At 40.5% G+C, this 72,089-nt stretch overlaps 2 non-coding genes across 2 annotated transcripts; one reads left to right on the forward strand and one right to left on the reverse strand.

Moving 5' to 3' along the window:
* The first annotated feature begins 18,915 nt into the window (after nucleotides 1-18,915).
* On the forward strand, nucleotides 18,916-19,023 carry LOC130958287 (small nucleolar RNA R71). Its single transcript, XR_009077417.1, has one exon. It is a non-coding gene; the product is annotated as a small nucleolar RNA R71 (small nucleolar RNA).
* Nucleotides 19,024-71,834: 52,811 nt separating this feature from the next.
* On the reverse strand, nucleotides 71,835-71,942 carry LOC130958969 (small nucleolar RNA R71). Its single transcript, XR_009078067.1, has one exon. It is a non-coding gene; the product is annotated as a small nucleolar RNA R71 (small nucleolar RNA).
* Between the last annotated feature and the right edge of the window lie 147 nt (nucleotides 71,943-72,089).

The following is a 72,089-nucleotide window of genomic DNA, read 5'->3' on the forward strand; positions in this document are numbered from 1 at the left end:
GTTTGCCTTTATTGTCTTCTATGTGTTTGTTAAAATGCTCCTTTTAGTTGTGAGTTAGATTTTTGTTCCTCTTGGCTCGGGAAGGTAACTTAGGAACTCTTGATTACAAATGACCAAGTAATTGATGATTGTGAGCCATTGACTCTAGTTCTCATTAATTGAATTAGTAGAGAGCTAGGATTTATGGACTTAGATTGATATAGCTCATTTGACTTTCCTCTACTACTAGTTAGAGGATAATTTAATGGGATTGATCCTTGCCAATTCTCATGTTGTGGTTAGTGATAGGGATAGAGATCCTTGACCACCAAACCTTGCCAAGACCTTTTTGTCATTTGATTTTCTTTACCATTTGCTTTTCTTATTCCTTATATAAAACCCTAAAATATACATGTCCATAGCCAATAATAAGAACACTTTATAGCAATTTCTAGGGAGAACGACCCGAGGTTTTAATACTTCAGTTTATGATTTTAGGTGTTTGTTTTAGTGACAAAACAATCTTTTGTATGAAAGGATTATTTCTTGGTTTAGAAACTATACTTTACAACGAGATTTCATTAGTGAAATTCTAAACCGTCAAAAATCCTCTCATCAGTGTCTAATGGGATCTTGTGCGGGAAGTCCATAAAACTTAGGTAGGAGATGAATCAAAGCGGTCTTGAGTTCAAAATTTGCATTCAAGTTGGGATGAAGCACATGAAGAAGTTGGAGAACAAAGTCCGGTGCACCCGCTTCCTTGAGAGTAACCCTCCTTGGAGCGGCCATAGTGTCAGCACCTACACCAAGAGAAGAACTATTAGTAGTATCAAAGGAAGAATAGCTAGTGCCTTCTTCGAATGACAGTTCAGAGTCCACTTCGGATATGGTTGGTGAATTGGTAAAAACCTGTTCACCCCCCTCAAAGGCTAACCGCCTCCGAGCTTGCCTTATGTAAAGCAAAGTTCTTTCAATTTCCGGATCAAATAGTGCTAAGCTCGGATTTGGTAGTGAATGTGTCATACAATGAAGGGAATATAAAGCTCATGACAACAAATGGAATTAAGAAAATATCAATCCTAACTAGCAATCAAACAAACAAACAATCAAGAGATATTACAAGTATGTACATATACACATATTCACACTAAACAATAACATGGCACACAAAAGCAAATCCCCAGAAACGGTGCCATTTTGATGAACGTTATTTTTATGTCGGTATAGAAACAAGTAATAAATCCAATCGTGAGTATAGTCTAACCGACACGCAAATTCTGCATCAAACAATTCTAAAATATATAACCGAGAGTATTAGTCCCGAGTCGTCCTCCCTAGAAATTGCCTTAGAATGCACATTATTGATTATGATGTCTTTTGTGATTTTTGAGAGTTGGTATGAAAATGAAAGCTAACAAAAATTAAACAACAATCAATCAAGATAAAAGCCTTGGCCAAGGGTGAGCATTGGAAGTTCCATCATTATAGTTTCCTTCAATTGTGATAACAATTGAGTGTTGCTTCACTTAGTTAACCCCTAAAGATGGAGAAAAGTCAGGTAAAAGTAACTAACTTGAGTCACAAGTCCTAGCCTAACCCTTGGAAAGTCTAGCTTTAGTACACTCCAAGCCAATTAGCAATTCACAATTCTCAATCAAAAATTGATATCCATAACTCAAGTGTCTCCAATAACTCAACCCCTAATCCAAGTAAGGAAATTCTACTCCATAGCTAGGGTTATTATTTCATCAAACATTTGGTGAGCATTCATAGAAGACATTATGAAATTGAAAGAAAGGAATTGAATTCAAACTATCTATCTCAAGTAATCATCAACAATCAAACAATTACAATTGATGAACATGAAAATACCTCAATTCATTGATCCAAATCAAACTAACAAGGCATTCATAGATCTAGAGTGAATGAATCAAAAGAATATAAATTGAGAATAGGAGAAGAGTAGATCTACAACTTGTATCAAAGAAAAAGTGAATTAGCAATTGATCCCACCAAGAAATCAAAGGAGAATTGCAATGGAGAATGAAATCCTAGAGAGAGGTTGCGGCTTCTCTCTCTACAAAAATGTAACTAACTAATGGAAATAGCTAGAAAATGTGTCTAATGAGTGAATGGATCCCAAGCCCTTCAATCATTGGTCTTCTTATGCTTTTCCTGCCAGAACTCCCAAAACAGGGTTGGTAACAGCCTGAAATTGCTGGTCACATTTTCTCTTTAAAAATCACGTGCGGCATGCGTACGCGCCCCTAGGGCTTTTGCGATCCGCGCACAGGCGTAACGTATACGGCGTGTCCCTTGAGGTTCTGGCTCAGCCGCTAAATACATCGGCTCCTTGCTTCGGCTCCCTCACGCTAGTCACAGTGGCGCGCATCTGTGCGTACGTGCCAGGTGCACGTGCGCTTCCTTGCTCAGAATTCCAAAGATCCAATTTTCATGTTCCTTCTCTTTATGCATGCTTCCATCCTCTCCTCCAAGCCATCCTAGCCCTATAAATTCTGAAATCACTTAACGCACGGATCACGGCATCGAATGGTAAAAGAGGAGGATTAAAATATATCTAATTCAATGCAAAAGAAGCATGTTTTCATCGATGAGGCAAAATCGGGAGAGGAACACAAAATCATGCATTTTTACATTAATAAATGTGAAAGATCATTGATAAAACCCTCAAAATCTATACAGGATAATCCCTAAAACTGGGGTTTATCAATAAGTCATGAGGTCTTTTCTTAGGTTGTAATGGGGCTAGGGTGAGGGTATAGATGCATATGGTTGAGTGAACTTGAAATTTGAATCTTTGACTAGCCTAAGCTCTCACCTAACCTATGACAATCTATTCAAATCTAATACAATACCTAGCTACCCATTATTCCCACTTTTTCACATACTCATGCGTTCTCTTTAATTCACATTCCATATGCATTGTTATTGTTACTCTACTTTGGGGCATTTTGTCCCCTTTTTATTGTAAATATTCTCTTTTTTTATATACATATTTTTTTCTTTTTTGCTTTTCTCTTTAGTGAACTATATACAATGTTGCCGATGCATATGAGTGAATGAGTACGTACCCAATTCCCAATATCTTTAATGAAATACAAAGCATACTTTTACCCCAACCTATGTCCCAAGTTTCCCCACACTTGAATAATACACACACTCACTAGCCTAAGCTAATCAAAGATTCAAATAAAAGACATTTATGGTTTTCCGCTTAAAGGCTTGTAATGTGGTAAAATTAAGAACAAAAGAGGTTAAAATAAGCTCAAAGTTGGCTAACAATTGTCGATGTAGGGTAAGGCTATTTGGGCAAGTGGCTAAATGAAATGATGGCCTCAATCACACACATGCATTTATACACACAATAAGGGACATATAGAGTCAAACAAATCCAGGATTGTAGTCATAGAAGGAGAATAATGCACACAAGAATAGAAATAAATGGTTATATGATGTAACCATGAAATTGGGCTCAAGACTCACATGCTTGTGTTCTTAGCTCAAAAACCATGTTCCACAATAAATTCTTCAAGCAAGTTTAACACCAAAAATTTTTCAAATTGGTAGGGTGCCCTAAAAACACAATTTCTTGGAAAAGAAGTCATCACCCTAACCAAGTAGTCCTAAAAGCAAACAACTATCATGCAAAAAGTGTTCAAAAGCAAAACTAACCATGCAATTTATCCTAATTAACAAAAGAAAATCAAAATTATGGGTGTTGAAAGGGAAGGGTTATTACCTACGGAGATCGGTTGAACGACCTCCCTACACTTAAAAATTAGCACGGTCCTCCATGTTGTTGGTAAGGCGCAAGGGGAGATCGAAGTGGATGTGGAGATCTCCGGTTCCTCCATAGGCGGGGTTACAAAACACAAGAGCTTCTTTACATAAGCAAATCGGTGTTGGTTCCGCCGTTCATATCGATCCATCTTCTTATGGAGAGCTACAAGTAGTTGGTGGGACGATTGTTGTGGCGCTGATGAAGTGGTAGGGATGTATGAGGGAATAGCTATGTCAAGGCTTGTGGTGTCCGCGGGAGGCTTGAGATATCTTTCGCTAGGGACGATGGAGCCCTTAGCCGGAGTTATTGCCTTCATTTGGTAGCCTCTTGGGGGACACCAGCAGTAGCAACCAAATCTGTCACCAAGGTGGGAAACGGGAGGTTACCCTTAGCGTGGACATGACCCATGGCTTGTCGGATGTGGAGAGGGATGTCGACCGGCCGCTCAGTAGGTAAGCACCAAACTAGTAGGGCGAGGTCCTCATTGATCGACGACTCGTGAGTGCTTGGAAGCACATAATGAGATAAGATCTGGGCCCATGCTCGAGCCTTTACCATGAGATGATGTGCATCAATGCTCTTAGGCTGAGGTCTGAGTCTCTCTCGTGTCCAAAATGAATCCGGTCCGGCAATGACCTTAAGGATAGAATCCCAATCAAAACTGCGTGTGCAAGGCTGTTGCAGGACCTCTTGGTAACCGTCTGAACTTTCCGCCACTGGCAACACTTTAAGTATCCCTTGAATATCTTCTTCCGAAACTGGGACTTGCTTCCGGCGCACAAAAATAGTCTGAAGAGAAGGGGGTGGTAATTGGAGTAAAACTCCACCACCTAAGAAATGTTGGCTTCTTGTGGCTTTCGCATTAGAAATCCCCATTGTCGCCGCTCAATGCGGGGTAAGATACACTAAACAAGATGCTCCAGAGGAACAAGGAGGTGTTCAGGATGATAACTTCTCTCAACTATAGCGGGGAGCATAAGCTCACAATAGCGGTTGGGAAACCTTGTGGGGTCCTTTGCAGGGTTACCCTTTTCTTGCTCATCAACACTAATGATTCTTTTCGCCCTCTTGGGGAGGGGCTTGACTTTTGGAGTAGGAAGCACATTGGCGGTCGTTCTTCGAGGGGCCCTCTTGGTAGGTGGCTGTTTCGAAGCTTTTCCTTTGTCCTTTTTTATGGCCATCCTGAAAAGGGAAGGAAAAGAGAAAACATTAAACTCGAAGAAGTAACATAAACATAAGAACATACTAGTGAGAAGTAATGCCATAGAAGAGTAAGGTGTCTTGAATACATGACAGCTACAACATGCGATCAAGACAACAATGCAAACCTGGGTAAGTCACTAGCATGGGATGCAAGAGTGAGAAAGGCATGTAACTAAGGCATGAGAAGAATAAGCTCAAGCATCCATAACAACACCAAATATCATATGCAAGAAAGATAATAAGCACAAGAAATTCAATCACCTAATCACACTCAAGACAATAAAGCATGCATAAGAACTAAAGTGGAGTTAGAAAAGGTGGAAACATAATTCTTGCAATATGACAAAGGAAGAAAGTCATGAGTATGAGCATGTGAATGATAAAGATGAAGTGCAATAAGCTCAATGCAAAATAAGAAATCAAGTGTAGTGAGGGAAAAGCACAAAATGGAAAGCATAGTGTCAAAATGAAATAAAAATGTCATAGGTGCTTTTTAACAAACTCTTGGTGTGCAACATGCAAACCACAAGCAAAGTGAACAAATTCAAAGATGTAACTGGTGCGGAATTTACAACCACAAATTAACCAGCAAGTGCACCGGGTCGTACCAAGTAATACCTCAAGTGAGTGAGGGTCGATCCCACGAGGATTGATGGATTAAGCAACAATAGTTAAGTGATTTGCTTAGTTAGACAAACTGAAAAGAGTGTTTGGGTCTCAATTGCATTAAATAGTAAATTCAGAAAATTAATAAAGCAAGCAGTAAATAGGTTGTGAAATATGTATGGAGAAACAGTTAAGGCTTCAGAGTTATCTATTTTCCAGATTGACTTTTCTTACTAACTATTTTAATCATGCAAGATTTAATTCATGGCAAACTATAGGTGACTAAACCCTAATTCCTTAGACCTTTTTAGTCTCCTCTAAAATTCGTCAACCGCTAATTCCTTGGTCACTTAATTCCAATTAGAGGGTGAAGTTCAATTCTAGTTTATATGCTACAGAAATCCTAATTACCCAATATAAGAGGATTATATGTCACATATCCTGTTAAGTCTAGATAATTAGAAATTTAGGAGAATATGTTTTCAAGCTGTTGTTCAAGTAAAGAGCTTTTCTAAGTTATACAAGAACTCAATTAGAAAGAGGGTTATACTTCCGTTCCACCCAAATTCATAAGATAAAAACGAAAATAATTCTTGAAATATAAATCAGTGCATGAATTAAAATAGAAAAATAATAGAATCAATCCATACAATAAACAGAGCTCATAACCTTAATAGTGGAGGTTTAGTTGCTCATGGTTCAGAGTGAAAACTAGGATTCTAGTAAACTGTAAATTTGGAATGAGGTAGAAGAGAAGAGATTTCCTAATCCTAATAAATATAAAATATATTTCCTAAAACTAAATAACATCTTTTCCTAATTTTAATAATAAAAGTTAAATCAAAATTAATTTAATTGATCTGTGCAGGGCTTGGGGAGCGTAGGGACCACTGGACTCATTAAGGTCCACGCTGAACTTGAGAATTTCAACGTTCACGCTGAACTTGGAGATCCTCACGTTCAGCGTGGAGGGGGCCAAATCAAATGGAAGAAAAGAGTATAATATCATATATCGTTGAAAAGCTCTAGAAGTTAGCTTTTCAATGTCGCTAAAATCACGTCAATTGAATCTCTATAACTCAAGTTATTTCTATTTGATTGCAAGGAGGTCAGGGTTGACAGCATCATTCCCTTTCTTCCTTTTCTGCTACAAAACTTCGTCAAATCCATCCGAATGCTACTTGAAATAAACAGGAATGCACACAACTCAAAGTAGCATCCATATTGACTAAAGATATTTAAATCTTGATTAAACTCAACAATTTGAATACAAATTCACTAGGAAAAGATAGAGAAAATGCTTACGCATCACAACACCAAATTTGAATTGTTGCTTGTCCTCAAACAACCAAAACTAATATAGGCTTATGATTTGAATTTACATGAGAGTGAGAGTTCGATTAAACTCATATCTCTTCTTGAAGTGGGGTTTACAATTGCAATCCTGAATAGGTTTGGCATCTCACTATCCTTTGAATCATAAGAATGTTACTATCATCTGGAATTAGAATTCTGATAATATTATGAATTCTCTAATCTTTTGTACTTCATTTTAATCCTTGAACACAGCAAATTTTCTTTGATTCTCTTTTCTTTGGTGCTTTGCACCATGAGCCTAGCCGTGACTTTAAATGTTTTGTCTCAAGCTTCACTGACACAAAACACCACAATAACTTAACTGGGGAACTCTCTTTAAGTTCTAATTTTTCTTTCAGTTACTCCCAGACAGTGTTGCTCAAAGCCTTTGGCATACTCTATTAAATGCATTTGATCTCGACTCTTAGTGTTCTGTCTCAAGGATTACTTGACAAAATCACACCACAAGCATATGACCAGGAAAACAACTCTTTGAGCTTTTAATCATGTCTGACTTCTTTAGTCATTGATGCTCAGAGCCTTGGACCTTGCTTTTATATTTTTTTGTTGTTGTTTCTTTTGCTTCAAGGATTAAATTCTCACTTATTGCAGAGAATTCATAATATTTCTCTAAATTCCTGTTCCTTGTACATCAACATTCTTTGATTCAAATTTAAATATGCACTGTTCATGTCATGCATTCAGAGTCACAGAAATTACCGCCACATTTGGATAAATGAGACTACTCTTAAAATTAACTCAATTTCTCATGCACTATATCTTTTCTTCTTTCTTTTTTAATTCAAGTTCAGTGAGCAATACGTGAGACACTTTTTAGAATTAAAAACAAATAACAGAATAAAAATAGTAACATAAACTAGAACCTAGGAATTGAAATAACAAAGGATCATGCAGAAACCAAGTAAAATAGTAGAAAACAGGAATATAACATAATAAGAACGGGAGGAAATATAGAATGAAAGGAACTCAACCATCTCAGTTATCCTAGAGGTCATCTCATTCTTCAGGCTGTGCTCCTCCGTGAAGATTATTCGCCTCCCTTTGCTGCCATTAAAGTAAACAGAAAAGCCATAAGCGAATCGACAACACCAAACTTAAAAGTTTGCTTGTTCTCGAGCAAAGAGAAACCGAAAACAGGAAGGGACATAAAAGACGTATGGAAAAGTAAAAACAAATATTATTGCAAAAAAAGAATAAACTGATAAAAGGAGAAGAGAGGTTAACATAATTAATATATATATATATATATATATATATATATATATATATATTCTCTTTTTTTGTATTGTATTAATTTTTATTTTTTTAGGTTTTTATTGTAGGTTTTTATTGTATTTTAGGTTTTTTTTAGTTTATTTATATACATAGTTATTTATTTATTGATTTATTTATTTATATATGTATGTATATAGGGGGTATGATATGTGTATATGTTATATAAGGGAGATGGGGGGGAATTATATACGTATAAAAAAATATATAGTATGGGAGGGGGCATGATAACGTATAATAGGTAATATAAAAGGAAAAGGAAATCTAATCAGGGGTGGGGACATGAGCAATTGAAACTTGCATTGAACTTGAAGGATGTGAAGGTTGGCGAATCAACGCCGAACTTAAGCTTATCAAGTTCAGCGTGGAAACTTTACAAATGTGTACCTTCTTTACGTCGTTCTCTATGCTGAATTTGAAATTTTTCAAGTGGTCTCTTAGTCTAATTATACGTTTTGTGTACGTCGTTCTCCATGCTGAACTTGAAAGAAAACAAGTTCAGCGCCGCAGTCTTCGTATGTACTCTTTCTCTTCACGTTGAACTTAGTGCAGCGCAAACTTTAGCGTGGTTCTCCTTCTTTTTTTTTTGCATGATCAAAACACACGTAAAACAAAAGAAAAACAGTAAAATTCAATAAAAAATCAAATAAAAAATAAAACTACTACTACGAAAAATAGACTAGGGATACAAAATCATCGGGTTGTCTCTCGATAAGTGCTTCTTTACCGTCACTAGCTTGACACTTAATTGTTGAATTTTCTTCCTCTTCTTCCAGTTGGTTAAAAGAAATGACTCCATGGGGGAAAAGGTGAAGATTAGTGCCCCTTGATATAAAGTTGACGAACAGACTCCTGCGTGGTCGAGAATTTCACAAATAAATCCACGTTGAAAGTATAGCTTCTAAACCGACAAAGAATCATTTCGCGTAAAAGTTTTGGTTGTCACAAGTAACCAACCCCTAATAAAATTGATAACCGACGTATTTAAACCTCGGGTCGTCTCTCAAGGAATTGTAGGGAGGTGTTCTTATTATTGGCTATGAGTTGTCTAAATTGGGATTTTGGGGATGAGAAATGAGAAGGGTAAATTGTAGAAAAAATAGAATGATAACAATAAAAACTCTTGGCAAGGTATGACAATTGGAAGTTCTATCCTAGTTATCCTTATCAATTGTGATGAGAATTGTCCGTTGCTCCCACTAGGTCAACCTCTAACTATGAAGGTAAATCAAGTGAATAAATCAATATGAATCCTCAAGTCATAGTCAACTCCCAAGGAAAGACTAGAGTTAGTGGAATTCAAATCAACTAGCAAACATAACAATTATCCATTAACAAAGGGGTTTGATAACTCAAGCGTCATCAATAACTCAACCAAAGCCAAAAATATAGAAATCTACTATAACATCCTTCCAAGCATTTTGTCAAACACTTGGGAGGCATAACACCAAATAGTAGAGAAGCAATAGGAGATAATAACATCCAAATAACCAATCTAAAATATCAGCAACATAGATCAAAAGAGAGCAATCCTAAATATGAAATACCTCAAGTTATATTAAATAGAAATCCAATCAAAAAAGGAATGTATAGATAAAGGTATTAAAGTCAATAAGAGTAGGAGAGAATTAAGTCAAGGAACATTAAACCTGGGATTGAGAAGAGATAATCCTAAATCCTAAAGAAATCCTAAATCCTAAAACCTAAGAGAGAGGAGAAAGTCTCTCTCTAAAACTACATCTAAAACCTAAAATTATATGAATGTGATGTATGAATGTTGTGTGATTGATTTCCCCACTTTGTAGCCTCTAATCTGTATTTTTTGGGTCAAAAACTTGGTCAAAAACAGCCCAGGCGATTTCAGATACGTACAGGTCGCGGCTCTATCACATGTACGTGTCACCCACGCGTACCCGTGGATTGAATTTTTGCTAGGTCACGCGTACGCGTGATCTACGCCTACGCGTCACCTAAAAGCATGGCAACTATGGCAAATTAGCTATCATTGCGAAGCCCTGAATGTTAGCTTTCTAATGCAACTAGAACTGCCTCATTTGGACCTCTGTAGCTCAAGTTATGATCGTTTGAGTGCGAAGAGGTCAGGGCTATCAACTTTGCAGTTCCTTCAATTTATTGTATTCCTTCTACTTTTGCATGCTTCCTTTCCATCCTCTAAGACATTCCTGCCCTATAATCTTTGAAAATACTTAACACACATATCGAGGCATCGAATTGTAACGAGAGAGGATTAAAATTAGCTAAATTAAGACCAAAGAAACATGTTTTCAATCATAGCACAAAATCAGGAAGGAAAGTGTAAAACATGCGGATTTTGTGAATAAGTGTGAGATTAGTGGATAAAATCCACTCAATTAAGCATGAGATGTACCACGAAATAGTGGTGCATCAAATCTCCCCACACTTAAACATTTGCATGTCCTCATGCTAAGCTCTAGAGAAGCTATAAAGAGTGAAGAGGAATGGTAGGATGTATGAAATGTAACCTATTTATATGAATGCAACTAAATGCAAAATGCTTTTACCTACTTGGTTTAAAAGTAAATAAATCTTCAAGAACAAACATGAACTGGATTTCACTAATTCAAATCATAAAATAAAGTACAAGTAAACTTGTAAGAAGGAAGCTCATGAAAGCCGGGAACGAAGAATCGAGCATCGAACTCTAACTGGAAGTGTATGCACTCTAATCACTCAGGTGTTTAAGGTTCGATCTCTCGGTTCTCTACTAATCTTGCTTTCTAAGACTTGCTCTTCTTCTACCAATCAACATAAATTTAATGCGCAAATACACATATCAAGAGGTCTTTTGAGGGTTGTAATGGGATTAGGGTCTAGGTAGGATTGTATTTAGTCAAGTGGACTAAAATCTGAATCCTTAATTAGCCAAAACTTCCCACCTAACTTAAGACAATCCATGTAATTATAATACAAGACACTACTTCCCATTAACTATATTTACCACACATTCATACATCCCAAATTTAAGTACAACTCATATGCATTGCTATCATTTACTTTGGAGCATTTTGTTCCCTTTTTATTCTTTGCTCTTTTTCTTTTCTTTTTCTCTTGTTTTTCTTTATATATATATAATTTTTTTCAATACATATGATTAAGGTATTGAATGCACAAACATGTCCTCAACATTTTTCACATTTTCACAAGAAGTCTAACATACTCAATTCCCAAACCAAACGTTTCCAAACCCACTTTTCCCACACTTAATTCATGAGCACTCTCACTAGTCTAAGCTAACCAAGGATTCAAATTCAGGACATTATTGTTTTTCACTTAGAGTTGATGATGTGCTAAAATAGAGAACAAATGGGGTAAAATAGGCTTAAATTGGTTTGCAAAGGATAATGAAATGGTAAGGCCATATGGGTATGCGAGCTATAGTGAAACAAGGCCTCAATCATATAAGTATATGCATACATTAAACCATGGAAATATAGAATCATGCAAGATATAGATTACAATTTTAGAGAGAACAACACACACAACAGAACAGAATATTGGTTGATAAAATGCAACCAATCAAATAGGCTCAAAATCTCACTGGTTTTGTGTGTTCGAGCTCTAAATCATGTTCCAAAATCAATTTCTTCAAGCAAGTTTAACAAAATTTTAATTCAAATTAGTGAAATGCTATAAGAAAGTTTCTTGAAAAAAAAATTATTACTTCAACCAAGTAGTTGGTAAAATATGCACAAAATCAAACAAACATGCAATCAAACATGCAAATACAACAACTAATTTAACAAAAAAGTTTAAACATTGGTGTTGAGTCAGAAAGTACTAACCACCGGAAGTCGGTATCGACCTCCATACACTTAAAGATTGCACCGTCCTCGGTGCATGCAGCGATGTACAAGTGGACGGGTGGTTCCAACTGATGCTTTTTCTCCAAAGATTGTGCGGCAGACTTGTTTATTGCTCCAGTTAGAAACTTTTCCTTTTTCCTCTTGGTGGCCGATAAACCACTATTTTATGGTTTATCTTGTGCTCAATTGAGTGGTTTTTATCAACTCTTTACTCACTTATTCATACAATTCGCATGTTTTACATTTTTCTTCCTGATTTTATGCTATGATTGAAAACATGCTTCTTTGATCTTATATTTGCTTATTATTAATCCTCTCTTATTACCATTAGATGCCTTGATATGTGTGTTAAGTGTTTTCAGATATTATAAGGCAGGAATGGCTCAGAGGATGGAAAGGAAGCATGCAAAAGTGAAAGGAATGCAAGAAGTTGGAGAAATTGCTAAGCTGTCCAGCCTGACCTCTTCGCACTCAAATGGCTATAACTTTAGCTACAGAGGTCCAAACGACGCGGTTCTAGTTGCGTTGGAAAGCTAACGTCCGGGGGCTTCGATTTGATGTATAATTTGCCATAGTTGCTGGTGCACGAAATTGTGATCAATACTTTTCAAAACATAAACAATCCCTAGTAATGGCTCCAAAGAATTGGTGCTCAATACCATGGCATAAACACAACTTCGCACAACTAACCAGCAAGTGCACTGGGTCGTCCAAGTAATAAACCTTACGCGAGTAAGGGTCGATCCCACGGAGATTGGTGGTATGAAGCAAGCTATGGTCATCTTGTAAATCTCAGTCAGGCAGACTCAAATGGGTATAGTGATGAACGAAAATAACATAAAAGATAAAGATAGGGATACTTATGTATATCATTGGTGTAAGAGCTTCAGACAAGTGCATGAAGATGCCTTCCCTTCCGTCTCTCTGCTTTCCTACTGTCTTCATCCAATCCTTCTTACTCCTTTCCATGGCAAGCTCGTATAGGGTTTCACCGTTGTCAGTGGCTACCTCCCATCCTCGCAGTGAAAGCTAATGCACGCACTCTGTCACAGTGTGGCCAATCACCGGTGTGGTTCCCTCCCTTACCGGAATAGAATCACTCTTTTGCGTCTGTCACTAACGCCCAGTAGGTTACAGGTTTGAAGCACGTCACAGTCATTCAATCATTGAATCCTACTCAGAATACCACAGACAAGGTTAGACCTTCCGGATTCTCTTGAATGCCGCCATCAGTTCTTGCCTATACCACGAAGACTCCGATTAAAGAATCCAAGAGATATTCACCAAGCCTCGAATGCTTGTAGAACAAGAATGGTTGTCAGTCACCTTGTTCATAGGTGAGAATGATGATGAGTGTCAATCATCACCTTCATCAAGTTGAAGAACAAGTGATATCTTGGTAAAAGAACAAGTGGAATTGAATAGAAGAACAATAGTAATTGCATTAATACTCGAGGTACAGCAGAGCTCCACACCGTAATCTATGGTGTGTAGAAACTCCACCGTTGAAAATACATAAGAACAAGGTCTAGGCATGGCCGAATGGCCAGCCTCCCAAATGATCTAAGATAGCATAAAATTAGAAGATAGCTACCCAGATGTGTTCAAAACACAATAGTAAAAGGTCCTACTTATATAAAACTAGTAGCCTAGGGTGTACAAAGATGAGTAAATGACATAAAAATCCACTTACGGGCCCACTTGGTGTGTGCTTGGGCTGAGCAATGAAGCATTTTCGTGTAGAGACTTGTCTTGGAGTTAAACGCCAGCTTTTATGCCAGTTTGGGCGTTTAACTCCCATTTAGGTGCCAGTTCCGGCGTTTAACGCTGGAATTTCTGTAGGTGACTTTGAACGCCGGTTTGGGCCATCAAATCTTGGGCAAAGTATGGACTATCATATATTGCTGGAAAGCCCAGGATGTCTACTTTCCAACGCCGTTGAGAGCGCGCCAATTGGGCTTCTGTAGCTCCAGAAAATCCACTTCGAGTGCAGGGAGGTCAGAATCCAACAGCATCTGCAGTCCTTTTCAGTCTCTGAATCAGATTTTTGCTCAGGTCCCTCAATTTCAGCCAGAAAATACCTGAAATCACAGAAAAACACACAAACTAATAGTAAAGTCCAGAAAAGTGAATTTTAACTAAAAACTAATAAAAATATACTAAAAACTAACTAGATCATACTAAAAACATACTAAAAACAATGCCAAAAAGCATACAAATTATCCGCTCATCACAACACCAAACTTAATTTGTTGCTTGTCCCCAAGCAACTAAAGATCAAATAAGATAAAAAGAAGAGAATATGCAATGAACTCCAAAAACATCTATGAAGATCAGTATTAATTAGATGAGCGGGGCTTTTAGCTTTTTGCCTCTGAATAGTTTTGGCATCTCACTTTCTCCTTTGAAACTTAGAATGATTGGCTTCTTTAGGAACTCAGAATCCAGATAGTGTTATTGATTCTCTTAGTTAAGTATGATGATTCTTGAACACAGCTACTTATTGAGTCTTGGCTGTGGCCCAAAGCACTCTGTCTTCCAATATTACCACCGGATACATACATGCCACAGACACATAATTGGGTGAACCTTTTCAGATTGTGACTCAGCTTTGCTAAAGTCCCCAATTAGAGGTGTCCAGGGTTCTTAAGCACACTCTTATTGCCTTGGATCACAACTTTATTTCTTTCTTTTTCTTTCTTTTTCTCTCTTTTTTTTTTCTTTTTCGGTTTTTTTTTTTTCATTTGCTTCCTTCTTCTCTTTTTTTTTTATTCACTGCTTTTTCTTGCTTCAAGAATCATTTTTATGATTTTTCAGATCCTCAGTAACATGTCTCCTTTTTCATCATTCTTTCAAGAGCCAACATTCATGAACCACAAATTCAAAAGACATATGCACTGTTCAAGCATACATTCAGAGAACAAAAGTGTTGCCACCACATCAAAATAATTAAACTTGTTATAAAATTCAAAATTCATGCAATTCTTTTCCTTTTCAATTAAGCACGTTTTTATTTTAAGAAAGGTGATGGATTCATAGGACATTCATAACTTTAAGGCATAGACACTAAGACACTAATGATCATAAGACACAAACATGGATAAACATAAGCACTAAAATTCGAAAAACAGAAGAATAAAGAACAAGGAAATCAAGGAACGGGTCCACCTTAGTGATGGCAGCTCTTCCTTCCTCTTGAAGGTCCTATGGAGTGCTTGAGCTCCTCAATGTCTCTTCCTTGCCTTTGTTGCTCCTCTCTCATGATTCTTTGATCTTCTCTAATTTCATGGAGGAGAATGGAGTGTTCTTGGTGCTCCACCCTTAGTTGTCCCATGTTGGAACTCAATTCTCCCAGGGAGGTGTTTAGTTGCTCCCAATAGTTTTGTGGAGGAAAGTGCATCCCTTGAGGCATCTCAGGGATCTCATGATGAGAGGGGTCTCTTGTGTGCTCTATCCTTTTCTTGGTAATGGGCTTGTCCTCATCAATGGTGATGTCTCCCTCTATGTCAACTCCAACTGAATAACAGAGGTGACAAATGAGGTGAGGAAAGGCTAACCTTGCCAAGGTAGAGGACTTATCCGCCACCTTGTAGAGTTCTTGGGCTATGACCTCATGAACTTCCACTTCTTCTCCAATCATGATGCTATGGATCATGATGGCCCGGTCTAAAGTAACTTCGGACCGGTTGCTAGTGGGAATGATTGAGCGTTGGATAAACTCCAACCATCCTCTAGCCACGAGTTTGAGGTCATGCCTTCTTAGTTGGACCGGCTTGCCTCTTGAATCTCTCTTCCATTGTGCGCCCTCTTCACATATGGTTGTGAGGACTTGGTCCAACCTTTAATCAAAGTTGACCCTTCTTGTGTAAGGATGTTCATCTCCTTGCATCATAGGCAAGTTGAACGCCACCCTCACACTTTCCGGACTAAAATCCAAGTATTTCCCCCGAACCATAGTAAGATAATTCTTTGGATCCGGGTTCATACTTTGATCATGGCTCTTGGTGATCCATGCATTGGCATAGAATTCTTGAACCATCAAGATTCCAACTTGTTGAATGGGGTTGGTAAGTACTTCCCAACCTCTTCTTTGGATCTCATGGCGGATCTCCGGATATTCACCCTTTTTGAGTGAAAAGGGGACCTCGGGGATCACCTTCTTCAAGGCCACAACTTCATAGAAGTGGTCTTGATGCACCCTTGAGATGAACCTATCCATCTCCCATGACTCGGAGGTGGAAGCTTTTGCCTTCCCTTTCCTCTTTCTAGAGGTTTCTCCGGCCTTGGATGCCATAATGGTTATGAAAAAGCAATGCTTTTACCACACCAAACTTAAAATGTTTGCTCGTCCTCGAGCAAAAGAAGAAAGAAGAGAGTAGAAGAAGAAGAAATGAGGAAGAGGGAGATGGTGGTGTATTCGGCCAAGGAGGGGGAGAAGTGGTGTTTTGGTTGTGTGAAAATGAAGGAGTGAAGAAGGGTATTTATAGGAGAGAGGGGAGGTGGGGTTCGGCCATATTGGGTGGGTTTGGGAGGGGAAGTGGTTTGAATTTGAAGGGTGAGGTTGGTGGGATTTTATGAAGGATGGATGTGAGTGGTGAAGAGAAAGATGGGATTTGATAAGTGAAGGGTTTTTGGGGAAGAGGTGTTGAGGTGATTGGTGAATGGGGGAAGAAGAGAGAGAGTGGTGGTGGGGGTCCTGTGGGGTCCACAGATCCTGTGGTGTCAAGGAAAAGTCATCCCTGCACCAAATGTTGCTCAAAATCACGTTTTGAGCCATTTCAGGCGTTAAACGCCGGGCTGGTGCCCATTCCTGGCGTTTAACGCCAGGTTCTTGCCCTTTTCTGGCGTTTAACGCCAGTCTGGTGCCCCTTTCTGGCGTTAAACGCCCAGAATGGTGCCAGACTGGGCGTTAAACGCCCAACTGCTAGGCTTACTGGCGTTTGAACGCCAGCAGCTTCTTCCTCCAGGGTGTGCTGTTTTTCTTCCTGTTTTTCATTTTGTTTTTGCTTTTTCAATGGATTTTGTGACTTCTTATGATCATCAACCTACAAAAAACATAAAATAACAAAAGAAACTATATAAATTATAATCATTGGGTTGCCTCCCAACAAGCGCTTCTTTAATGTCAGTAGCTTGACAGAGGGCTCTCATGGAGCCTCACAGATACTCAGAGCAATGTTGGAACCTCCCAATACCAAACTTAGAGTTTGAATGTGGGGGTTCAACACCAAACTTAGAGTTTGGTTGTGGCCTCCCAACACCAAACTTAGAGTTTGACTGTGGGGGCTCTTCTTGACTCTGATTTGAGAGAAGCTCTTCATGCTTCATCTCTGTGGTGACAGAGGGATATCCTTGAGCCTTAAACACAAAGGATTCTTCATTCACTTGAATGATCAGTTCACCTCCATCAACATCAATCACAGCCTTTGCTGTGGCTAGGAAGGGTCTGCCAAGGATGATGGTTTCATCCATGCACTTCCCAGTCTCTAGGACTATGAAATCAGCAGGAATGTAGTGGTCTTCAACCTTTACCAAAACATTCTCTACAACTCCATGAGCTTGTTTTCTTGAGTTGTCTGCCATCTCTAATGAGATTCTTGCAGCTTGTACCTCAAAGATCCCTAGCTTCTCCATTACTGAGAGAGGCATGAGGTTTACACTTGACCCTAAGTCACACAGAGCCTTCTTGAAGGTCATGGTGCCTATGGTACAAGGTATGGAAAACTTCCCAGGATCTTGTCTCTTTTGAGGTAATTTCTGCCTAGACAAGTCATCCAGTTCTTTGGTGAGCAAAGGAGGTTCATCCTCCCAAGTCTCATTTCCAAATAACTTGTCATTTAGCTTCATGATTGCTCCAAGGTACTTAGCAACTTGCTCTTCAGTGACATACTCATCCTCTTTAGAGGAAGAATACTCATCAGAGCTCATGAAAGGCAGAAGTAAGTCCAATGGAATCTCTATGGTCTCATGTTGAGTCTCAGATTCCCATGGTTCCTCATTGGAGGCTAGTGCACGCCCACTGAGGTCTTCCTCAGTGGCGTTCACTTCCTCCCCTTCCTCTCCAAATTCGGCCATATTGATGGCTTTGCACTCTCCTTTTGGATTTTCTTCTGTGTTGCTTGGAAGAGTACTTGGAGGGAGTTCAGTAACTTTCTTGCTCAGCTGTCCCACTTGTCCTTCCAAATTTCTAATGGAGGACCTTGTTTCATTCATGAAACTTTGAGTGGTTTTAATTAGATCAGAGACCATGGTTGCTAAGTCAGAGGGGTTCTGCTTAGGATTCTCTGTCTGTTGCTGAGAAGATGATGGAAAAGGTTTGCCATTGTTAAACCTGTTTCTTCCACCATTATTATTGAAACCTTGTTGAGGTCTCTCTTGATTCTTCCATGAGAGATTTGGGTGATTTCTCCATGAAGAATTATAGGTGTTACCATAGGGTTCTCCTAGGTAATTCACCTCTTCCATTGAAGGGTTCTCAGGATCATAAGCTTCTTCCTCAGATGAAGCCTCCTTAGTACTGCTTGGTGCATTTTGCATTCCAGACAGACTTTGAGAAATCAAATTGACTTGTTGAGTCAATATCTTGTTCTGAGCCAATATGGCATTCAGAGCATCAATCTCAAGAACTCCTTTCTTCTGACTTGTCCCATTGTTCACAGGATTCCTTTCAGAAGTGTACATGAATTGGTTATTTGCAACCATTTCAATTAGCTCTTGAGCCTCTGTAGGCGTCTTCTTCAGATGAAGAGATCCTCCAGCAGAGCTATCCAAAGACATCTTGGACAGTTCAGAGAGACCATCATAGAAAATACCTATGATGCTCCATTCAGAAAGCATGTCAGAAGGACATCTTCTGATCAATTGTTTGTATCTTTCCCAAGCTTCATAGAGGGATTCTCCATCCTTCTGTCTGAAGGTTTGGACTTCCACTCTAAGCTTACTCCATCTTTGGGGTGGAAAGAACTTTGCCAAGAAGGCATTGACTAGCTTTTCCCAAGAGTCCAGGCTTTCTTTAGGTTGAGAGTCCAACCATATTCTAGCTCTGTCTCTTACAGCAAAAGGGAGTAGCATCAGTCTATAGACCTCAGGGTCAACCCCATTAGTCTTGACTGTGTCACAGATTTGCAAGAATTCAGCTAAGAACTGATGAGGATCTTCCATTGGAAGTCCATGGAACTTGCAATTCTGTTGCATTAGAGAAACTAATTGAGGCTTAAGCTCAAAGTTGTTTGCTCTGATGGCAGGGATAGAGATGCTTCTCCCATAAAAATCAGGAGTAGGTGCAGTAAAGTCACCCAGCACCTTCCTTGCATTGTTTGCATTATTGTTGTTTTCGGCTGCCATGTCTTCTTCTTCCTTGAAGAATTCGGTCAGGTCCTCTAAAGAGAGTTGTGCTTTGGCTTCTCTTAGCTTTCTCTTCAAGGTCCTTTCGGGTTCAGGGTCAGCTTCAACAAGAATGCCTTTGTCCTTGCTCCTGCTCATATGAAAGAGAAGAGAACAAGAAAATGTGGAATCCTCTATGTCATAGTATAGGGATTCCTTGAGGTTTCAAAGGAAAAGAGAAATAGAAAGAAGAAGGAGAAGAAGAATTCGAACTTTACTTAGATAAGGTTCGAATTGTGCATTGAGAAGGAGTGGTACTCCATAAATAGAAGGATGTGAGAAGGAGGGAAGAAGATTTTCGAAAATTAATTAAAATATTTTGAAAACATTTTTGAAAAACATTAATTGATTTTTGAAAATAAAAGTGGAAAAGAAATCAAGTGATTTTTGAAAAAGATTTTTAAATTAGAAATCAAAAAGATTTGATTGAAAACTATTTTGAAAAAGATGTAGTTGAGGAGATATGATTGGTTTTAAAAAGATGTGATTGAAAAGATATGATTTGAAAACAATTTTAAAAAGATTTGATTTTAAAAATTAATGACTTGCCTAACAAGAAAAGATATGATTCAAACATTAAACCTTTCTCAACAGAAAAGGCAACAAATATGAGATGTTCAATCAAATCATTAATTGTTAGTAAGTATCTTTGAAAAAAGGAAAGAAATTGATTTTGAAAACATTTGATTGAAAAGATATGATTTGAAAAAGATTTGATTTTGAAAAACTTTGAAAACTAAAAAAAAAAATTTGATTTGAAAAACAAAATCTTCCCCCTAGCACCATCCTGGCGTTAAACGCCCAGAATGGTATCCATTCTGGCGTTTAACGCCCAAATGCACCCTTTTTGGGCGTTAAACGCCCAACCAGGTACCCTGGCTGGCGTTTAAACGCCAGTCTGCCTTCTTCACTGGGCATTTTTGAATGCCCAGCTTTTTCTGTAAAATTCCTCTGCAGTATGTTCTGAATCTTCAATTCTTTGTATTATTGACTTGAAAAGACACAAATAAAAATATTTTGGATTTTTTAATAATCAAAATGCAACAAGAATCAAATAACAATGCATGCAAGACACCAAACTTAGCAGTTCATATACTACTGACACTAATGAGAATGCATATGAGACACATAAACTTTCAAGTCAAAAGAATTCAAAGATCAGAGTAAGAAATCATCAAGAATTACTTGAAGATCCTTAAGACACATGAATGAATGCATGCAATTGACACCAAACTTAAGATGAGACACTAGACTCAAGCAAGCAACATCAAATATTTTTGGTTTTTATGGTTTTCTAAATTTTTTTGTGTTTTTCGAAAATTAAGTGAAAACATCAAAATTCTTAATGAGAATTCCAGGAATCAGTGCAATGCTAGTCTAAGACTCCGGTCCAGGAATTAGACATGGCTTCACAGCCAGCCAAGCTTTCAAAGAAAGCTTCGGTCCAAAACACTAGACATGGCCAAAGGCCAGCCAAGCCTTAGCAAATCACTGCTCCAAAAGCAAGATTAACAAGCTCTTGTGATGATAAGTTGAAACCTCGGTCCAATGAGATTAGACATGGCTTCTCAGCCAGCCAGATTTCAGCAAATCATCATGAAACTCTAGAATTCATCTTCAAGAATTTCGAAAAAAAAAAATAAATGCCTAATCTAAGCAACAAGATGAACCGTCAGTTGTCCATACACAAGAACAATCCCCGGCAACGGCGCCAAAAACTTGGTGCACGAAATTGTGATCAATACTTTTCAAAACATAAATAATCCCTAGTAATGGCTCCAAAGAATTGGTGCTCAATACCATGGCATAAACACAACTTCGCACAACTAACCAGCAAGTGCACTGGGTCGTCCAAGTAATAAACCTTACGCGAGTAAGGGTCGATCCCACGGAGATTGGTGGTATGAAGCAAGCTATGGTCATCTTGTAAATCTCAGTCAGGCAGACTCAAATGGGTATAGTGATGAACGAAAATAACATAAAAGATAAAGATAGGGATACTTATGTATATCATTGGTGTAAGAGCTTCAGACAAGTGCATGAAGATGCCTTCCCTTCCGTCTCTCTGCTTTCCTACTGTCTTCATCCAATCCTTCTTACTCCTTTCCATGGCAAGCTCGTATAGGGTTTCACCGTTGTCAGTGGCTACCTCCCATCCTCGCAGTGAAAGCTAATGCACGCACTCTGTCACAGTGTGGCCAATCACCGGTGTGGTTCCCTCCCCTACCGGAATAGAATCACTCTTTTGCGTCTGTCACCAACGCCCAGTAGGTTACAGGTTTGAAGCACGTCACAGTCATTCAATCATTGAATCCTACTCAGAATACCACAGACAAGGTTAGACCTTCCGGATTCTCTTGAATGCCGCCATCAGTTCTTGCCTATACCACGAAGACTCCGATTAAAGAATCCAAGAGATATTCACCAAGCCTCGAATGCTTGTAGAACAAGAATGGTTGTCAGTCACCTTGTTCATAGGTGAGAATGATGATGAGTGTCAATCATCACCTTCATCAAGTTGAAGAACAAGTGATATCTTGGTAAAAGAACAAGTGGAATTGAATAGAAGAACAATAGTAATTGCATTAATACTCGAGGTACAGCAGAGCTCCACACCTTAATCTATGGTGTGTAGAAACTCCACCGTTGAAAATACATAAGAACAAGGTCTAGGCATGGCCGAATGGCCAGCCTCCCAAATGATCTAAGATAGCATAAAATTAGAAGATAGCTACCCAGATGTGTTCAAAACACAATAGTAAAAGGTCCTACTTATATAAAACTAGTAGCCTAGGGTGTACAGAGATGAGTAAATGACATAAAAATCCACTTCCGGGCCCACTTGGTGTGTGCTTGGGCTGAGCAATGAAGCATTTTCGTGTAGAGACTTGTCTTGGAGTTAAACGCCAGCTTTTATGCCAGTTTGGGCGTTTAACTCCCATTTAGGTGCCAGTTCCGGTGTTTAACGCTGGAATTTCTGTAGGTGACTTTGAACGCCGGTTTGGGCCATCAAATCTTGGGCAAAGTATGGACTATCATATATTGCTGGAAATCCCAGGATGTCTACTTTCCAACGCCGTTGAGAGCGCGCCAATTGGGCTTCTGTAGCTCCAGAAAATCCACTTCGAGTGCAGGGACGTCAGAATCCAACAGCATCTGCAGTCCTTTTCAGTCTCTGAATCAGATTTTTGCTCAGGTCCCTCAATTTCAGCCAGAAAATACCTGAAATCACAGAAAAACACACAAACTCATAGTAAAGTCCAGAAAAGTGAATTTTAACTAAAAACTAATAAAAATATACTAAAAACTAACTAGATCATACTAAAAACATACTAAAAACAATGCCAAAAAGCATACAAATTATCCGCTCATCAGTTGCCCTGACACCAGGCGACGCGAACGCGTGGGTCACGCGAACGCATGGGTCACGCGGACGCGTGACCTGGACAACACCCAATCCGCGCGGTCGCATGGACGACGCGGCCGCGTCACTTTTCCGCGACCTGTACGGACCAGAAAGCGCTGGAAGTGATTTTTGGGCTGTTTCTGACCCATTCTTCGGCCCAGAGAACACAGATTAGAGGCTATAAAGTGGGGGGATGCATCCATTCATGATGATGCCTCTCATAATTTACTTTTCTTGTTTTAGATGTAGTTTTGGAGAGAGAGGTTCTCTCCTCTCTCTCTCTCTTAGGTTTTAGGACTTCTCTTTCTAGAGTGACTCTCGATCCAGGTTCAATATTCCTTTTTCTATTTAAATCTCTCTTTTATATTTTGATTATTCTGAAGCTTTTATTATGTTTGATTGATGTTGCCAAATTGACTGTTGATGACATTTTTATTTAATGATATTTGAGGTAATTCAGTTTACTATTGCTCTCTTTGATTTATGTTATTGATGCTTCCCATCTGAGGATATTTTCACTCTAGCAATTTTACTTTTTCCCCTTTTGGTTCTGATTAAGAATTTAGTAACTCAACAGTTATTAAACTCAACGTAATTAATAATCATTATCTTGCTAATTGAGCTGAACCTAAATAATCCCAACCTTTTCTTAGGAAATAATTAGGATTCAAAGGTCAATTTAATTAGTCCCTTGACTTTCCTTTGCCCTGGTAAAGGTTGACCAAGTGGAGTTTAGATTTAACTTTTATTATAGTTGAGAGAGATAACTAAGTTAGACCTCTAAATTCCCTTATCTTGCCAAAAGTTGTTTTACAGTTATTATTTATTTTTAATTGCCATTTAATTCACTCCTCATTTAAATTACTTGCTTCTCACCTTCTAAACCCCGATTACAACCTTTATAACCAATAATAAGAACATACTTCCTCGCAGTTCCTTGAGAAGACGACCCGAGGTTTGAATACTCGGTTAACAATTTTTAAAGGGGTTTGTTACTTGTGACACCCAAAACGTTTGTATGAAAAGACTTTTGAAGGTTTAGAAACTATACTTGCAACGAGGATTTATCCGCAAATTTCTAGACCACGCAAAAGTCCTCTCATCAAAATGGCGCCGTTGCCGGGGAACTGCTAACGTGTGCCTTATTATTGGTTATTGTAAATATTTTTCTTTTGCTTGTTTATTTATTTTCGTTTTTCCTTTTTATCTTTATTTGCTACTATGAACTCTCACCCCTCTCGCTTTGAGTTTGGTTCTAATATTGTTAAAGGAAATAGAAGTTACAGCAGGAATGTGCATCAAGGTCAGACCAATCAAGGATGGATGGAACCAAGAGGATCTAATAAACCCTTTTGGCAGCAACACCCTCCGAGATATCCTGGACAAAGACCATTCTACCGCGCGTACCCAGCTGAAAGACATGGTGGACAACCTTGTAACTACCAACAAGCCCCACCCCGTGCATACGAACCGTCCTTTCAACATAACCTCGAATCGCCACACTCACAAGCTTCTCTTCACCATTCGCCATCATATGATCCTTCCTTACCCCAATACCAATCCAATCGTTCCCAGTCATCACTACTTCCCTATGTATCGTGTCTAAGTCCAGTAAACCGCGAAGCAGAGGATCGCCTAAAAGAAACAATAACTAAATTTTAAACAACCATTCAACAACTGGAGCACGCACTAATCCAATGGGCCACTAAACGCTCAAATATACAAGGATCAACCACAGCTCCATGTGGACAACCCGATGAAGAGCGTAGCATGAAAGAATTACTAGAGACTCCAGTGGACAAGGCAGAGAATGAATTCGTACTAGAACAAGTGGAAGAAGCTGTCATTGTTCAAGAAGAAGAGTTGGTTGAAGATCTAGGCGATGCTGAACTTCCTTAGAAATCCAGAATTGAGGAAAACTCCGTCCAGGATGCTACAGTTGATGCTAAGGAAGATACTGTACAATCTCCAAGGCAAGTCGTTTATGAGGAATCAGACGGAATAATCCAAGAAGCAAATTCCCTTGATGGTGATATTCACAAGTCTAGCTCTCTTGGTGATGAACTTGCGTCCGCAAGTGAATTCTCTGAGATCGAAGAATCTTCTCCAAGTGAATATGAAGATGATGCGGAGGTAGATTTCTCTCAACCTCCAATCTATGACCTGAGTGATGAGGAAGACACGGCGCTATTGACGCGTACGCGTATGCGGGAATAATCACCACTATACTTTCCCCGACAACGGCGCCATTTTGACGAACAGACTCCTGCGTGGTCTAGAATTTCACAAATAAATCCTCGTTGAAAGTATAGCTTCTAAACACACAAAGAATCCTTTCGCGCAAAAGTTTTGGTTGTCACAAGTAACAAACACCTAATAAAATTGATAACCGAAGTATTTAAACCTCGGGTCGTCTCTCAAGGAATTATAGGGAGGTGTTTTTATTATTGGCTATGAGTTGTGTAAATTGGGATTTTGGGGATGAGAAATGAGAAGGGTAAATTGTAGAGAAAATAGAATGATAACAATAAAAACTTTTGGCAAGGTATGAGAATTGGAAGTCCTATCCTAGTTATCCTTATCAATTGTGATGAGAATTGTCCGTTGCTCCCACTAGGTCAACCTCTAACTATGAAGGTAAGTCAAGTGGATAAATCAATATGAATCCTTAAGTCCTAGTCAACTCCCAAGGAAAGACTAGAGTTAGTGGAACTCAAATCAACTAGCAAACATAACAATTATCCATCAACAAAGAAGTTTGATAACTCAAGCATCACCAATTACTCAACCAAAGCAAAAAGTATAGAAATCTACTCTAACATCCTTCCAAGCATTTTGTCAAACACTTATGAGGCATAACACCAAATAATAACATCCAAATAACCAATCTCAAATATCAGCAACATAGATCAAAAGAGAGCAATCATGAATATGAAATACCTCAAGTTATATTAAATAGAAAATCCAATCACAAAAGGAATGTATAGATCAAAGTATTAAAGTCAATAAGAGTATGATTGAATTAAGTCAAGGAACATTAAACCTGGGATTGAGAAGAGATAATCCTAAATCCTAAAGAAATCCTAAATCCTAAAACCTAAGAGAGAGGAGAGAGCCTCTCTCTCTAAAACTACATCTAAAACCTAAAATTATGTGAATGTGATGTATGAATATTGTGTGATTGATTCCACCACTCTGTAGCATCTAATATATGTTTTCTGGGCCGAAAACTGGGTCAAAAACAACTCAAAAATCACTGGGGGCAATTTCTGATACGTACAGGTCGCGGCTCTGTCACGCGTACGTGTCACCCATGCGTACGCGTGGATTGAACTTTTGCCAGGTCACGCGTACGCGTGATCCATGCGTGTGTGGAACCTAAAAGCATGGTAATTGTGGCAAATTACATTGTGAAGCCCTAGATGTTAGCTTTCCAACGCAACTAGAACCGCCTCATTTGGACCTCTGTAGCTCAAGTGATGATCGTTTGAGTGCGAAGAGGTCAAGGCTAACAACTTTGCAGTTCCTTCAATTTCTTGTATTCCTTCCACTTTTGCATGCTTCCTTTTCATTCTCTAAGCCATTCCTACCCTATAATCTCTGAAAACACTTAACACACATATCAAGGCATCGAATGGTAATGAGAGAGGATTAAAATTAGCTAAATTAAGACCAAAGAAACATGTTTTCAATCATAGCACAAAATCAGGAAGGAAAGTGTAAAACATGCGGATTCTGTGAATAAGTGTGAGATTAGTGGATAAAATCCACTCAATTAAGCACGAGATGTACCACGAAATAGTGGTGCATCAAAAGTCCTCCAAACAAACTTTCTTTTATTGTGATTAGCTTGATTCACCTTGCTTGTTGGGGTAGAGGTTGGATTGTTTTTTGCTGACCTTTTTTTCTTCATAGATATTTTCTTCTGTTTCTTAGTCACAATCCCCTTTTTAGTGCTTTTCTTGGTTGCCTTCACTTCTTTGATTTCAAAATTTGGGTGTTGTGTGATGGTTGGAGTGTACCGTTCATCAAGAATTTCGTGAATTGGTGGTTCAATAAACTCACCTTCTATGCCACTTTCTGCTTCATTAGAACCAAGGAAAGTATATTTAAGTGTTGGGGGAGAAGACTTCAATTCAAATGTGGGTAGTGCATTCAGATTTTTCTTCCCAGGAGCTTGCATGCATTGAATTATAGGGACTTCTATGGCTTCCTCCGGAATTATTGGAATGTGCACGCATACAGTGTGCATGGCTTCCTCCTTTGTTTGTGCATCTTCCTCCTTTGTTTTTGCATCTTCCTCTTCTTCCATGTGTGAGGGTGGAAAGTTCTCTAATTCACTGGAGTATGAACTCCTTTGATTGATTCTCTTACTTTCTTCCATAGGGTCTTGCATTATATCTCTTGGGAAGGAATTTGCTTGTTCCTCTTATTGGGGCTTGATAATCAACTGCACATATTTCTCTACATTTTTGACACTCGTCCTTATATCATGTATGAATTCCTCATAGGAAGCTCAAGAGCTGATGGTTCTTGATATGAACAAGGAGATGGTGGCTCTTAATATGAATAAAAAGAGGAGGATGGTTCTTGGTATGAGTAAGGAGATGGTGGCTCCTGGTATGAATAAGAAGGAGGTGATGGTTCTTGATAAGAGTAAAAAGAGGATGGTTCTTGGTAAGAATAGGGAGATGGTGGTTCTTGATATGAATTTGGAGATGGTGATTATTGATGTGAATATGAAGATGGTGGTTCTTGATGGAAAGGATATGGGACATAGAAATTGTTCCGAGGGTTACCTGAAACGTGTAGCTCGGTCGTCTGGCAAGACCCGAGGTGGGGGTTCCGTGGCCCGAGCTTGATGTACTGAGCGGCTGGGGGTTGTACCTGCAATGACACTCCGATGCTTAAGTTAGCATGGGTCCAAGCAGATATGTGTAGAATATAGAATGTGTGTTATACCTGGGTGCTCCAGTGTATTTATAGTAGTTGGCCGTGATCTTCCCTGGATAAGATATTCTTATCTTATCTTATCTTTTGGGAGTTTTATCCCTATCTTTGAGGAACCGCCTTTTCCTAGGCCTTTTCGGCCTTTAGGTCTTGGGCTTCGTTCCTTTTGATGGGCCTTCTTAGTTTATTTGTCCGAGGTCCGACCTCTAGGCGTGGACCTTAGGACGAGGTCGGACCTTTCACGGATTGACCGAGTTTGGGGAGCCCGGTCAGGGTATGAACAGTGCCCCTGCCCGAGTTCGTCCTTTCTGGGAGGTCGAGCTCGGGCATAGTAGTTTTTCAAATTTCAAAAGTGGCCGTTTCCTGCATTTATTGCATTTTACCGTTTTTCCTCGATTTCCGTTCGGGCTCTGTGAGGGCTTTATTTATTTGCCCCTTTCTTCGTTTTTTCGTTTATCCTTTTTCGAGCATTGCTTCTTCTTTTCTCTTTGCTCTTCTTCCCTGAATCTCTCCGTGTGTTTCTCTGGGTTTTTCTTTGTGCCGTCGTTTCGTTCTCTTTGCTTCGGAGCTCGCCGTCTTCGTTTCTTTCTTTTCCAGGTTTGTTTCCATGCCTCTCTTTTTCTTGTGCACATATGCTTTTCTGTTTTTTGCGTGGCTTTCTGTTTCTTTATGCCTGGGTTGCCCCGAGAAGAGGCGCCACCATTGCTTTGTTGTTTGTACATGGGGGGCTCTTTTTCTGGTTCTCTGGTATTTTGCTCCGGGTTTGCTGTATTTTCTTCTAAAAGATCTTTGTTTCTTGCTTTTCTGAATGGGTTTTTTGCGGTCTGCCTTTATGTGATTTTTGTTTGCTGTTGTATTCTTCATTGTAGGCAAGAATTTTTATGTCTCGAAAGGTACTTCAAGCGATGTCGACCAAGATTCCAAGTGGTCTTGGTTGGGTAGATCCTGTTCCTCTAAAAGTCCCTTCTGTGGTAGATTCTGAGTATTTAGCTAGATTTCGTAGGCAATGTAGCATATGTGAAGATAGAGAGTCTGAGAGGGATTATGAACTAGTAGCCCCGAATTCCGAGGAGAGAGTTTATTTCCCGCCTTTAGATAGTTCCGAGAAGCTCTTCTTTTACGCTTATGATTGTTTTTTCTCTAAGCTGAATGTCCGACTTCCTTTTACCGACCTGGAGTCTGAGGTTTTGTGGTCTTGTAACCTTGCCCCTACGCAGCTCCATCCGAATTCTTGGGCATTTTTAAAGCTGTTTCAACTTTTGTGTCAGTTTTTGGGCGTCTCCCCCTCTATTTCTCTTTTTTCCTATCTGTTTGTGTTGACGAAGCCGGGGTCGGGTGGAGGTAAGGTGTCTTGGGTCTCTTTTAGGGCTAACCAGGGAAAGAAGTTTTGTACCTTGTATGATGAGTCCTTTCATGATTTTAAGAACTATTATTTCAAGGTCCGGGCTGCTGGAGATGTCCGACCTTTCTTTCTAGATGAGAGTGGGGAGCCTTCTTTTCCTCTTTGTTGGCAGGAAAATGTAGTGTCTGCCAAGTATACTTTTGAGAGTTTAGATGAGGTGGAGCAGGCTTTTGTGGGTGTGGTGAGCGGTTTGTGGGGTCGGGCACCTCACTTGGACACGAAGAAAATGTTGGGAGATCCAAGCCTTCTCCGTTCCGAGTTAGGTAGTTCCCGACCTCTCCGAGTTTCATCTTTTTTAGTATTTTGGCTTTGCTTGTTTTGGTGGAATTTCTGTTGTGATAATCCCTTTCTTTTGTTTCTGCAGAGATGTCTTCTCAGGCGGATTCCATGAAGTTCCTTCGTCGGTCGAAGAAGTCTGCGGCTGCTCGGAATATCGAGGCTGAGGCTTCTGCCCGATCTTCTCCGCAGAAGACTATCGTGGGTGTTCAGACTCGGTCGAAGACCATTCCGACTCCTCAGTTCCGAGCTATAACTCAAGATCCTCCGACCTCTGGGCCCGGTCACCTTTCCCCGCCTTCGACCTCGGGTCCTCCCCCCAAGAAACAGAAGACCTCTCAGGAGCTTGCGGGTTTTAATGACAAGGATTTTGATGCCCTTGGTTGGATTGAACAGCATATTCTTCCTCAGACTTTTATTTCTACTGATGATGTGTCTATGGAGCATCATTTTCAGTATATGGCGCGGAGCTGTGTCCGGATGGCTAGTCTTCATGCCGCTATTGCCCGGGAGTTCAAGAAGTCCCCCATTGGTGCGACCAGCTCCCGACTTGAGAAGGTTCAGTCTGAGCTTGATAAGATTAGTCAACTGAAGGCTGCCAGGATTACTGAGCTGGAGGCCTCTTTGGAGAAAGAGAAAACCAAAGCTACCGCGGCTGTGGCGGCAGCGAAGACATCTGAGGAGATGGCGAAGGTGGCGACGGAGAATTATACTAAGCTGTATGCCGAGCTTGTGGAGACAAAGGAGAAGTTGCAATCTGCTCGGGATGATTTTTACGAGCTGGAAGGTCATGTGGCCAAGGGTATGGATGCCATGTTTGTGAATTTGAGGGATCAGGTCCGGGTTCTTGCTCCCGACCTGGATCTGAGCTTATTCAGTACGGATAACATTGTTGTGGAGGGAAGGATTGTTCCTGCTCCTTCCGAGGATGAGGTCCCGGTGTCCGATCCCCAGGCTCCGGTGTCCGACCTCAAGGTTCCGGCTGTGGACCCGACTTCACCTTTGGCAGGGGATGGATCTGGCGTGGAGGTTTTAAACCGGGATGACGGTGTTGTTGATGCAGTCCCTGTTTCCATTTTTCCTCCGCAGCCTTCTGTTGACGTGGAGTCCGGAAAGGGCCTTGATCCTCTGTAATCTTTTATTTTTGGTTCTTTGCCCGACCTGTGGGCTCTTTTGTTTTTGGATGCTTTCTGTGAACACTTTGGATGCCTTTTCTGCTATTTAGATACTTGTAGTAACTTTTTTAGCTTATTTATGCGGTGTTTTGCGCTTTTGGCCTTTTGTTCCGCTTTTATGCTTTTTAGTTGTTTTTTGGATAACAACTTTTTAGCTAGCGCTGGAAACTTTTTGCCTTTATTCGCGTTTTGACTTTTTGTTCCGCTTTTATGCTTTTTAGTTGTTTTTGGATAACAACTTTTTAGCTAGCGCTGGAAACTTTTTGCCTTTATTCGCGTTTTGACTTTTTGTTCCGCTTTTATGCTTTTTAGTTGTTTTTGGATAACAACTTTTTAGCTAGCGTTTTCGAAACTTCCTTTGATTTCGTTCTTTCGCTTGAACTTTTTAGTTGTTTTTGTAAAGCAACTTTTTAGTAAGCGTTTTTCGAAATCTTGGTTCTCGCTGTTTCAAGGCTTCTTTCTTGGATCCGAGTTTTTTCTCGGACCTCGGGCGCTTGAGTACCTCCTCTTTGTCGGGTCCGACTTTGTCGTTTGGTCGGCCCTTTTTAAGTTATTTTTGTAATCTCTTTTTGGCTTTTTGAGCCTTTTCAGAGTTACTTTATAACTTCTCACATTAATTTGAACCTCGTCGCTTTATCTTTGCCGACCTTGTGTGGCCTTTTGGCAAATGATTTTTTGCGTTTTGTCGAGCATAAATTAATGCGCCTTGGCGGGGTACTTTCTAGGATTTGTTTCATCATGAGGAAAATATAGAAAAAATTTGATTAGTATTAAAAAAGAAAGAATATTTACAGAGTGTTTACCCTTGACTAGGTCGGGTGTCTTACTTAACCGGGTGTCTCATTAAAAAACCCTTGTAGGGAAAAAGAGTACACCTCGGGTTAAGTTTTTCTAGCTGTAGTACCGTCTTAGATTACAGGCGTGCCAGGCCCTGGGCAGCTCATTGCCTTCTAGGTCGGATACTTTGTAATAGCCTGTTCCGAAGACTTCTGTTACCTTGTAGGGCCCTTTCCAATTTGCGGCTAGCTTTCCTTCTCCCGACTTTTGTGTTCCGATGTCATTTCGGATTAGAATTAGGTCGTGGATGGAGAAGCTTCGCTTTATTACTTTTTGATTGTATCTGAGGGCCGTTCGCCGTTTTAAGGCTTCTTCTCGAATCCGAGCTCTTTCTCGGACCTCGGGGAGGAGGTCGAGTTCTTCCCTTTGTGCCTGCGGGTTATCTTTTTCGTTGTAGAAGATGGTTCTAGGTGACCCTTCCTCTATTTTAATAGGAATCATTGCTTCCATCCCATAAGCTAGTCGGAATGGTGATTTTCCCGTTGTAGAGTGTGGGGTTGTCCGATATGCCCATAGCACCTGGGGGAGCTCTTCGGCCCATGCCCCTTTGGCCTCTTGGAGTCTTCGTTTTAACCCGGCCAAGATGACTTTATTTGCAGCTTCTGCTTGCCCATTGGCTTGTGGGTGTTCGACTGATGTGAATTGCTGTTTGATTTTTAGATCGGCCACCAATTTCTGGAAACTTGTGTCCGTGAATTGTGTTCCATTGTCTGTTGTGATGGAGTAGGGGACTCCGAACCTTGTGACAATGTTTTTGTATAGGAATTTGCGGCTTTTCTGAGCCGTAATGGTGGCTAAGGGTTCAGCTTCGATCCACTTTGTGAAGTAGTCGACCCCTACTATGAGGTATTTGACTTGCCCCGGTCCTTGTGGGAACGGGCCGAGTAGGTCGAGTCCCCATTTTGCGAAGGGCCATGGTGCAGTGATGCTGATAAGGTCTTCGGGTGGCGCCTTGTGAAAATTGGCGTGTTTTTGGCAGGGGGGGCATATTTTCACAAACTCTGTTGCGTCTCTTTGTAAGGTCGGCCAGTAGAACCCGGCCCTGACTACTTTTTTGGATAGTGCCCGGGCTCCGAGATGGTTCCCACACATGCCTTCGTGGACTTCTTCGAGGACGCCTTTTGTTTCTGAGGTCGGAACGCACCTAAGGAGGGGGTTTGAGAATCCTCTCTTGTATAATACGTCGTGAATTAGTGTATAATTCTGGGCGTCCCTTGTGAGCCTCTTAGCTTCTTTTCTTTCGGCGGGGAGAGTTCTCGACTTCAGGTAGTTGAGTATGGGGGTCATCCATCCTTGCTTTTGGCTGGATATATTTAGTGCTTCTTCCTCCCTTAGCACGGAGGGTGATTGTAAGGTTTCCTGGAGGAGACTTCTGTTGTTGCCTCCGGGCTTGGTGCTGGCGAGCTTTGAGAGGGCATCTGCCCGGGCGTTTTGTTCCCGGGGTATGTGCTGGATCTGTATTTCTGGAAAGTGGCGTAATTGTGCCTGTGTTTGGTCCAGGTATTTCTTCATAGTTGGGTCTTTGGCCTGGTAGTTTCCATTTACTTGTGATGTGACGACCTGGGAGTCACTGAAGATTGTGATTCTCTGGGCTCCGACCTCTTCGGCTAGCTTTAGACCTGCTAGTAGGGCCTCGTATTCGGCCTGGTTGTTCGAAGCCTGGAACTCGAATTTTAGGGATAGTTCTATCCGCGTTCCTTGGTCGCTTTCAAGTATAACCCCGGCTCCGCTTCCTGTTTTGTTTGAGGACCCGTCGACATACAGGTTCCATGAGAGTGGGGTTCCAGGGGTCTCAGTGTATTCTGCGATGAAGTCGGCTAGATACTGGGATTTTATGGCAGTCCGGGCTTCATAGTGGAGGTCGAACTCGGACAGTTCCACCGCCCATTGTAGTATCCGTCCTGCCAGGTCTGTTTTTTGCAGGATGTGTCTCATGGGTTGGTTTGTCCGGACTTTGATGGTGTGGGCTTGAAAGTAGGGACGGAGCCTCCGAGCTGTGAACACTAGGGCGTAGGCGAATCTTTCTATCTTTTGATAGTTTAATTCGGCCCCTTGTAGTGCTTTGCTTACAAAGTATATGGGGTGTTGTCCTTGGTCATTTTCTCGTATTAACGCTGAAGCGACTGCTCGATTTCCAACCGAGAGGTATAGTACGAGTTCTTCCCCTTTTAGAGGTCGGGTTAGGACTGGTGGCTGCCCGAGGAATTCCTTGAATTCTTGAAAGGCTTTTTCGCACTCCGGGGTCCACGAGAAGGGTTTCCCTTTCTTTAGGAGTGAGTAGAGAGGTAGTGATTTTATTGCTGATCCTGCCAAGAATCTTGATAGGGCGGCCAGTCTTCCGTTCAGTTGTTGTACTTCTTTGACACACGTCGGGCTTTTCATATTGAGTATTGCTTGGCATTTGTCCGGGTTTGCTTCGATGCCCCTTTGAGTCAGCATGAAGCCTAGGAACTTTCCGGCTTCTGCGGCGAAGGTGCACTTCGTCGGGTTAAGTCTCATGTTGTGTTTTTGAGGGTGCCGAAGGCACTGGTGAGGTCGGTCAGCAAGTCTCTGTCTTCTTGTGTCTTTACCAGCATGTCGTCGACGTACACCTCCAGCTGTAGTCCGATGTGCTCTGAGAACACTTTGTTCATTAGCCTCTGGTAGGTTGCCCCTGCGTTCTTCAGCCCGAAGGGCATTACTACGTAGCAGTAGTTTGCCCTTGGGGTTATGAACGAGGTCTTTTCTTGGTCAGGTCCATACATCGGGATTTGGTTGTATCCCGAGTATGCGTCCATGAAGGAGAGATATCTATAGCCTGAGGCTGCGTCTACTAAGGCGTCGATGTTTGGTAGCGGATATGGATCTTTGGGGCAGGCTTTGTTGAGATCTGTGTAGTCGACGCACATCCTCCATTTTCCATTGGGCTTTTTTACCAGGACCACGTTTGCGAGCCATAGGGGGTATTTTACTTCCCTAATGAACCTTGCGTCTAGTAGTGCTTGTATTTGTTCTTCTATTGCCTGCATGCGTTCGGGCCCGAGCTTCCTGCGTCTTTGTTGGACAGGTCGGGATCCCGGGTATACTGATAGCTTATGGCACATCAGGTCGGGGCTTATGCCTGGCATGTCGGAGGCTTTCCAGGCGAAGAGGTCGGAATTCTCCTTTAAGAGGTTTATGAGTTCCTCTTTTAGGCCTGCCTCGAGGTTTGCCCCTATGTTTGTTATTTTTTCAGGTGTGCTTCCAATCTGGACTTTTTCGGTTTCTCCCTCTGGTTGTGGCCGAAGATCTTCTCGGGCTTGAACTCGTCCGAGTTCTATCGTGTTGATCTCTTTCCCTTTTAGGCTTAGGCTTTCGTTGTAGCATCGCCGTGCTAGTTTTTGGTCGCCCTTTAGGGTAGCGATTCCTTTTGTGGTAGGGAACTTCATACAGAGGTGTGGGGTCGAGACTATAGCTGCCAGTCTGTTCAAGGTTGGTCGTCCGATGAGGGCATTGTATGCTGAAGTGACGTCGACTACGATGTAGTCGATGCTTAACGTTTTAGATTGCTCGCCTCTTCCAAAGGTAGTGTGTAGCGAGATGTATCCTAAGGGATGGATCGGGGTGTCCCCTAGCCCAAATAGGTCGGTGGGATAGGCTTTTAGCTCTTTTTCTTCAAGTCCGAGCTTGTCGAAGGCCGTTTTGAACAGGATATCTGCTGAGCTTCCCTGGTCAATCAGGGTTCGATGTAAGTTGGCGTTTGCTAGAATAATGGTGATCACCATTGGATCGTCGTGCCCGGGTATTATCCCTTGAGCATCTTCTCGGGTAAATGAGATAGTGGGTAACTCGGGCAGGGGACTGTCTTCTCGGACATGATAGACTTCTTCGAGGTGTCTTTTTCGCGAGGATCTGGACGTTCCTCCGCCTGCAAAACCTCCGTTTATCATGTGTACGTGCCTTTCAGGGGTTCGCGGGGTTTGTTCGGTCCGATCTTCGTTATCTCCCCTCCTTCTCTTCTTGGTCTCTTCTCCTTTTTCTGCTATGTACCTGTCGAGTTTTCCTTCTCTGGCTAGCTTTTCTATAACATTCTTTAGGTCGTGGCAGTCGTTGGTAGAATGACCATAGAGCTTGTGATATTCACAGTATTCGGACCGATCTCTCCCTGCTCTCTTGTGTTTTAGAGGTCGGGGCGGTGGGATCTTTTCGGTGTGGCATACTTCTCTGTAGACGTCTACCAGGGAGACTCGGAGGGGGGTGTAGTTGTGGTACTTCCGCGGCTTGTCCGAGTTGGGTTCTTCTTTCTTCTTCTGTTCCCGATCTCGATCTCGGAGTGGGTAGGTTGATTCCCTCCTAGGAGGGTCTCTAAGCTGGGAGGTTTCCTCCATGTTGATGTATTTTTCTGCCCGCTCCTGCACCTCGTATAGGGAGGTCGGGTATCGTTTGGATAGGGATTGGCTAAACGGTCCCTCTTTTAGGCCGTTTGCCAGTCCCATGATGGCTGCTTCGGTGGGGAGGTGTTGTATGTCCAGGCAGGCTTTGTTGAATCGCTCCATGTATTCTCGGAGAGTTTCCTGGTTACCCTGTTTGATCCCGAGTAGACTGGGGGCATGTTTTGCCTTGTCCTTTTGAATAGAGAACCTTGTTAGGAATTTTTTGGTTAGGTCCTCGAAGCTGGAGATTGATCCTGGCGGCAGGTTGTCGAACCACTTCATGGCCGAATTGGTGAGAGTGGTAGGGAAGGCTTTGCATCGAATTGCGTCGGAGGCGTCGACTAGGTACATTCTACTTCTGAAGTTGCTGAGGTGGTGACTTGGATCGGTGGTGCCGTCGTAGAGATCCATATCGGGTGGTTTGAAGTTTCGCGGTACCTTCTCCTTCATGATCTCTTGCGTGAAGGGATCATGATTGCTTTCGGGGGTGGTGCCGCGTTCCGTCCGGTCCTTCAGGTTGGCCTCTATTTTCCGCAGTTTTTCTTCTAATTCTCTGCGCTTGCGAGCTTCCCTTCTCAGATCTTGTTCAGTTTCTTTCTGCTTCTTTATGTCCTCTTCGAGTTGTTTCAGCCGGTTTTGCTGTGCTCGCACTGCTTCTAGAATTTCCGAGCTCTTTTCTTTTTCGGGATTTTGTGGGTCTTTGTTTGGGAGTGATGTCTTTGGGCGATTCTGTTTGTTTCCTCCTGGAGTGCGCGGTGATAGAGGGCTGTCCGGTCGTTCTCCGGTGTCAACTTCCTCCTCTTGTTCTGATGTAGCGTGGTCATTGTTGGGAGGGTCGTCCGCCATGGTAAAGGGATGACTTCCAGGTCCCCGGCAACGGCGCCAATGTTCCGAGGGTTACCTGAAACGTGTAGCTCGGTCGTCTGGCAAGACCCGAGGTGGGGGTTCCGTGGCCCGAGCTTGATGTACTGAGCGGCTGGGGGTTGTACCTGCAATGACACTCCGATGCTTAAGTTAGCATGGGTCCAGGCAGATATGTGTAGAATATAGAATGTGTGTTATACCTGGGTGCTCCAGTGTATTTATAGTAGTTGGCCGTGATCTTCCCTGGATAAGATATTCTTATCTTATCTTATCTTTTGGGAGTTTTATCCCTATCTTTGAGGAACCGCCTTTTCCTAGGCCTTTTCGGCCTTTAGGTCTTGGGCTTTGTTCCTTTTGATGGGCCTTCTTAGTTTATTTGTCCGAGGTCCGACCTCTAGGCGTGGACCTTAGGACGAGGTCGGACCTTTCACGGATTGACCGAGTTTGGGGAGCCCGGTCAGGGTATGAACAGAAATCTTTTTGCTCTTGACCTTGCCAATCAAAATCCGGGTAGTTCCTCCATCCATAATAATATGAATCACTCCTTGGGTGTGAGTAGTAACCCATGTGATTTCTCTCCATTATTTTTCTTAGCACAAAACACCAAATAAAATGAAACGCACTATGTGGTAAACAGGCAAGTAAAGAAGAAAGAACATAAAGAAAAATAAAAAATAATAAAAGATAAAAATAAAGTAAAAATAAAAGAGAAAATTTAAACTCAATAAATAAAATACTAGGAAGAATAAAACAACTAAGGGGACATCAAACTTAATTTCAGAAAATAAGAGAAAATTTTTTAAATAAAATAAATCTAAATAATTTTTTTTAATTTAAAGAAATAAGTTAAATGAAATTAAAGCCAAAACGCCTAATCTAAGAAATCAAACAACCAGTAGTTGTCAATCACAGTCAATCCCCGGCAATAGCGGCAAAAACTTGATGCGGAATTTACAACCACAAACTAACCGGAAAGTGCACCGGGTCGTACCAAGTAATACGTCAGGAGAGTGATGTGATGGCAAGTCATCTTATGCTAGTTTTACTATCATTTTTTCTTGCTTTTGTTAAGTTTTATGCACTTTCTTGCACAATAAGTTAGTGATTGGAGTGGAATTCCATGTTTATCTTGATTTAATCAAACATCATTAATTTTATACAAAATCATGAGATTTATGCAAAAAATAAGTGATTATCATAAACAATGCAACTTCTTATGATTTTGGTGAGACTTTGATTTCTTGTTTGATTGATTTTAGGTGAGAAAGTGAAGAAAAGGAGAAGCACTCCAGAGTAACGTTGTGTTCAAAGAAACAACGCCATGCTCACTTGCGACGCGCACGCATACAAGATGCCTACGCGTCAGGGGCAATTATCGAAGATCCACGCGTACGCATGCATAACGCGTACGTGTGGTAGTGGTTGGCATTCGTTTTCAAAGAGAACACTACATTTATTTACTCAGCATTTTAGGGGAGATTGAAATTTGGAGGCAAAGTTCTGCAATCGACGCGCACGCGTGCATGACGTGCTCGCGTCGATGGAGCACCTGGGACAAAGCACGCGCACGCGTGACTGGCGCTGAAGCCTAGAATTGAGATTTTAATACCCACGCGCACACGCAGAGGACGCGCACGCGTGGGCAGCACTCACTAAGCCAACGTAGCCCTCAATAAGAGAACACTGTTGAAGATGCGTACCCGTGAAAGGGGCGCGCGAGCATGGTGGCAGCTGAAGACTGATAGTGACGTGCACGCGTAAGTGATGCATACGCGTCGATGAGCAAAGTCGCAAAGGGACGCTTGCACGCAAGGGGCACGCACGTGTGGATGAATGAATGCTGCGCTCACTTTGAGAACGCAACGTTCCCCTGGAAGCAGCAACCAAGTGCCATTTTGATCCACTTCTCCACAGGCCAAAAAGCCCATGCCAAGTGCTTGAGGACTGAAATAGAAAGTGTATAAATAGGAGCAAATTTGATCTCATAAGGAACTCTCTTTGAATTTCTTTTTAGAATTTTAGAATTGAGATCAGATCTGAGTTTTCATTTTTTGTTTTGTTTTCTCTTTTCTATTACTTTTACTTTCTATTTTTGGGTCTTGAATTCAGATTGAAGAATTTGGCTGAAATTCTTCATCTGAGAGTCATCTTTTACTTTTTCATTGATAGTTATAAGAATTGGAGATCTGATCTTAAGTTTCTTTCTTCTGCAATTTCTTTTCTGTTTTGTTAAGAGAGCAATTGAGATCTAAATTTTCTTTCTAGTTTTGTTACTCTTATACAATTGGCAATTTCTCTCTTAGGATTTTAAAGTTGATCTAAGCTTTCATTCTTTTTTGATTCTTCTGTAATGTTACATTTATGTTTTGGTACTGAAATCCTGATTTGAATTTCTTCAACTAAGAGTTCTTTAGTTTACTACACTTTAATTTTTCTAGTTCAGTTTTGATTCCCAGCACCCAGATCCCTTTATTCTTCATGCAATTTAAGTTTCCTGTCAATTTAGATTCAGCAATTTAAATTTCTTGCACTTTAAAGTTTCATTTATTTACATTTCTTACAATTTAAGTTTCAGCTCTTTTAATTTCTTGCATTCTAAGTTTCAGTAATTTACTCCTTCAGCACTTTAAGATTCTGCCAATTTACTTTTTGCACTCTAGTTTACTTGCAATTTCACTTCTGTTAATCAAATTTCACTCAAATCATCAAATATTCGCTTAACTAAATTCATCACTATACTAAAGTTACTCAATCCATCAATGCCTGTAGGATCGACCTCACTCCTGTGAGTTATTACTACTTGATGTGACCCGGTATACTTACCGGTGAGTTTGTGTGGAATCGTTTTTCCCTCATCAAGTTTTTGGCGCCGTTGCCGGGGATTGATTTAGATTGACAATGATTAAGTAGGGTTATAATCTAGATTAAGCATTTTTCTTTTGTTTTGTTAGGTACGCTAACTATTTGAGATTTTGTCTCTACTAATCCTAACTGCACTCAAGGAATAGGGTGCTCTTTTTGTGTTTCTTGTTATTTTGGTTGCATGCCAGGAGGAAGAAGAGGTGACTCCACTTCTTTTGATTCTGAACCAGAGAGAACATTCTTAAGATTGAGAAGAGAAGCAAGAGGGAATGGCATAATTGGAGAAGAAGAATCAGAGGAAGAGAATCAAGATGGAGGGCAGCCCCCCTAATCCACTAGAAGAGGTGGCTATTAACAATGGCCAGCCTCAAAGGAGAGTTCTAGCCTCCTACACCTTCCCCAATGCAAGAAACTATGGAAGCAGTATACTCACTCCAAATGTTCATGCCAATAACTTTGAGTTGAAGCCTCAGCTTATCACTTTGTTGCAAAATAACTGTTCTTATGGAGGAGGTCCTTTAGAAGACCCAAATCAACACCTAGCCATCTCTCTGAGGATATGTGACATAGTTAAGATAAATGGTGTACACCCAGACATCTATAAGTTGCTGTTGTTTCCATTTTCCTTGAGGGATAAGGCAACTCAGTGGTTAGAAGTATTTCCCAAAGAAAGCATCAACAACTGGGAGGATTTAGTGAGCAAGTTTTTGGCTAAGTTCTACCCACCTTAGAAGATCATAAGATTGAAGATAGAAGTGTAAACATTCACCCAAATGGATGGAGAATCACTTTATGAGGCTTGGGAGAGATGCAAAGCCTTGATTAGGTAGTGTCCACCGGAGATGTTTAGTGAATGGGACATACTTCATAATTTCTATGAAGGATTGACTCTAAAAGCTCAAGAGGCCTTGGATTATTCTGCTGGAGGTTCAGTGCAACTAATGAAGACAGCTGAGGAAGCTCAGAATCTAATAGACAATGTAGCCAATAACCAGTACTTCTATGCTCATCAAAGGCAACGCCAACCAGCTCCAAAGAGAGGTATATTAGAATTTGAAGGTGTGGACACCATCTTGGCACAAAACAAGGTGATGCACCAACAAATTCAACAACAAATGGAGTTGATGGCAAAAAGGATAGATGGTCTTCAAGTAGCTGCAGTGAACACAACAAGTCAACCATCACCTACATAGGGACAAAATGAAGAGAGGTATGAAGAGCAGCAGCCTGAGCAAGTCCAATACATGCACAACCAAGGAGTTGGACAAAATGAGTTCCATGGAGATACTTATAATTCATCATGGAAGAATCACCCCAATTTGAGGTGGGAAGATAACCAAACCCAATAGCCTTGGCAGAGAAATTCAAACTAAAATAACTCCAGAAACACAAACCATCAAAACACTAACCAAAACTAATATAGAAAACCACAAAACAATCAACCCCCATCTAACTACTATCCACCAAATAACCGAGCAATTAACCAAAACAACTATCATCCACCTTCAACATCCCACAATCAACCACAACCACCCCAAGAAGCTCAAAGGATCTCCAACTTGGAGATGATGATGGAAAAGATGATCAAGCATCAAGAATTGGCCAATAAGAACCATGAAGCTTCACTGCGGAATCTAGAGAGGCAAATTGGACAATTGTCCAAACAAACAGTGGCTGAAAGAGCACCCAATGCACTACCAAGTGACACCATTCCCAATATCAAAGAAGAATGCAAAGCGATCCAATTAAAGAGTGGAAGAACTTTGGAGAATGACAAAGAAGCTAACAAGAGGCCGGTAGAGAATGATAGCAAGGAAGAGGTGACAGCAAAAGGAAAAGACCAAGAGGAGTCCAGAAAGAAAGAGGAAGAACATCAAACCTCAAAGAAAGGGAAACAAGTCATAGAGCAGCAACCACACGAATAGAGGAAAGTGGAGAAGCCATACACCTCTCCCCTTCCATATCCCCAAAGGTTTAACAGAGAGCTTAAAGACCAATAATTCCCCAAGTTCCTAGAGGTTTTTAAGAAGTTGGAAATCAATATTCCACTTGCTGAAGCCTTGGAACAAATGCCTCTATATGCGAAATTTCTCAAGGAGCTTATCAACAAGAAGAGGAGTTGGGATGAAAAAGAAACTGTGATCCTCACCCAAGAGTGTAGTGTTGTGATTCAAAAAGGCTTGCCACCGAAACTTAAAGATCTTGGAAGTTTCTTTCTATCTTCTATCATTGGCAACCTGTCAATTGGAAAAGCTTTATGTGACTTAGGCTCAAGCATTAATCTGATGCAACTCTCCATGATAAAAAGGTTATCTATTGAAGAAGTGAATTCTACAAGAATGTCCTTGAAACTAGCTGATAGATCACTTATCATACCCACTGGAGTTGTAGAGAACTTGTTGGTAAAAGTTGGGGAATTCATTTTCCCTGCTGACTTTGTCATTTTAGACATGGAAGAAGAAAGACATAACTCAATCATCTTGGATAGACCTTTCTTGGCCACAGCAAGGGCCATCATTGATGTAGAGAAAGGAGAAATGACCTTGAGAGCACATGATGAGCAGATTACTTTAAATGTTTTCAAGGAAATGCAACAGACCACTGAAAAGAAAGGTTGCATGAGAATCGAAGAGGAAGACTTGAACTGGAAGGAAAAAGCCAAAGAGGCATTCATCAGATCACCTTTGAAGCAAAAGTCAAACAATAGAGAAGAACAGAAAAGTAATGAAGATGAGAAGGATGGAAAAGAATTGCAACCAGAGGCCATAGGATCAATCGTTGAGAAGAAAGCACCTGATATAAGGCCTGCCGCCAAGAAAGAAGGATCACCGAAGGAAGGAAAGAAGAGCAAGAAAAAGGTTCCAAAAGGGTGGAAAAACAAAAAAAATCCCAACGAAAGGATTTTCAGAAAGAGACAAAGTGAAATTGATCCACCAACAGTTGGAAACAAACCCACAAACTGATGATTATTACATTGTCAATAAGATACTCTCGTTGGAGCATATGGAGATAGATCATCAAAGCACAGGAAGAAGGCTCACAGTGAGAGGGGACAAGCTGAGGCACCATCATTATTAACCACCCTAACAAGGAACTAACGTCAAGCTAATGACAATAAAGAAGCGCTTGTTGGGAGGCAACCCAACCTGAGGTAGTTCTTTTCATAGCTATTTCAATAAAAGGTCAAGTAGATTTCTCTGTATTGAACAGAGTTAAGTTTGGTGTTGCACACCAAAACAACGCAAGAGTGAATGTATGACTCTAAGTTTGGTGTTCCACCAAAAGTCTCCTTAAGAACTCATTACACTCTTCTGCAAGATCTATCACTAGCTCCAAACAATCAAAGAAACTACTCAACACCTGCTTAATTCTAGCATCTGATTTATTTCTTTTAAAAGCACAAGGTTTCATGTAACTGATGCGTCATATACGGTAGCAAGGGACTAACCATCTGCCTAAGTGCTTGGAAAACAAGCAACATCCAATAATTGTGCAGAAAAGACATTTAGTCTCTTGAATGAATTATACATCATCACCAGGAGAAATGCAAAAGTAATGGATGGTGAGGACAAAAGGAAAGCTGGAAGACACTCCTGAGAGGTTGTATTGTCACAAAATTCACTCTGCTTTGAAATGTTCTGAATGAGAAGCCGCTGTTTACCTTGATGCTTAGTTCAATTAGTGCAAAGTTTGATGTCTGCTAATTGTGCTAGTTTAAATGATTGTCTCATTTTCATCGACTTGAATGTCTTGTTTCCTCTTCTGCATCAATAAGAGAAAATGATCGAAACAGAGAGTAACTATCCAATATGGTAGGAATGAAAATAAAGTTCGGTGGTGGTGAATGTTTGAATGTTTAAGTAAGCTCACTAACAAAAGGACAGAGGTTAGAATATTCCCCTATAGCATGAGCTAGGCTGCTGTTTGTGAAATCTTAATCAATAAAGACCCTTGGATAAGAAGGAAAGGAAGAAAAAGCCATGAGTTGGCAATAAAAAAAATAAATAATAAGGCTAGACACCAATAGCTTGAACCTTAGGATATATGCCTGTGGTGCTATTGTGTTAGGATTTGTTTGGATTATTAGGTTTTGAGGAGTATTTCAAAACTTGGTAACTTGGATTAACTAATCCGGGATTACCAACCAAAAATTAACTATCAAGAGCAACCTATTTACAAAGAATTTAATGACCCAAAGAGGTGCTGGGCATCAATGTCTTAGGAAGGATTATGAGCCAAGTTTCTGTAGTGAAGATGTGTTGACTAAAAAACAAGCTAAAAAGCTGCTGCAACACATGACACTTACCAGTGAATAAAAGTATAAGCTTCTCATAAAAAAAACAAAAGAAAAATCAAACACCAAGGATGAATGAATAATAAGGTTAACAGTAGCAGTTTAGTTATCTTTCAAGGGGACATTTCAATCCTGAAATCTAATAAAGTTAGAGCTTCAATTACATCTGCATAAAACCCCATGAACCAGATTGATGACTTGCATCATCTACCCTTCTTTCTTGCATTAAGAGGACCATAAAAGAGCATAAATCTCATTTGATCATTGCAATTCATGCATTATTTGATGAATATTATGGTACATTGCTTTGAGATGAGTTGTGCTAAATTTCAGGTGAAAAAGACATCAAAAAGAGGAAGAAAACAACAAAAATGAGCTAGGCGTGTGAAGCAGACGTGCCACTTAGAGCAAGCGCCACAAAAATGAACTAGCGTGCCACGCCAGGAGCTGGGCGTGGCACGCCAGTACTAAACTCCAGAGGTGTAACGACCCAATTTTCAATATGTCTAGATCATATCGAAAACTGAGCGCTACCAATTTGTCTTCCTAATTATTATCTATTATTTATCATGTGAGCCTGATTCGTTGTTAAAAACGTAGTTATTCTGCGAGGTACTTTTTTTTTGAAAACATTTGGATTAATAAACAGAATCATTTATAATCATTTCACAAGTAATAACATTTAAAACAGTTATAAACAGCCACACATAAATACATCTCAAGTAGTTGATAACATTCCGTGATCCAACTTTTATTAGAATATAGCCTTTTAGTTAGAACGCCCCTAGATATATCTAAATAATATCTATATACATATATATACATACAACATCCCAGGTCCTGACCTATTCAAAAAGTCCCTAACCTGGCACCCAGGCTATCCCAGACTCTATACTTACCTAGTCCCTCTAAACTACTAAAGCGAGGGAAAGTTCGTTCTAAGTCTTCAAAACTCAAGTTAGGTGGAACGTTGATAAACCCATAAACTCAATCCTTCACCCACTTATTCATGTAAATTGCATGGTTTTACTTTCCCTTCCTTATTATGTGATATTTGTGAAAAACATGTTTCCTATGCTTTGAAATTAATTATTTTAATTACCCTTTATTATCATTCGATGCCGTGATTGGTGTGTTGAGTTGTTCTAGATCTCATAAGGAAGGAATGGCTTAAAGGATGGAAAGGAAACATACAAAAATGGAAGGAAAGCATAAAAAAGAGTTTGTGAAGAAACTGGCAGCGACGCGACCGCATGACTGACGCGACTGCGCGCCTAAAGAAGAACATCTATGACACAGCCGCATGACTGACGCAACCGCGCGACAAGGAAAACTCCAATTGACGCGACCGCGTGACCCACACGGACGCGTGACAGCGGCCACACACCAGAAATTGCAGAAAATGCTCATAGTGAATTCTGAAGCCCTTTTTGGCCCAAATCCAAATCCAGAAGGCACAGACCAGAGGTTATGAAGTGAGGGAATGCATCCATTAGGGGGAGTCTCAAATTTTAGTCATTTTTCCATGATTTAGATTTAGTTTTGGAGAGAGGTTCTCTCCTCTCTCTTAGGATTTAGGATTAGGATTTCTATTAGGATTAGGATTATTTCTTCGTACCAGGTTCAATAATTTATGTTTCTCTTCTACTTTTATTTACTCTGATATTTTTATTTGTGTTTAATTGATGTTGCTCAATTGGCTGATGATATTGTCCATGTTAGAAATGACATTTTTATTCAATATAATTTGAGGTATTTCAGTTATTATTGCTTTCTTTTATTTACATGATTATTGCTTCCCATCTGAAGGCATTTTTATTCCAGTAGATTTACTTTTCCCCTTTTAGTCTTGGTTAAGAAATCAGTAACTCAGGAGTTATCCAATTCAACACAGTTGACAATTGTTATCCTTGCTAATTGAATTGAACTTCAATAATCCCAATCTTTTCTTAGAAAATAAATAGGATTCGAAGATCAGACTAATTAATCCCTTGACCTTCCCTTGCCTTAGTAAGGGTTAACAAAGTGGAATTAAGATTCAATTTTCATTATCATTGATAAGGATAACTAAGACTGGATTTCCAATTTCTCATACCTTGCCAAAAGTTTGTTTTACTGTCATTAATTTATTTTAATTGCCATTTAAATTACTCGCCATTAAATTACTTGTTCCTCATTCTTGAAACCCCAAATTTACAATCTCCATAACCAATAATAAGAACATACTTCCCTGCAGTTCCTTGAGAAGACGACCTGAGGTTTAAATACTCGGTTATCAATTTTAAGGGGTTTGTTACTTGTGACAACCAAAACGTTTGGACGAAGGAATTTTTGTTGGTTTAGAAAGTATATCTACAACGCGACTTTATAAAATTCTTTACTAGCAAAACTCCTAATGTCAAAATGGCGCCGTTTCCGGGGAATTGCAAATTTGTCCCTTATTATTGGTTATTGTAAATATTTTTCAAAAAAAAAATATTTTTCTTTTACATGTTTATTTCTTTTTCTCTCTTACCTCTTATTTCTGATAGCTATTATGAATTCTCACCCCTCTCGCTTTGAGTTTGGTCCTAATTTTGTTACAAGGAATGGAAGCTATAACAGGACTATGCATCAAGGTCTAAGCAATCAAAGATGGATGGAGTCACAAGGATCTGATCACCCCTTTAGGCAACAACATCCTCCTAGATATCATAGACAAAGACAATTTTACAATGCATGCCCAACTGATAGATTTGGTGGACCGCCTTGTAGCTACCAACAAGCCCCACCCTGTGCTCAGAGACTATCCTCTCGACATAGCTTCGAACCACCACACTCACAAGCTTCTTTTCACCATTCACTACCACATGATCCTTGTTCACCCCAACGCCAATCCAATTACTCCCAAGAACTACCACTCCCTTATGCACCATGTCCATATCCATCAAGCCAAGAATCACAGGTTCGCTTTGAGGAATCAGTAAACCAGTTCAATGCAACCCTTCATCAACTGGAGCAAGCAATAAATCAATTATATTCCAGACGTTCAGACACTCAATAGACTCCCATGGTTTCATGTGGAGCATCTAATGAAGAACGTAGCACGAATAAGACACTAGAGACTCCAGTGGACAGCATAGAGCATAACTTCATACTGGAACAAGTAGAGGATGCTGTCATTGTAGAAGAAGAAGAGTTGGTTGAAGATTTAGGAGATGGCGAACCACCACCTGAATCTAGAGTTGTGGAGAATTTCGTCAAGAACGCTACAATTGATGCTAAGGAGGATAGTGCACAACCCCAAAAGCAGGTATCTTACGGGGAACTAGACGGAATTACCCAAGACACATGTTTCCTTGATGATGATGATCACAACTCAAGTCCTCTTAGTAATGAACTTGCATCCGCAAGTGAATTCTTTGAGATAGAAAAATCTTCCCCAAGCGAATATGAAGATGATGCTGAGGTCTACTTCTCTCAACCTCCTATTTATGACTCAAGTGATGAGGAAGATATGGAAGACTTTGACCAGGACATGGCTGGAATGGAAAAGGTTTGCAAGGAAGTGGAGGAATTCACTGAAGACCACAAGGGAGTAGAGCTTGTAGAACCACTAAAAACACTGATCCCAAGGCCACTACCAACCAACACAGACTTCAAGTGGGTAAAATCCTTGACTCTTATCTTTATTTTTCCACTTGAATACGGTTTACTTGAAACAGATGGCCAACTTTGAGTTCTCTGCGGCTTTAAGAGTAAAAGGGAAATAACTCGCACTCAGAGATGGTATGCAAGATTCAATGAGGTTTCGCACTTCAATTTAAGGTGCAAGGATTGGTGTCAAGCTCAATTGAAAGGATCTCGAAAGCTGTTTGGTCACTGCAGTGTGAATTCGAATTACTCATCACCCGAATGGAACGATGTAGATCAAGACAAAGACGGGTGTACAAGAAAAGTTTGGATCCTGGAGTCTATTCTGACATTCAACACTCCGGGAGTCTGCAAGCCTGTGTGAACTCACCTAAGGGCTTTACGTACCTTGTTTGGGACCCCGGAGGATGCTGGCATTCCAAACACTAGTGGAGATTTCTGGACGAATTCAAGCACAAGCCACCATAACAAGAAGCTCATCCAATGTCCAACTTAAGGACTTTAACTAAAAGTGCTAGGTGGGAGACAACCCACCATGGTATGATCGTTCCTGTTTCCATTTTATTTTGTTTTTGTTTATTTTATATTGTTTATTTCTATTGAACCTGGATGCTATTCATAACATTTGCATTTAGCACTGCATACTGCATAATTACATACCTACATAAAAAAAGGAGAGAGAAAAAGGGCATACGACGCGACCGCATCGATCATGCGATCGCGTCAGTTGCGACAAAACACCTTCCACGCGTCCGCGTCATCCACGCGGTCGCGTGACCTGGAAATCGGTGTAAAGATCCAATGCCTAGAAAGTTGGGCTAGAATCGTGTGGCCATTGTGCGTTTCGCACAAAATGAACCACGCGGTCGCGTCCTTGACGCGATTGCGTCACTTGCACAACAGCAATCCCACGCGACAGCGTGAGCGACGCGATCGCGTCGCATGGACTACACAAAATCCCAAAAGGAGGCAGAGAGTTGCGCAGAAACGACGCTGGATTCGTGCATTTAGCACAATTTCCAGCGATGCGATCGCATGCCCCAGGCGATCGCGTCATTCACTCTTTTAGCTATTCCATGCGATCGCGCCACTCACGTGATTGCATCAACCCCATTTCACTCCAGCCACGCGACCGCGTGCCCCACGCGATCGCGTGGATTCAAATTTATAACCCCCAGTCTCGCGAACCCTACCATTCGCGCCCCCCAAACCCTTCTCCTCCCTCTCTTCTTCTCTGATCACACCACTACCACCCAGCCACCATCACCGAACGGCCGCTACCTCGCCGACCACCCAGACCTCGCCACCACCCACCGCCCTTCCTTTCCCCCCTCTATCTTCTTCTTCCTCCTTCTTCCACCCTCCACCGCCACTGCCCCCCTCCACAATCACCACTACAGCGCCGCTATCACCACCTAGCGCCACCCACGCCTCCTTCCTTCCCCTACCCCCCCATACCCCCATTACCCCTACATTTCCCTCCCTGCCCCCAAACAGCAGCCACCGCCGCCGCGCCACCCTCCTCTGCCGCGCCAGACGCCACCACCACTATCCCCCAGTCACCTCTCTGCCCCACTCTCCTTAATTCGCCTACCAGGTTCCGATGAACACCACCCCTCTATCATTCATAGTTAATTTCATCTTTTTCTGTTTATGTTCATCATTAGGTTAGTTAGATATGCATGTTGTAGTGGATTTTAGGTTGTTAGGTAGCCTAGGATGTGGTTAGTAGATTTAGGCCTGGTAATTGTGCTGTTCGTGTTTCTTGCTTTATGATTTTCGCAATTCTGATGTTTCTGTGATGTTGCTATTGTTCATATACTGTACTTTCTTGTTTCATGCTGCTTTTTACATTGCCTTTTCATGTTCATACTCCTTATATGTGATTGCAGCTATGTTTTAATTTTTATTCATATGAACTATTTTGTTGCTGTTTATTTTCCAGGACAATCCAATTTTAGCTGGAATGCTGCCCAAATTTCTGTAAAATATTTCCATTCTTGTCTTGGTTCTGGCATTTTCAACTGTGCTTTCCTTAGATTCCCCTAAACCAATTCATGAATGCCAGGGAACGCATTCTTATTCTCTTTGATCTCCTGGTTCATAAATTGCATTTTTGATGTTTGATTCCAATTTTTGCTATTTCTATATCTATCTGAATCAACATCAACCTGTTTTCCTTGTTTGGTTATGAGTTACCTATAGCTTCTAATTATGAATGCTTGTTACTTAGAAACTTATCCTTATGCCACTTACCTTAACACATTTTTCACTAACTCACTAATTTTAACTTCCTAAACTCTTTTTCAATTCTAACCAAACTAACCTTTTAAAACATCTCTTTTGGTTTTTCACTTTCTTTTAACCTTCTAACCATGGCATACTGATAATTTTTCCTAATTAACATGCCTTCTATTACATTTTGGATTGTCAATTCTTCCTTTCGAACTTTTAACTCCTATACAATCCTTAATGCACATTTACTTAACTCATTTTCCTCATTCTATTTCTTCTTTGCCACTTTGTGTTTCTTTTGACTATTTGCCTATTTGTTTATCTGTTTCTATTATATTCTGGTTTTCTGTTTTTCAGGATGTCTGCCTCCCAGAGAAAGGGAAAAGCAAAGGCAACTACTGGCAAACGTAAAAGAGGAGAATCTTCTATGTTTATCATAGATCTCATGCATGATGCCTCCTGGCGGGAGAAACACTTTACCGCGCAAGAGAAGGCTGACCAGCTACTCCCTGCTACTGATCCCATAAAGTTTACAAATCGATACTGCGAGTTGAAATATCTGGCATTTGCAACCTCCAGGAACCTGTACTTATAGCGGACTCTGAAAATCCCAAAAGAACTCCAGCAATACACCTCTGATAAGATCAAAGACAGAGGCTGGTTGTTCCTGGAGAGAAAACTTACAGAGGTCAATGCATCTTGGGTAAGGGAATTTGACTGCAATTACTTCAACACTTCCCTAGATACAGTGATCCTAAGAGGGAAGCAGATTCTGGTCACTGAAGAGGCCATTGAGGAAATTTTGCAGCTTCCGCATAAATCCCATCAGCCTGATGGGTACAAAAAGGCTGAGGAGGACATGCGTTTCATGAAGTTTGATTGGGATGCTGTCAAGGCAAGGATAGCCCTTGACCCGACTGTTCCATGGGAATTGGGTCAGGACACCACCATGCCTGAGGGAATCAAGCGGATTTACTTAAATGATGAGGCTTAGCTATGGCATCAGATCTTGACAACTATGTTATGCCGAGTACCCATGAGACAGAGATATCGGCCGCTATGATCACCCTCCTTTGGTATGTGATGGAGGGTAAGGTCCTGTACCTGCCACGTTTTATCCGGTCCTACATGGCCAGGGTCCACATCCGACGCACTCTCCCCTTTCCATACCTGATTACCCAGCTCGGACGTCAAGCTGACGTACCGTGGGAGGATGCTGATGAGAGGCCACTGGTGGACGAAATTGTGATCCTTATTCTTTAAGTTACACTCCTTGTAAAATTATGGAACTTGAAATTGGCACGAGTGAACAATGGATCAATTGTGATCAATGTTCTAACTATTTTGAGTGAAATCATTATTATGGCACTGGTTGAATTCACAACTCCGTTCAACTAACCAGCAAGTGTACTGGGTCGTCCAAGTAATAAACCTTATGTGAGTAAGGGTCGATCCCACAGAGATTGTTGGTATGAAGCAAGCTATGGTCACCTTGTAAATCTCAGTTAGGCAGATATAAATTGGTTTATGGTTTTGGAAATTAATAATAAGAAAATAGATGATATATAATAAAAGGGATAGAACACTTATGCAGATTCATTGGTGGGAATTTCAGATAAGCATATGGAGATGCTGTATGGCTCAAGGACGCCTGCTCTCCTACTGCTTCAACTCAATCCTTCTTACTCCTCTCCATGGCAAGCTGGGTATAGGGGTTCACCGTTCGACGATAGCTACTTTCAATCCTCTCGGGAAAATGGTCCTCTGCGGCTGTCACTCGCATGGCTAATCGTCTGGAGGCATCACCTGGCCGAAGGCTACATCCCATCCTCGCAGTGAAAACTACGCTCACGCGCTCTGTCACAGCACGGCTAATCACTGGTTGGTTCCCGCGCCTACTGGAATAGAATCCCTTGATTCTTTTGCGTTTGTCATCACGCCCAGCACTTGCGAGTCTGAAGCACGTCACAGTCATTCATTACCAGAATCCTACTCGGAATACCATAGACAAGGTTAGACTTTCCGGATTCCCAGGATCCTACTCGGAATACCACAGACAAGGTGAGACTTTCCGGATCTTCATAAATGCCGCCATCTATCTAGCTTATACCACGAAGATTCTGTTGGGGAATCTAAGAGATACACATTCAAGCTCGGTTGCATGTAGAACGGAAGTGGTTGTCAATCACGCGCGTTCATAAGTGAGAATGATAATGAGGGTTATCTAATCATCACATTCATCATGTTCTTGGGTGCGAATGAATATCTTGGAATAAGAATAAGAGAGAATTGAATAAAAGAAAATAGAATTGCATTAATACTTGAGGTACAGCAGAGCTCCACACCCTTAATCTATGGTGTGCAGAAACTCCACCGTTAAAAATACATAAGCAAAAGGTTCAGGCATGGCCGAATGGCCAACCCCCATAGTCTAAGAACTATGCGTTCAAAGATCTGATCCTAAGATCTAAAGTGATAAAAAATGTCAAAATACATTAGTTAAATGTTCAATTTATAATAAACTAGCTCATAGGGTTTACATGAGTAAGTAATTGATGCATAAATCCACTTCCGGGGCCCACTTGGTGTATGCTTGGGCTGAGCATGATCAATCCACGAGCTGAGGATTCTCTTGGAGTTGAACTCCGAGTTATGACGTGTTTTGGGCGTTCAACTCCGGATCATGACGTTTTTCTGGCGTTTAACTCCAGACAGCAGCATGAACTTGGCGTTCAACGCCAAGTTACGTCATCAAATTCCGAATAAAGTATGGACTATTATATATTGCTGGAAAGCCCTGGATGTCTACTTTCCAACGCAGTTGAGAGCGCGCCATTTAAAGTTCTGTAGCTCCAGAAAATCCATTTCGAGTGCAGGAAGGTCAGAATCCAACAGCATCAGCAGTCCTTTTGTCAGCCTTTTTCAGAGTTTTGCTCAAGTCCCTCAATTTCAGCCAGAATTTACCTGAAATCACAGAAAAACACACAAACTCATAGTAAAGTCCAGAAATGTGAATTTAACATAAAAACTAATGAAAACATCCCTAAAAGTAGCTTGATCTTACTAAAAACTACCTAAAAACAATGCCAAAAAGCGTATAAATTATCCGCTCATCAGCCACCTGCTGCAGAATGTAGGAAGATTATCCCTCATAGCAGGAACTTTCTAGCTTTGGGCTATAGACCTCCATTCTTTTCATCTTCCGGTGATACAGCCACACCATCTGCTGGTCCTTCTTCCTCCACAGCTACCCCAGCTACCCCTGCTACCACTACTACACCTCCACCTGCCTCAGAGCCAGTTTATCACCTAGTGCACCGCTTGTTTCAGCAGCTAGACAGGATGGAGCGTCGCAACCGGCGCCAGTATGAGAGATCTGAGCGTCGTAGCCGGCGACGCTATGAGCACCTAAAGCTGTTGATACGATCTGGCAGCGACATCCCCTCCGAGCCTGACACACCATCAGAGCCATCTGAGGAGGAGGCGGTTGAGCACGAGGAGGAGACCCATCCACAGAGAGAGGCTATGCAGGCAGGCTCAGAGCAGACTGCACCCCAGCAGGAGGACCCACTTCAGATTCAGGCTGCAGACCCTGAGATCCCTATTCAGACAGCCCCTCCTCTGCAGCAGACAGATCCTCATACCCTCATCCAGTCTGCAGATCCTCAAACCACTACCACAAAGACTCCGGCTACCCATCCTTCCAGTGATGACACCCCTTCACACCCTACTTGAGTGAGCATTGGGGACGATGCTATCATTTAAGTGTGGGGAAGTTGCCATCTATGGCATATCTTTATTTTGGTGAACCACTACAAACTCTCTCTTATTTTGTTCATTTTCTGTATTTTTGCATAATTTTCTCTTTTTGCTTTTTATTTTACTTTTTGTATTTTTCACTTTGAGCTGTATGTATACTATTTTGGATATTTTAGCTTGATTTGCACATTAGTTTACTAGTTATATTTTAAGTGGATTAATTAGTATAGTTTACCCTTTTTAGTATATGATAGTTGACTTGATTGAAAATAAAAAGGAAGTAAACTAGAGACTTGAACATAACAGAATCAAATCCATACACTTTGTATATATAGCATTACATGTTTTGGGCGTTCAACTCCGGATCATGACATTTTTCTGGCATTTAACTCCAGACAGCAGCATGAACTTGGCGTTCAACGCCATGTTACGTCGTCAAATTCCGAATAAAGTATGGACTATTATATATTGCTGGAAAGCCCTGGATGTCTACTTTCTAACGCCGTTGAGAGCGCGCCATTTGGAGTTCTGTAGCTCCAGAAAATCCATTTCGAGTGCAGGGAGGTCAGAATCCAACAGCATCAGCAGTCCTTTTGTCAGCCTTTTTCAGAGTTTTGCTCAAGTCCCTCAATTTCAGCCAGAATTTACCTGAAATCACAGAAAAACACACAAACTCATAGTAAAGTCCAGAAATGTGAATTTAACATAAAAACTAATGAAAACATCCCTAAAAGTAGCTTGATCTTACTAAAAACTACCTAAAAACAATGCCAAAAAGCGTATAAATTATCCGCTCATCACAACACCAAACTTAAATTGTTGCTTGTCCCCAAGCAACTGAAAATCAAACAGGATAAAAAGAAGAGAATATACTATAAATTCAGAAATATCAATGAATGTTAATTATAATTAAATGAGCGGGACTTGTAGCTTTTTGCCTCTGAACAGTTTTGGCATCTCACTTTTTCCTTTGAAGTTCAGAATGATTGGCTTCTCTAGGAACTTAGAATTTCGGATAGTGTTATTGACTTTCCTAGTTAAGCATGTTGATTCTTGAACACAGCTACTTATGAGTCTTGGCCGTGGCCCTAAGCATTTTGTTTTTCAGTATTACCACCGGATACATAAATGCCACAGACACATAACTGGGTGAACCTTTTCAGATTGTGACTTAGCTTTGCTAAAGTCCCCAGTTAGTGGTGTCCAGAGCTCATAAGCACACTCTTTTGCCTTGGATCACGACTTTAACCACTTAGTCTCAAGCTTTTTACTTGGACCTTCATGACACAAGCACATGGTTAGGGACAGCTTGATTTAGCCGCTTAGGCCTGGATTTTATTTCCTTGGGCCCTCCTATCCATTGATGCTCAAAGCCTTGGATCCTTTTTACCCTTGCCTTTTGGTTTTAAGGGCTATTGGCTTTTTCTGCTTGATTTTTCTTTTTCTTTCTAAATTTTTTTTTTGCCATTTTTTTTTCACAAGCTTCTTCTTTTTCACTGCTTTTTCTTGCTTCAAGAATCAATTTCATGATTTTTCAGATCCTCAATAACATTTCTCTTTGTTCATCATTCTTTCAAGAGCCAACAATTTTAACACTCATGAACAACAAGATCAAAATTATGCACTATTCAATCATTCATTCAGAAAACAAAAAGTATTGTCACCACATTAATATAATTAAATTAAATTCAAGGATAAATTCGAAATTCATGTACTTCTTGTTCTTTTGAATTAAAACATTTTTCTTTTAAGAGAGGTGAAGGAGTAATGGATTTTATTCATAGCTTTAAGGCATGGTTACATACTAATGATCATGAAATAAAGACACAAAACATGGATAAACATAATACTAAAAACCGAAAACAGAAAGAAATAAAGAACAAGGAATGAATCCACCTCTAGTGGCGTCTTCTTCTTGAAGGACCAATGATGTTCTTTAGCTCTTCTATGTCCCTTCCTTGCCTTTGTTGCTCCTCCCTCATTGCTCTTTGATCTTCTCTTATTTCTTGGAGAATGATGGAGTGCTCATGATGTTCCACCCTTAATTGTTCCACATTGTGACTCAATCCTTCTAAAGAGGTGTTGAGTTGCTCCCAATAGTTGTTTGGAGGAAAGTGCATTCCTTGAGGCATCTCAGGAATTTGTTGATGATGAGCTTCCTCATGCACTTCTTGAGGGCCGTGAGGAGCTTCTCTTGCTTGCTCCATCCTTTTCTTGGTGATGGGCTTGTCTTCTTCAATAGAGACATCTCCTTCTATGATAACTCCAGCTGAGTAACATAGATGGCAAATAAGGTGAGGGAAGGCTAGCCGTGCCATGGGTGATGGCTTGTCGGTAATTTGTAGAGTTCATTGGAGATGACCTCATGAACTTCTACTTCCTCTCCAATCATGATGCTATGGATCATGATGGCCCGATCCACAGTAACTTCAGATCGGTTGCTAGTAGGAATGATAGAGTGTTGAATGAACTCCAACCATCCTCTAGCCACAGGCTTGAGATCCAGTCTTCTTAGTTGAACTGGCTTGCCTTTGGAATTTATTCTCCACTGAGCTCCTTCCACACAAATGTCCATAAGGACTTGGTCCAATCTTTGATCAAAATTGACCCTTCTAGTGTAGGGGCGTTCATCACCTTGCATCATAGGCAAGTGGAATGCCAACCTTACATTTTCCGGACTGAAATCCAAGTATTTCCCCCTAACCATTGTGAGATAATTCTTTGGGCTTGGGTTCATACCTTGGTCATGGTTCCTAGTGATCCATGCATTGGCATAGAACTCTTGAACCATTTAGATTCCGACTTGTTGCATGGGGTTGGTTAAGACTTCCCAACCTCTTCTTTGAACTTCATGTCGGATCTCCGGATACTCATTCTTCTTGAGCTTGAAAGGGACCTTAGGGATCACCTTCTTCTTTGCCACAACATCATAGAAGTGGTCTTGATGGCTCTTGGAGATGAATCTTTCCATCTCCCATGACTCAGAGGTGGAAGCTTTTGTCTTCCCTTTTCCTTTTCTAGAGGATACTCCGGCCTTAGGTGCCATTGGTAATGGAAAAACAAAAAGCTTATGCTTTTTACCACACCAAACTTAAAATTTTGCTCGTCCTCGAGCAAGAAAGAAAAGAAGAGTAGAAGAAGAAGAAGAAAATATGGTAGAGAGGGAGAGAGGTAGGTTCGGCTATGTGGGAGAAGAAGGAGTTGTGTTGTGTGAAAATGAAGTAGAAGGGAAGGGTATTTATAGGGAGATGGGAGGGTGGGTGTTCGGCTAATTTGGGTGGGAATGGGTGGGAAATTGAATTTGAATTTTATGAAGGTAGGTGGGGTTTATGGGGAAGAGTGGGGTGATGTGAATGGTGAATGGGGTAATTGGGAAGAGGAGTTGAGGTGATTGGTGATGGGTGTTGGGAAGTGTGACATGGGGAAGAGGGAGAATGAGATTTAGGATTAGAAGAGTGTGATTAGGATTAAAAGGTAAGGTGGGAATATGGTAGGTGGGGATCCGGTGGGGTCCACAGATCCTGAGGTGATAAGAAATACCATTCCTGCACCCTATAGGCATGTAAAATGCCTACATGCATCATTCTGGCATTCAAACGCCCATTGGTACATGTTCTGGGCGTTCAACGCCCATGTAATGCATGTTTCTGGCGTTGAACGCCAGTTTCATGCTTGTTACTGGCGTTCAGCGCCAGTTTGTCTCCTCTAGGCACATTCCTGGCGTTCAACGCCAGGATGTTGCTTGTTTCCGGCGTTCAGCGCCAGAATGGTGCTCTGTTCTGGCGTTGAACGCCAGCCAGATGCATCTTACTGGCGTTGAACGCCAGTCTGTGCGTCCTCCAGGGTGAAAATTTTTTTTCTTCTGTTTTTGACTCTGTTTTTAATTTTTTTGATTTTTTTCGTGACTCCTCATGATCATGTACCTAATAAAACACAAAATAACAATAAAATAGAATAAAATAAAATTAGATAAATAAAATTAGGTTGCCTCCCAACAAGCGCTTCTTTAATGTCAATAGCTTGACAGTGGCTCTCATGGAGCCATAAGGTGATCAGGTCAATGTTGTATAGTTGTCCAGACCAAACTTAGAGTTTGGATATGGGATCTTAACACCAAACTTAGAGTTTGGTTGTGGCCTCACAACACCAAACTTAGAGTTTGACTGTGTGGGCTCTTCTTGACTCTGAACTGAGAGAAGCTCTTCATGCTTACTCTCTTCTGTCACAGAGGGATGGCCATGTGCCTTAAACACAAGGTATTCTCCATTCAATTGAAGGACTAATTCTCCTCTGTTGACATCTATCACAGCTCCTGCTGTGGCTAGGAAAGGTCTTCCAAGGATGATGAAATCATCCTCTTCCTTCCTAGTGTCTAAGATTATGAAATCAGCAGGGATGTAAAGGCCTTCAACCTTTACTAGCACGTCCTCTACTAATCCATAAGCTTGTCTCAATGACTTGTCTGCCAGTTGTAGTGAGAACAAGGCAGGTTGTACCTCAATGATCCCCAGCTTCTCCATTACAGAGAGTGGCATAAGATTTATCCCTGACCCCAGATCACACAGAGCTTTTTCAAAGATCATGGTGCCTATGGTACAAGGTATTAAGAATTTGCCAGGATCTTGTTTCTTTTGAGGTATAATTTTCTGAATCCAAGTATCCAGTTCATTAATGAGCAAAGGAGGTTCACTTTCCCAAGTCTTATTACCAAATAACTTGGCATTCAGCTTCATGATGGCTCCTAAATATTGAGCAACTTGCTCTCCAGTTAAATCTTCATCCTCTTCAGAGGATGAATAGTCTTTAGAGCTCATGAATGGCAGAAGGAGATTTAATGGAATCTCTATGGTCTCTGTATGAGCCTCAGATTCCTTTGGATCCTCAATAGGAAACTCCTTTTTGCTTGAGGGACGTCCCAGGAGGTCTTCCTCACTAGGATTTTCGTCCTCCTCCTCCCTTGTGCATTCGGCCATATTGACTATGTCAATGGCCTTGCACTCTCCTTTTGGATTCTCTTCTGTATTGCTTGGGAGAATACTGGGAGGAGTTTCAATGACTTTCTTACTCAGCTGGCCCACTTGTGTCTCCAGATTTCTAATGGAGGATCTTGTTTCATTCATGAAACTGAAAGTGGCTTTTGACAGATCAGAGACTACATTGGCTAAATTAGAAGTGTTTTGTTCAGAATTCTCTGTCTGTTGCTGAGAAGATGATGGATATGGCTTGCTATTGCCCAGCCTATTGCGTCCACCATTGTTAAAACCTTGTTGAGGTTTTTGTTGATCCTTCCATGAGAAATTTGGATGATTTCTCCATGATGAGTTATAGGTGTTTCCATAAGGTTCACCCATGTAATTAACCTCTGCCATGGCAGGGTTTTCAGGATCATAAGCTTCTTCAGAAGCTGCCTCTCTAGTACTGTTGGATGCATGTTGCAATCCAGTCAGATTTTGAGAGATCATGTTGACCTGTTGAGTCAACACTTTGTTCTGAGCCAATATGGCATTCAGAGTATCAATTTCAAGAACTCCTTTCTTCTGAGGTATCCCATTGTTCACAGAATTTCTCTCAGAAGTGTACATGAACTGGTTATTTGCAACCATGTCAATGAGCTCTTGAGCCTCTTCAGGCGTTTTCTTCAGGTGAATAGATCCACCTGCAGAATGGTCCAATGACATTTTCGAAAATTCAGAGAGACCATAATAGAATATATCTAAAATGGTCCATTCTGAAAACATGTCAGATGGACATCTTTTGGTCAGCTGCTTGTATCTTTCCCAAGCTTCATAGAGGGATTCACCATCTTTTTGTTTGAAGGTTTGAACATCCACTCTCAGCTTGCTCAGCTTTTGAGGAGGAAAGAATTTATCCAAGAAGGCAGTGACAAGCTTATCCCATGAGTCCAGGCTATCCTTGGGTTGGGAATCCAACCATACTCTAGCTCTGTCTCTTACAGCAAAAGGGAAAAGCATGAGTCTGTAGACTTCAGGATCAACTCCATTCGTCTTTACAGTCTCACAGATCTGCAAGAACTCAGTTAAAAACTGATAAGGATCTTCAGATGGAAGTCCATAAAACTTGCAGTTTTGTTGCATTAAAGCAACTAGTTGAGGCTTAAGCTCAAAGTTATTGGCTCCAATGGCAGGAATGGAGATGCTTCTTCCATCAAATTTGGACGTTGGCTTTGTGAAGTCACCAAGCATTCTCCTTGCATTATTATTATTTTCGGCTGCCATCTCTTTCTCTTGTTCGAAAATTTCTGAAAGGATGTTTCTGGATTGTTGTAATTTAGCTTCTCTTAATTTTCTCTTCAGAGTCCTTTCAGGTTCTGGATCAATTTCAACAAGAGTGCCTTTATCCTTGTTCCTGCTCATATGAAAGAGAAGAAAACAAGAAAAGAAGAGGAATCCTCTATGTCACAGTATAGAGATTCCTTTATGTTAGTAGAAAAAGAAGGGGGTAGAAGAATGAGGAGGGGGATTCGGATTTTGGATGAAGAGAGGTGAAGAGAAGTGTTAGTAATCAAATAATTAAATAGAAGAAGAAAAGAGGAGGGAGATTTCGAAAATAATTTTTTTGAAAAGGGGTTAGTGATTTTCGAAAATTAGAGATAAAATGTAATTAAAATTAAAACATGAAACAATTAGTTAATTAAAAAGAATTTTTGAAAAAGGGATGAGATATTTTCGAAAATTAGAGAGGGAAAAGTAGTTAGGTGGTTTTGAAAAAGATAAGAAACAAACAAGAAGTTAGTTAGTTGATTGAAAAAGATTTGAAATCAAAATTGAAAAAGATAAGAAGATAGTAAGTTAGATAAGATATTTTTAAATCAAATTTTGAAAAAGATCAAATTTTTGAAAAAGATCAAATAAAAGATACAAAGATTTAATTCAAAAATTTTGAAATTATTTACTTCACTAACAAGAAATTACAAGATAAGATTCTAGAACTCAAAGATTGAACCTTTCTTAACAAGAAAGTAACAAACTTCAAATTTTTGAACCAATCACATTAATTATTAGTGAATTTTCGAAAATATGATGTAAAGATAAGGAAAAGATTTTGAAAATAATTTGAAAAATATTTTTGGAATTTTCGAAAAATAGAAAAAATGAAAAAGATATAATTTTTGAAAAAGATTTTGAAAAGATAAGATTTTTAAAATTGAAAATTTGACTGGACTTGTAAGAAATAACTAATTTTTTAAAAATTTTTGACCAAGTCAACCCAAAATTTTGAAAATTTGGAGGGAAATAAGGAAAAGATATTTTTTTTTTGATTTTTGAATTTTTAATTATGAGAGAGAAAAACAACAAAAATACTTAATGCATGAAATTTTTAGATCAAAACAATGAATGCATGCAAGAATGCTATGAATGTCAAGATGAACAACAAGAACACTTTGAAGATCATGATGAACATCAAGAACATATTTTTGAAAAATTTTTTATGCAAAGAAAATATGCAAGACACCAAACTTAGAAATCTTTAATGCATGGACTCTAACAAACAAAAAATGCATATGAAAAACAACAAACAACACAAAACAAGAAATCATCAAGATCAAACAAGAAGACTTGTCAAGAACAACTTGAAGATCATGAAGAACACTATGAATGCATGAGATTTTCGAAAAATGCAAGAAAAATTTTTAAAGCATGCAATTGACACCAAACTTAAAAATTGACTCAAGACTCAAACAAGGAACACAAAATATTTTTGGTTTTTTTATGATTTTATGATTTTTTTAATATTTTTATTAATTTTTTTTTTCGAAAATAAAGTTTAGAAAAACGAAGAATAAAAGAAAAATTTTGAAAAAGATTTTTGAAAAGAAAATTACCTAATCTGAGCAACAAGATGAACCGTCAGTTGTCCATACTCGAACAATCCCCGGCAACGGCGCCAAAAACTTGGTGGACGAAATTGTGATCCTTATTCTTTAAGTTACACTCCTTGTAAAATTATGGAACTTGAAATTGGCACGAGTGAACAATGGATCAATTGTGATCAATGTTCTAACTATTTTGAGTGAAATCATTATTATGGCACTGGTTGAATTCACAACTCCGTTCAACTAACCAGCAAGTGTACTGGGTCGTCCAAGTAATAAACCTTATGTGAGTAAGGGTCGATCCCACAGAGATTGTTGGTATGAAGCAAGCTATGGACACCTTGTAAATCTCAGTTAGGCAGATATAAATTGGTTTATGGTTTTGGAAATTAATAATAAGAAAATAGATGATATATAATAAAAGGGATAGAACACTTATGCAGATTCATTGGTGGGAATTTCAGATAAGCATATGGAGATGCTGTATGGCTCAAGGACGCCTGCTCTCCTACTGCTTCAACTCAATCCTTCTTACTCCTCTCCATGGCAAGCTGTGTATAGGGGTTCACCGTTCGACGATAGCTACTTTCAATCCTCTCGGGAAAATGGTCCTCTGCGGCTGTCACTCACATGGCTAATCGTCTGGAGGCATCACCTGGCCGAAGGCTACATCCCATCCTCGCAGTGAAAACTACGCTCACGCGCTCTGTCACAGCACGGCTAATCACTGGTTGGTTCCCGCGCCTACTGGAATAGAATCCCTTGATTCTTTTGCGTTTGTCATCACGCCCAGCACTTGCGAGTCTGAAGCACGTCACAGTCATTCATTACCGGAATCCTACTCGGAATACCACAGACAAGGTTAGACTTTCCGGATTCCCAGGATCCTACTCGGAATACCACAGACAAGGTGAGACTTTCCGGATCCTCATAAATGCCGCCATCTATCTAGCTTATACCACGAAGATTCTGTTGGGGAATCTAAGAGATACACATTCAAGCTCGGTTGCATGTAGAACGGAAGTGGTTGTCAATCACGCGCGTTCATAAGTGAGAATGATAATGAGGGTTATCTAATCATCACATTCATCATGTTCTTGGGTGCGAATGAATATCTTGGAATAAGAATAAGAGAGAATTGAATAAAAGAAAATAGAATTGCATTAATACTTGAGGTACAGCAGAGCTCCACACCCTTAATCTATGGTGTGCAGAAACTCCACCGTTAAAAATACATAAGCAAAAGGTTCAGGCATGGCCGAATGGCCAGCCCCCATAGTCTAAGAACTATGCGTTCAAAGATCTGATCCTAAGATCTAAAGTGATAAAAGATGTCAAAATACATTAGTTAAATGTTCTATTTATAATAAACTAGCTCCTAGGGTTTACATGAGTAAGTAATTGACGCATAAATCCACTTCCGGGGCCCACTTGGTGTATGCTTGGGCTGAGCATGATCAATCCACGAGCTGAGGCTTCTCTTGGAGTTGAACTCCGAGTTATGACATGTTTTGGGCGTTCAACTCCGGATCATGACGTTTTTCTGGCGTTTAACTCCAGACAGCAGCATGAACTTGGCGTTCAACGCCAAGTTACGTCGTCAAATTCCGAATAAAGTATGGACTATTATATATTGCTGGAAAGCCCTGGATGTCTACTTTCCAACGCCGTTGAGAGCGCGCCATTTGGAGTTCTGTACCTCCAGAAAATCCATTTCGAGTGCAGGGAGGTCAGAATCCAACAGCATCAGCAGTCCTTTTGTCAGCATTTTTCAGAGTTTTGCTCAAGTCCCTCAATTTCAGCCAGAATTTACCTGAAATCACAGAAAAACACACAAACTCATAGTAAAGTCCAGAAATGTGAATTTAACATAAAAACTAATGAAAACATCCCTAAAAGTAGCTTGATCTTACTAAAAACTACCTAAAAACAATGCCAAAAAGCGTATAAATTATCCGCTCATCAGCCACCTGCTGTAGAATGTAGGAAGATTATCCCTCATAGCAGGAACTTTCTAGCTTTGGGCTACAGACCTCCATTCTTCTCATCTTTCGGTGATACAGCCACACCATCTGCTGGTCCTTCTTCCTCCACAGCTACCCCGGCTACCCCTGCTACCACTACTACACCTCCACCTGCCTCAGAGCCAGTTTATCACCTAGTGCACCGCTTGTTTCAGCAGCTAGACAGGATGGAGCGTCGAAACTGGCGCCAGTATGAGAGATCTGAGCGTCGCAGCCGGCGACGCTATGAGCACCTAAAGCTGTTGATACGATCTGGTAGCTACATCCCCTCCGAGCCTGACACACCATCAGAGCCATCTGAGGAGGAGGCGGTTGAGCACGAGGAGGAGACCCATCCACAGAGAGAGGCTATGCAGGCAGGCTCAGAGCAGACTGCACCCCAGCAGGAGGACCCACTTCAGATTCAGGCTGCAGACCCTGAGATCCCTATTCAGACAGCCCCTCCTCTGCAGCAGACAGATCCTCATACCCTCATCCAGTCTGCAGATCCTCAAACTACTACCACAAAGACTCCGGCTACCCATCCTTCCAGTGATGACACCCCTTCACACCCTACTTGAGTGAGCATTGGGGACGATGCTATTATTTAAGTGTGGGGAAGTTGCCATCTATGGCATATCTTTATTTTGGTGAACCACTACAAACTCTCTCTTATTTTGTTCATTTTCTGTATTTTTGCATAATTTTCTCTTTTTGCTTTTTATTTTACTTTTTGTATTTTTCACTTTGAGCTGTATGTATACTATTTTGGATATTTTAGCTTGATTTGCACATTAGTTTACTAGTTATATTTTAAGTGGATTAATTAGTATAGTTTACCCTTTTTAGTATATGATAGTTGACTTGATTGAAAATAAAAAGGAAGTAAACTAGAGACTTGAACATAACAGAATCAAATCCATACACTTTGTATATATAGCATTACATCAAGAAAACACATGTTTAAGCATGTTTCCTTGAAAACCGAATTCAAAGGGGAAAGGGACAGCCATCTAACCTTATTTCTAGCCTTGATAAGTTACATGGTTATGTAGAGGAAGAAGAGAGGATCATTTTGGTGAAATCAGAATTTTGATTTGAGTTTTGGTTCAGAAGAAATCAAGTTTTGAAGATTAAGTGTTCATGAAAGTTTCTCTCTTTTCTCTCTTTTGAAGATTGAGTAAATGACCAGCCTTGGAGTGTCTTGGGGGTGTAGGGTGAGTTTTGATTGGTTGGCTTGAAGGTGGATTAAAATAATATTAAAATATCTCAGGTGTATAACTACTAAAACTAGGTGTATCGAAACACTTGTAAAAACATCTCTAAAAATTATTTTCTGAGCTACTAGCATAAATAACACTAGTAACATATTTATTATGAGAATAAAACATGTATAATGAGGCCTTAGCATTGCTAAAGTCATCAAAGAGTGCTGGTGCTAAGCTGCACCAATAAACTGTGAACCCGGTTAAACCGATTTCCTGTTTTTAACTAAAACAGACCAGGTAACCTTATAATATCATTCAAGAAGCTTATAATACTCATATAATGATGATATTATCCTATTATCTCTATTCTCTCATGAATCAAGTCCGGTTCGTCAAACTGAGACTATTTACGAAAACTAGAATAAAAACTCCTAACCGATACGGTTCAAAAACTAGGTTCTTCGCAATTGCGTTCTCGGGCTTATCTCCACTAAGGTCCTGAGTTAAAGATAATATAATGACAATGAGGATTGAGATGCTTGATGATATAGCAGAGGTGTTCCCTTTACTGATCTTTCGGAGAAATCTGTGCCTTCAGAAAAGATCTTGCGTACTCGAAAAAAGGGATTGTTACAAGAGGAGGATTCTCAAGCATTCACATGGGCATGACACGACAGGAACTGGGCATGGCACGCTAGCATAAAGTTCCAGAGAGCAACAAGGGAGGACACTAAAGGGGGCGTGGCATGCCAGGTTGGGCATGGCACTCCTGAACCATCACCTTCTATGGGCGTGCCACTTGGTATCGAAGGCGTGGCACGCCAGCATCAAAAAGTCACTTGGACATGCCACTTGAGAAACCAGCCATGGCATGCCAAGCTTAAGAAATCCACAAATGTATGGGCGTGCCACTTGAGCAGCATGGCATGGCACGCCAATGCACAAAGAGGCCAAAGCAAGGGCTGGGCGTGCCACTTGGTATCGAAGGCGTGGCACGCCAGTCCAAGAACGCAAGGCAAGATCATGAGCATGGCACACCAGCCTCTAGGCGTAGCACGCTGGTACAAGTTTCCAGAGAGGATGAAGGAGGCCAAACACATGGGCGTGCCACTTGGCGTCGAGGGCGTGGCACGCCATCCACTATTCCTCATTTGGGCGTGCCACTTGAACCCCAGGCGTAGCACGCCAGTGTCATTTAGGAAGCAAAAGCCATTGGGGCGTGCCACTTGAGTTTGTGGCGTGGCACGCCAAACAGAAGAATCACTAGCTTACAAAGGGCGTGGCACACCAGACCCTGGGCATGCCACGCTAGTTCAACTTTCCAGAGAGCTTGATAAAGCGTGCAGCAACGGCGTGGCATGCCAGACCCTGGACGTGCCATGCTAGTTCAAGTCTCCAGAAGCAAGAAAAAGAGGAAAAAAGGCTAGGGCATGCCACTTAAGCTCGAAAGCGTGGCACGCCAGGCTACATTGGGTATTAAAAGACCCTGGGCGTGCCACTTGAGCTCGAAGTCGTGGCACGCCAGGGATGTTATTGAAGAGGAGCGTGCCACTTAAGGGACTGGGCGTGGCACACCAAGCCAGAATTGGAGGAGCACGTGGCACGCCATTGAAGCGCCAGCCACACGCCAGCTGGGAAGTCACGCTTATTGAGTTTCTTTTCCCTCCAAATTGTAATTTTCCTTTTTCACTTTTGTAATTCTTTTATTTGAGAGCTAGGAGTAGTATAAATACCCCCAAGAAGTATTGAAAAGGGGGTTAAGCAGTTAGAGAGCTAAGTTTTAGATCCACATTTACACTTCATCATCTTCTTTACTTTTGAGTATTTTTCTTTGAGCTGTGAGTAGCTAAATTTCCTCTCATTGAGAGAGGGAGTTCTGTTGTACTTGATGAATTGATGATAGTGAAATTCTTCTTCTCTTCATCTTCTCTTTGATTTGCTAAAAGGAATTTTGTTTTCCACGCTTAGTGTTCAATTATCTTGGGAAAGAGATTGAATGCAAAAATGGGTTTCATGGGAACCTTGGAAAAGGAAATATGAAACCATGCTTGAAATCCCTTCTCACACTTGAGTAGGATTTGGGATTTGGTGTTTGGATATGGTGACATATAATCCTCCCTCTACTTGGACCTATGATGATGTGTGGTATAATCAGAGACCAAGCATATCTCTCTTCATGAATAATTAGACCAAGGAATTAGCTATTGATCAAGATCTGAGAGATTGAGTCACCAAGGGATTTGGGCTCAATCAATCATGATTGCTAAGAGGTCAATGAGTTGCATGATTGAAGAGGATATAAGCTGGAATTGATCCAAAGAGACAACATCTCCTGATCTCAATAATTTTTCCCATTCTTATCTACCACTTTCTTTATGGCTTGCTTTTACATTCTATAATTCCCCATTCCCATTTACAATTAAGTCATTTATGATTCTGCACTTTACAATTCTGCCATTTATAATTCCCGCTTGACTAATTCATCAATTAATTAAAACTACTCAAATTTACCAATCTCTATGGATACGATCCCACTCCAATGTGGGTTATTACTTGACGATAATTTTGGATTCATTATAAAAAATTTTATGGGGGTGAATTCCAAATCCGATCAAGTTTTATGGCGCTGTTTTCGGGGATTGGTTTAAATTTGACAGTGATTAAATTGATTGGAGAGTGATAAACCACTATTTTATGGTTTATCTTGTGATCAATTGAGTGGTTTTTATCAACTCTGTACTCACTTATTCATACAATTCGCATGTTTTACATTTTCCTTCCTGATTTTATGCTATGATTGAAAACATGCTTCTTTGATCTTATATTTGCTTATTATTAATCCTCTCTTATTACCATTAGATGCCTTGATATGTGTGACGTTAGGATTTTTGCCAGTAAAGAATGTCATAAAAACAGTCGTGTTGTAGATATAGTCTCTAAACCGACAAAAATCCCTTCGTACAAATGTTTTGGTTGTCACAAGTAACAAACCCCTAAATAAATTGATAACCGAAGTATTTAAACCTCGGGTCGTCTTCTCAAGGAATTGCAGGGAGGTATGTTCTTATTATTGGTTATGGAGATTGTAAATTTGGGGTTTTGAGAATTTGGGCAATGGGCACAAGCATATTTTCAAAGCAATAAAAATAAATAAATAACTGTAAAATAAACTCTTTGCAAGGTATAAAGACTGGAGGTCCTATCCCAGTTATCCTTATCAATTGTGATGAGAATTGGATTCTTCTCCCACTTTGTTAATGATGAGCGGATAATTTGTATACTTTTTGGCATTGTTTTTAGTGTATTTTTAGTATGATCTAGTTAGTTTTTAGTATATTTTTATTAGTTTTTAATTAAATTTCACTTTTCTGGACTTTACTATGAGTTTGTGTGTTTTTCTATGATTTCAGGTATTTTCTGGCTGAAATTGAGGGACCTGAGCAAAAATCTGATCCAGAGACTCAAAAGGACTGCAGATGCTGTTGGATTCTGACCTCCCTGCACTCGAAGTGGATTTTCTGGAGCTACAGAAGCCCAATTGGCGCGCTCTCAACGGCGTTGGAAAGTAGACATCCTGGGCTTTCCAGCAATATATAATAGTCCATACTTTGCCCAAGATTTGATGGCCCAAACCGGCGTTCAAAGTCACCTCAAGGAATTCCAGCGTTAAACGCCGGAACTGGCACCTAATTGGGAGTTAAACGCCCAAACTGGCACTAAAGCTGGCGTTTAACTCCAAGGAGAGTCTCTACACGAAAAAGCTTCATTGCTCAGCCCAAGCACACACCAAGTGGGCCCGGAAGTGGATTTTTATGTCATTTACTCATCTATGTACTAGTTTTCTATAAGTAGGACCTTTTACTATTGTATAGAAAAGAGCGAGGACTTTTGGTAGCTATCTTTGTTGTATGCTATCTTAGACCTTTGGGAGGCTGGCCATTCGGCCATGCCTAGACCTTATGCTTATGTATTTTCAACGGTGGAGTTTCTACACACCATAGATTAAGGTGTGGAGCTCTGCTGTACCTCGAGTATTAATGCAATTACTATTGTTCTTCCATTCAACTCCGCTTGTTCTTTGTCCAAGATATCACTTGTTCTTCAACATGATGAAGGTGATGATTGACGCCCATCACCATTCTCACCCATGAACAAGGTGACTGACAACCATTCTTGTTCTACAAGCATCTGAGGCTTAGTGAATGTCTCTTGGATTCCTGATTGCACGATGCATGGTTGATCGCCTGACAACCGAGTGCTCGCCTGACAAACGAGCCAACCATTCCGTGAGATCAGAGTCTTCGTGGTATAGGCAGGACCTGATGGCAGCATTCAAGAGAATCCGGAAGGTCTAACCTTGTCTGTGGTATTCTGAGTAGGATTCAATGATTGAATGACTGTGACGTGCTTCAAACCTGTAACCTACTGGGCGTTAGTGACAGACGCAAAAGAGTGATTCTATTCCGGTAGGGGAGGGAACCAAACCGGTGATTGGCAGCACTGTGACAGAGTGCGTGCATTAGCTTTCACTGCGCGGATGGGAGGTAGCTGCTGACAACAGTGAAACCCTACACGAGCTTGCCATGGAAAGGAGTAAGAAAGGATTGGATGAAGGCAGTAGGAAAGCAGAGAGACGGAAGGGAAGGCATCTTCATACACTTGTCTGAAGCTCTTACACCAATGATATACATAAGTATCACTATCTTTATCTTCTATGTTATTTTCGTTCATCATCATATACATTTGAGTCTGCCTGACTAAGATTTACAAGATGACCATAGCTTGCTTCAATGCTAACAATCTCCGTGGGATCGACCCTTACTCACGTAAGGTATTACTTGGACGACCCAGTGCACTTGCTGGTTAGTTGTGCGAAGTTGTGTAATGCCATGGAATTGAACCACCAAGTTTTTGGAGTTCATGACCAGGGATTATGAGAGTTGTGAAAAGTATTGTTCACAATTTCGCGCACCAAGTTTTTGGCGTCGTTGCCGGGGATTGTTCAAGTTTTGAGCAAGCTTTTGGTAACAATGCTTGGGATTGTTCTAGTTTGGACAACTGACGGTTCATCTTGTTGCTTAGATTAGGTATTTTTTTTTTCGAAATTCTTGAAGATGAATTCTAGAGTTTCATGATGATTTGTTGAAATCTGGCTGGCTGAGAAGCCATGTCTAATCTGATTGGACCGAGGTTTCAACTTATCACCACAAGAGCTTGTTGATTCTCATCAAATTTTGCTCTTGGAGCAGTGATCTGCTAAGATTTGGCTGACCTTTGGTCATGTCTAGTGTTTTGGACCGAAGCTTTCTTTGAGAGCTTGGCTGGCTGTGAAGCCATGTCTAATTCCTCGACCGGAGTCTTAGACTAGCATTGCACTGATTCCTGGAATTCTCATCAAGGATTTTGATACCTTTTCCCACTTAATTTTCGAAAAACACAAAAAAAAAAAAATTTACAAAATCATAAAAACCAAAAATATTTGATGTTTCATGCTTAAGTCTAGTGTCTCATCTTAAGTTTAGTGTCAATTGCATGCATTCATTCATGTGTCTTAAGGATCCTCAAGTAATTCTTGATGATTTTTGTGTTCTAATCTTTGAATTCTATTGACTTGAAGCATTTTGTGTGTCTCATATGCATTCTCATATTGTTAGTGTCAGTAGTATACAAACTGCTAAGTTTGGTGTCTTGCATGCATTGTTAATTGATTCCTTTTGCATTTTGATTATTAAAAATCCAAAAATATTTTTAATTTGTGTCTTTTCAAGTCAATGATACAAAGAATTGAAGATTCAGAACATACTGCAGAGGAATTATACAGAAAAAGCTGAGCATTCAAAAATGCCCAGTGAAGAAGGCAGACTGGCGTTTAAACGCCAGCCAGGGTACCTGGTTGGGCGTTTAACGCCCAAAAAGGTAGCATTTTGGGCGTTAAACGCCAGAATGTATACCATTCTGGGCGTTTAACGCCAGGATGGTGCTAGGGGGAAGATTTTGTTTTTCAAAATCAAATTTTTCTAAGTTTTCAAAGTTTTTCAAAATCAAATCTTTTTCAAATCATATCTTTTCAATCAAATGTTTTCAAAATTAATTTCTTTCCTTTTTCAAAGATACTTACTAACAATTAATGATTTGATTCAAAATTTCAAGATTGTTACCTTTTCTGTTGAGAAAGGTTTAATGTTTGAATCATATCTTTTCTTGTTAGGCAAGTCATTAATTTTTCAAATCATATCTTTTCAAATTGTTTTCAAATCATATCTTTTAAAATTGTTTTCACATCATATCTTCTCAATCACATCTTTTTAAAACCATAACTTTTCAATTAAATCTTTTTAACCACATCTTTTTCAAAATAGTTTTCAATCAAATCTTTTTAATTTCTAATTTTAAAATCTTTTTCAAAAATCACTTGATTTCTTTTTCACTTTTAATTTTTGAAAATTATCAATCAAATTTTCAAAATGTTGTCAAAATCTTTTAAATGAATTTTCGAAAATTCTCTTCCCTCCTTCCCACATCCTTCTATTTATGGAGTACCACTCCTTCTAAATGCACAATTCGAACCTTATCTAATTAAAGTTCGAATTCTTCTTCTCCTTCTTTTTTCTATTTCTCTTTTCCTCTGACATTTCAAGGAATCTCTATACTGTGACATAGAGGATTCCACACTTTCTGTTTCTCTTCTCTTTCATATGAGCAGGAGCAGAGACAAAGGCATTCTTGTTGAAGCTGACCCTGAACCCGAGAGAACCTTGAAGAGAAAGCTAAGAGAAGCCAAGGCACAACTCTCTTTAGAGGACCTGACCGAATTCTTCAAGGAAGAAGAACACATGGCAGCCGAAAACAACAACAATGCCAACAATGCAAGGAAGGTGCTGGGTGACTGCACTGCACCTACTCCTGATTTCTATGGGAGAAGCATCTCTATCCCTGCCATTGGAGCAAACAACTTTGAGCTTAAGCCTCAATTAGTTTCTCTAATGCAACAGAATTGCAAGTTCCATGGACTTCCAATGGAAGATCCTCATCAGTTCTTAGCTGAATTCTTGCAAATCTGTGACACAGTCAAGACTAATGGGGTTAACCCTGAGGTCTACAGACTGATGCTATTCCCTTTTGCTGTAAGAGACAGAGCTAGAATATGGTTGGATTCTCAACCTAAAGAAAGCCTGGACTCTTGGGAAAAGCTAGTCAATGCCTTCTTGGCAAAGTTCTTTCCACCACAAAGATGGAGTAAGCTTAGAGTGGAAGTCCAAACCTTCAGACAGAAGGATGGAGAATCCCTCTATGAAGCTTGGGAAAGATACAAACAATTAATCAGAAGATGTCCTTCAGACATGCTTTCTGAATGGAGCATCATAGGTATTTTCTATGATGGTCTCTTTGAACTATCCAAGATGTCTTTGGATAGCTCTGCTGGAGGATCTCTTCATCTGAAGAAGACGCCTGCAGAAGCTCAAGAATTGATTGAAATGGTTGCAAATAACCAA

The sequence above is a fragment of the Arachis stenosperma genome, chromosome 10 (assembly GCF_014773155.1).
Source record: "Arachis stenosperma cultivar V10309 chromosome 10, arast.V10309.gnm1.PFL2, whole genome shotgun sequence".
NCBI classification, from domain to species: Eukaryota; Viridiplantae; Streptophyta; class Magnoliopsida; order Fabales; family Fabaceae; genus Arachis; species Arachis stenosperma.